The sequence below is a fragment of the Hemitrygon akajei genome, chromosome 24, assembly GCF_048418815.1.
Source record: "Hemitrygon akajei chromosome 24, sHemAka1.3, whole genome shotgun sequence".
In the NCBI taxonomy this organism is placed as follows: domain Eukaryota; kingdom Metazoa; phylum Chordata; class Chondrichthyes; order Myliobatiformes; family Dasyatidae; genus Hemitrygon; species Hemitrygon akajei.
The window spans coordinates 12,841,242-12,913,330 of NC_133147.1; the positions used below are offsets into that span (position 1 = coordinate 12,841,242).

A 72,089-nucleotide genomic window follows, 5' to 3' on the forward strand; every position below is an offset into this window, starting at 1 on the left:
TAACTCTAAATTCCTAGCTGTTATTATTTCAGAGGACCCAGCACGTGAGTACAATTATGAAGAAAGCATGGAAACTCCTCTACTTCCATAGGAGTTTGCAGATATCCGGCATGACATCAGAAACTTTGACGAACTTCTGTAGATGGTAGTGGAGAGTGTTTTGACTGGCTGCTTCACAGCCTGGTAGGGAAACACTAACGCCTTTGAATGGAAAATCCTTCAAAAGGTAGTGGATTCAGCCCAGTACATCACAGGTAAAGCCCTCCCAGCCATTGAGGACATCTACATGAAACTCTGCCGCAGGAAAGCAGCGTCCATCATTAGGAACACCCACCGCCCAGGACATGCTCTCTTCTTGCTGCTGCCATCAGGAAGAAGGTACAAGAGCCTCAGGACTCACACCATCATGTTCAGGAACAGTTACTACCCCTCAACCATCAGGCTCTTGAACCAGAGTGGATAACTTCACTCAACTTCACTTGCCCCATCATTGAAATGTTCCCACAACCTATGGACTCACTTTCAAGGACTCTTCATATTCTCATATTCTAGATATTTATTGTTTATTTATTTATTATTATTGTTTCTTCTTTTTGCACTTGTACAGTTTGCTGTCTTCTGCACTCTGGTTGAACATCCAGTCTTTCATAGACTCTCTGACTGTGGTTACTGTATAGATTTATTGAGTATGCACACAAGAAAATGAGTCTCACTGCGTATGTACTTTGATCATAAAATTTACTTCAAAATTTGAAATAAAGTCCTCTTGTTTTACCACTTGCTCCAGTGTTGAACACGCGAGGGCTCCAAATCTGGTGGGTGGGAACGTGATGAAAGAAACTTCGAAGGATGAAGTCTCCCAGTGACCCTGCATCTCTTTTCTCCCCACCCCCCCAAAATCACTCTGAGATCCTCCACGTCACAAGAACAAACATTTCACAAAGTAAAGGAAAAATCCAAAATCTGAACTGAATTAGGAAAAAAAACTGCAAACTTTTAATGTTGAAGTCCTGACTCTTAGTCAGGGAGTCAGCAGGAGACGAATATAAATGGGAGTCCATCAGCTGCACAAGTCTTCCCTTGGAATATCCAAATGATTGACTGTCCTTCTGTGCAACTTGCTGTGACAGCCTTCCACTGACCACTTGAGCCAATCTTGCCCCATGTCCATTTATACCAACAGATCTAAGTGACTGTCTTCCTGGTCCTTTCAGCCGAAGTACGATCCTCCAGGCAGGGAGTAGTGTCGAGCTGTAACTGAGATCACAGGACATTTATTACAGCTTCAGCACTTAAGCCACGCATGTCTAAAACCAGAACACATCCTTGGCTTTGATGTGGTTCTGAAGACCTGATAAGAGAGAACGGTAGAATGGGCGTGTGTGTGTGTTTGTGGAGAGCAAAAAGAACCAGGCGAAAATTAAACTCAACTAGCACACAATCTAGGATCTACATTAATCAATGCGAACAATTATCTATAGAAAACAGGTCTAAACTCAGTGGCCTCTTTATGAGGTATATCTGCTTGTTAATGATAATATCTAATCAGCCAATCATGTGGCTGCAACCCAATGCATTAAAGCATGCATGAATGGACAATAATTGCTGTTCAGATCAAACATCAGAATGGGGAAGAAATGTGATCTAAATTACTTTGACTGTGGGATGAGTGTTGGCGCCAGATGGGGTGGTTTGAGTATCTCAGAAACTGATGATCTCCTGGGATTTTCATCCACAACGGTCTCTAGAGTTTACAGAGAATGGTAGGAAAAGCAAAAACTATCCAGCGAGTGGCAGTTCGGTGGGTGAAAACATTTTGCGAACGAGAGACGTCAGAGGAGAATGACCAGACTGGTTCAAGCCGACAGGAAGGTGACAGTAACTCAAATAACCACACACAACAGAAGTGTTGTGCAGAAGAGCATCTCTGAATGCACAACATGTCGAACCTCGAAGTGGATGGGCCTCAGAAGCAGAAGACCCTCACCTCTACCACTGTGGCCTGGCGGGTAGTATGATGCCATTATAGCTCGGGCGTCAGAGTTCAGAGTTCAATTCCATGCTACTTGTAAGGATTCCTCTGGTTCCCTCCCACAGTCCATAGATAAACCGGTTAATGGGTTAACTGGTCATTGTAAATTGTCCTGTGATTAGGCTAGAGTTAAACTGGGGGATTGCTGGTTGGCACAGCTCGAAGGGCTGGAAGGGTGTAATATCTCAATAAATAAATGTGATAAAGTGGCCACTGTGTGTATTTTCTTTTTCACAAATGATCCTCTTGTAAAGGGAAATAATCTTGAGCTCCATGTTAAACAAAAACTCCCCCTCAAAGGACACATTACTAATTGTCAAGTTGTAGGGATTAAGCCTTGATAACACAATACCGACCTATATATCATGCCGAAGACTGTTGCATAGAACTGTATTTGTTAATGTGGAGTGGAGAACAGGTTTGTAAATCTGGCGGGAGCAAAGAATGTTGGGAATGGCGAGGGTGGAGATTCGCGGGAAGGGGATGGGACAGGTGGCAGAGAAGGAGTGTCAGGGACTGGGCAGGGGTGACGCGGGTGCAGACACACCCAGCCCTGAGACACCAGACAAGGTAATTTGATTCCGAATAATTGGTTTATTGATCATTACAGAATGTCTCTCTGGTGTTTCCCACTCCCTCCCTTCTTCCTTCCTCTTCTCCCAACCATGATTCCCCTCTCACTGCCCCCTTCCCATTCTCAGTCCACAATAGAGACTCATCTACATCATGAAATTCATGGGTTTGTTTTTGTGTGACAGCAGTTCATAGTACTGTGCAAAGTCTTAGGCACCCTTGCTATATATGTGTGTGTACGACTTTTGCACAGTTCTGTATGACATTGACTGTTTTTGTTTCACCCGCCCTTTGACCTGCTGAATATCCAGAGTTCTTTGACAAACCGCAGTACCTTAAGGCAGAGGTTGACAGATCCTCGATTAGTTAGGGCATGTAGGGATTCGGCGAGAAGGCAGAAGATTGGGGCCAAGAGGGAAAATGACATGATGCAATGACAGAGCAGACTTGATGGGCCAAATGGCCTAATTCTGCTCTGAAATCTTATAGTCTTGTGGACTTAGTAACAGAGGGATCTTGGGGACAAAGTCCATAGATCACTCAAAGTTGCTGCACAAGTTGATAGGGTTGTTGATCAGAATCAGAATCAGCTTTAATATCACCAGCATATGTCATGAAATTTGTTGTCTTCGCAGTAGCAGTACAGTGCAATACATAATAATAGATACAAAAACTGTGAATTACAGTGAGTATATATACAAAGTAATTAAATAAAAATGTCGTGAGGTAGTGTTCATGGGTTCACGTCCGTTCAGAAATCAGATGGCAGAGGGGAAGAAGCTGTCCCTGAATCGTTGAGTATGTGCCTTCAGGCTTCTGTACCTCCTTCCTGATGGTAGCAATGAGAAGGGGGCATGTCCTGGGTGATGGGGCTCCTTAATGATGCCCATTTTTTGAGGCATTGAGCTTTGAAGTCCTGGATGCTACAGAAGGCAGATGGCCTTCATTAATTGGAGGATTGAGTTCAGGCATCATGAGGTAATGTTGCAGATCTGGTTAGACCACAGTTGGAATATTGTGTTCATTTCTGGTTGCCTCATTATAGGAAGGATGTGGAAATTTGCGAGAGTGGGCAGAGTAAATTTACCAGGATGCTACCTGGTCTGGAGGACGCGTCTTATGAGAAAAGAGTGAGCGAGCTAGGGCTTTTCTCTTTGGAGTGAAGGAATATAACAGCTGACTTGGTAGAGCTGTACAAGATGATAAGGGGCATAGATAGAGGGGATGGCCAGAGACTTTTATCCCCCAGGGCAGGAATGGCATAATTTTAAGGTGTTTGGAGGAGAGCATGGAATGGGTATGTCAGAGGTAACTTCTTTAAACAGAGAGTGCTGATGTCCTGCTGGGGGTGATGGAAGAGGCAGATACGTTGTAGACATTGAAGACACTCTCAGATAGGCCGATGGATGATAGAAAAATGGAGGGCTATGTTGGAGGGAAGGGTTAGATTGATCTTGGAGAAGGTTGGAGGACCAGAACAACATCATGGGTCAAAGAGACTGCATTGTGCCCTAATGTCCTCTGTAATCGATGTAAAGAGAATTTGACCATCAAGCAGAGGAAGTAGGCCTTGTGCTTAGGCCCATTTCTCCTTGAGGCTGAGGAGAACACAACTTGAGGTTCAGATTTTAGAGGCCTGAATGAAAGACCCAACATCCTGAGAGGAATTGACCAGGTGGAAGAGGATAGGATGCCTCCTCAAGTTGGGGACTCTAAAACAACTGGGTTGGCACGGTAGCATAGTGGTCAGCACAATTCTTTTACAGTGTCAGCTACCTGGGGTTCAATTTCCGCCGCTGCCTGTAAGGAGTATGCACGTTCTCCCCATGACCACATAGGTTTCCTCTCACATTCCAAAGATGTACGGGTTAGTAGGTTAATTGGTCACATGGCCTGCAGTCAGTGAATGCCACAGTGCTAAAATGAACTGAACTGAACATTCCTCGATCATTTCAAGGACTCTGCGGTTTGATGTTTAATATTCTGTGTGTTATTCACTCATTTTCTGCCATTTGCCAGATTCGTTCTTTTTTGGGTGTTGGGTGTTTGATATTTTCTTTGAACGGGTTCTATGGTGTTTCTTTGTTTTGTGTCTGCGTGTGGGAGAAGTGTATTTCAGGGTTTTATGCTGCATACATGCTTTGATTATAAATGGGCTTTGAATCTTTAAAGCTGTTTAAAGATAGACCCCTATATAAATTTGAGATGAGGTGATGCTATATCTTTCAGAGGGTCATAGATCTCTTCCTCCGTGGGGCATGAAAGCAGAATATTTTAAAGATTTTTTTGGCAGAGGTAGATCAAGCTTTGACAAGAAAGACGGTAAGGGAGAGTCTGCTGACTCTCGAGTTGGGGGAAGCTCGTAACAATCGACGCTGCAGACAGTAACATCGTAACAACAAGCTGTTGGCCTCCCCTCCCGCTGGGGCAGGATCGATATCTCCCTCAATAGTGAGTGAGAGGCCCTGTTGAGGTGTTAGGATGGACAGTAGTTCTTGATGGTCTATAGATCGTGGTCTGTGGGGGCTTACAATTGCTTGGTGGGTGGTGGGAGTGGGCTAATGCTTTTTGCTGGAACAAGTTTGGGGGAGGATTGGTGCTTTGTTGCTTCTTGTGTGTGGAAGTGGGGGCCTTTGGGGGGGCTTCTACTGTTTTTTTCCTATCATTCATTCTTTGTTTTTTTTCCTCTCTGTTTCGTGGATGTATGTGAAGAGTAAGAATTCCAGGTTGTATACTGTGTACATGCTCTGACATTAAATTGAGCCGTTCAACATTGAAAGATGAAACGTTACCATGGTGAATGGGAATGCATGTCTAACGTTACAATTAGATCAATGAAGAACGTCCTAAATTGCAAAGTAGGCTCTAAACTCTAAGTGACCAATATTTGGGTCTCGATCTTATTTTCACATGTTCCACCATCAGCAGTATTTTCCTTACAAAATTGACGTTTTTGAATTCAGAGCAAAAAATAACAGTGATGGGGTCCAACAGAGGGAGCTTTTAACTAGCCTTAGTTCAGATGCAGATTTAGTTCAGCTATTTAGTTCAGCTTTACCGAATAAACTTTTTCAGAATCAGAATCAGGTTTATTATCACTGGCATGCGACGTGAAATTTGTTAACTTAGCAGGTAGCAGTTCAATGCAATACATAATCTAGCAGAGAAAAATGTTAAAAAATTAAAATAATAATAATAATAAATAAACAAGTAAATCAATTACATATATTATGTAGATTAAAAAATGTGCAAAAACAGAAATACTGTATATTTAAAAAAAGTGAGGTAGTGACCAAAGCTTCTATGTCCATTTAGGAATCGGACGGCAGAGGGGAAGAAGCTGTTTCTGAATTGCTGAGTGTGTGTCTTCAGGATTCTGTACCTCCTACCTGATCGTAATGGTGAGAAAGGGACATGCCCTGGGTGCTGGAGGTCCTTAGTATTGGAGGCTGCCTTTCTGAGACACCGCTCCCTAAAGATATCCTGGATACTTTGTAGGCTATTCCCCAAAGATGGAGCTGACTAGATTTACAAGCTTCTGCAGCTTTTTTCGGCCCTGTGCAGTAGCCCCTCCATACCAGACAGTGATGCAACCTGTCAGAATGCTCTCCCTGGTACAACTATAGAAGTTTAGAATTATGCAAAGAAAAAAATATCAGAATCGTTGGCAGTTTTGTAAATCTAAACTAAGACCACTCAATAAACGATTACATTGAAGGATGCATTTGGCAATGTAAGTTTATCTGGGCAAGCAATTAAAGTTCCCTGACTTCATCACATCATCATCCCCGAGGTCTGCCTCAGTCATTTTTTGAGAAACCTCGAAGCAGGTGGTCATGGTAGAACTGACAGTTCCTTGGGAAGACCAGATTGAGAAGGCGTTTGAGTGTAAGAGAATCAAATACCAGGTTGGGCAGTAGCAGAGACAGGGGTGGAGAGCACAGTGAGAGCCTATACAGGTGGGGTGTAGAGGATTTGCTGGCTGATCTCTGTGCGGAACCTACTCTCTCCTTAGGGCCGCAAAGAAGAGTCATCAGGACTGTCGCAGAGGCTGCTGAGCGAGCCTCCAGAAGGCTGTGGATCAAGAAGTGTGACCCCTGGACCAATGCTGCTGGGACACAAGCCGGGGCCTGATCAACCCTGGCCGGGTCACCTGGGTGTGGGTGTCCGATGTTGAAGGACCCAAAACGCCCGATGACTCCCAGGTGACACCACCGGCAATGTGTCCCAGAGCATCCTAGGATGTATCTCTGTATCATTACCCCACAATAAACATTTCTGAGGACATCAGTTAGGTTAAATTGCAAAATGCCAAATGCTAGACTTGAAGAGTCTTATGAAACTTATTTCAAAGACTGGAGAGTCCTATAACATTTCTTTCAGATATAATTTGTAGAACAGGGTTTCTATGATTCTAAACAGAAGAATCACACCAAGCAGGTTTAACAAATTATCTTGCTTTTATACTTGTGGCATTGAATACAATATGGTGTCAGTACCTCCAGTTGAACTCTGTCTTTTTGTGTGTTTCCCCCTAGCTGTCAGTCTGTGGTTTTGTATTGCCATGTGCTCCTGTCCCCGCTCCTGCTCTACTCCGGCCCTTGTATCACTGAGTACAGGTGTCCCCCTGCTTTACAAATGTTTGCTTCATGCCACTTCGCTTTTATAAAAGACCTACATTAGTAACCTGTTTTCGCATTACAAAGAGGATTTTCACTTTTACGAAAATTTTTCCCATATAAATTAACGGTTCTTCGCTTTATGCCATTTCGGCGTAAGAACGCTCTACCTTTGTAAAGGGGGGACACCTGTACTCTGTCTCTCACCTGTTTCTCATTATTACCTGCTCTGCTGCCACTTCTGTCTCATTGTGCTCCACCTATCATCTGCCTCTCTGTTTATTGTTCGGTGTATTTCAGTCCTGTGTTTTCACCTGTTTGTTGTCAGATTGTGCCAGCGAGTTTTCCTGAGCCTTTCCAGCATTTATATCTGAACTCTCTATCTGAATATTGATTCCGCCTGTTTCCCGATTCTGGTTTTTGGATTTCTCTGGAATTTTTGATCTCCGCCTGAACTTTGACGCCGACTTCGTTGCCCCTCTGGATTTGCTACTCAGTAAAGATCACAGTGCGCACAGTACTTGGTCTGCGATTGGGACCCTGCTTCAGCATCCTGACATACAGATACAACAGGATTTTTTAAGAGGCTCTTAGGTAGCATGGAGCTTAGAAAAACAGAGGGGAATTTCCCTCCCTATGTGGCAGGGAAATTCTAGGCAGCCTCTAGAGTAGGGTACGTGGTTGCACAATATTGTGGGCCGAAGGGCCTGTAGTGCGCTGTAGATTTCTGTGTTTTTATGCATAATGATAAAGGTCCAAAGGAGGTACAGGAGCAAGAAGATGTACATCTCAAAGTCTAACAACAGCTTCTTCTCCACTGAAAAACCCTGAACTCACCTGAAAAACCCTAACACTACAAGACTCAATTTCTTTGTGTTTCTCAACTTGCACTTGTGTTGTTATCTGTCATGTATAATTCATGTCAGTTTGAGTTTATTGTTGTAACGCACTGTGTTGCTGTTACAAAAAGCTAATTTTAATGACATTTATATCCTGTGCATGTACGCTCATGACAGTAAGCTTTAAGGTGAACCTAGCCTCACCTAGTGTCAATTGGCATACATCCATTTTAGTAGACAGCAAGGAAGACTATTAGAGTTTGCAGTGGGAATTGGACCAGCTGGAAACATGGCAGATGGAATTTAATGCAGAAAAGTGCAAGATGTTGTGCTTTGAGAGGACCAACCAGAGTAGCTCTTACACAGTGAATGGTAGGGCACTGAGGAGGAGGAGTGCGTTAGAACAAAGGGATCTGGGAATACAGGTCCATAAATCATTGAAAGTGGAGGCAGTAAAGAAGGCTTTTGGCACATTGGCCTTCATAAATCTAAATATTGAGTACAGGAGATGGGATGCTATGTTGTATAAGACAGTGGTGAGGCCTAATTATGAGGGGCATAGATAGGGTAAACGCAAGCAGGCTTTTTGGGTGGGACTACAGCTAGAGGCCATGGGTTAAGGGTGAAAGCTGAAAATTTTAATGGGAACATGAGGGGAAGCTTCTTCACTCAGAGGGCCATGAGAGTGTGGAACAAGCTACCAGTGCAAATGGTGCATGCAAAGCTGGATTTCATCATTTAAGAGAAGTTTGGATAGGTACGTGGATGGTTGGGCTATGGTCCCGGTGCAGGTTGATGGGAGTAGGCAATTTAAATGGTTCAGCACAGACTAGCTAGGCCGAAGGGCCTGTTCTGGGGCTGTACTCTTCTATGACTCTAAGCCGTCTTTGTATTTAACAGTTATTTGTACGTTGTTTTTTACAGTATTGTTTTATATATATTTGGTATTCTTTTTGCTTATTGTGTTCATTTATGCTGCATTGCATCCCGATTGCATTCGATATCGCAAGGGTAAGGCCTGGAGGACTAGCGTGCCTTCAGGTTGCAGGATTTTCATGGCTTTGCAGGTGGGTTGATTCAAGGCTGGTGCCTCCGACAGATGCGTCGCAGGAAAACAAGGAAGATCATGAGCAACGGGCTTGCTGTTGGCTGTGCGCCTAGAGGCACAGAGCTCAGAAAGAGCAGCGCAACAGACCTCTAACACCATAAATCAGCGAGCTGTTTTGTTACGTCTCCCCTCTCGCTGTGAAACGGGGACACCTCTTTTACCCTTATTAGGGAGAGAGAGGGAGCCTGTGGTATGTCGAATACCGGGTGAACGAGTAGTGTTTGGGGGTACTGCAAGTCTGTGCCTTTATCGATGCTTTGCTGCACGCTCCAGTGCTTGGTAGGGGGCACCGATGCTTTTCGCTCGTGGGTGGGGGAGGGGGGGGGTTCATTGTTTTGCTCCTGCTTGTGTGTGGGAGGGGGGGAGCTGGGGAGGATTTGGGGCTCTACATTTAACTGTCATTCATTCTTCGGGGCACTCCTCTGTTTTCGTGGATGTTTGCGAAGAAAAAGAATTTCAGGATGTTTATTGTATAAGTTTCTCTGACATTAAATGTACCTGTTGACCGACTGAGTAACAATGATTTCTTTCTCCTTGGCACTTGTATACGAAGGAATGATAGTAAACAACCCTGATCATTTCTTTCCAGTCAGAACCCATGGCTGTACTGTCAGTGTTTCTTAAAGAGATACTTAAAGAGCCTTACCCGCGTCGATGTTCAGGTTCAAAGTCTGCGTCGCTTCAGCCGTTGGGAAAACCCCTGACCAAGGGGCGGTGGGCTCGGTGCCACTGATGACCGGCTGCAGACTGCTGGAGCGGAGGGTGGGCATGAGCAAAGTGCTGTAGCGAGGGTCGAGGTTGGGGCTGACGGGGTAGAGTTCGTGTGACAGTCCTGGGCTGGTGGTACGCTGGTGCCTGTGGGCTGAGGGGCCCGGCCAGTGGGTAGTGCCAGTGTTCTGGGGGATGAGCCAGGTGAGGATGCAGGACGGCTGTGTAGGGCTCCGCGGAGGCCAGGTGAAGCTCTGAGTGCTGAGAACCAATGCTGCTGCTGCTGGCTGCTGAGGCGGACGGGGGTGCCTGGTAATTGCTGTCCCAGAAGGAGGCAGGGAAATTACGCTGGTTCAGAGAGCCCTCTGGAAAAATAAAAATCAACATTCAAAGTAAATTCATTATCAAAGGACATCCATGTCACCATGTACGACTCAGAGATTCATTATCTTGCAGGCATTCCCAGTTGAGCAAAGAAATACAATGAAATCAATGAAAAACTACCCACAAAGACTGATGGCCAACGGGCAGACAAACTGTGGGTAGAGAGATGGAGAGCGGGAGGGAGGAAGAGAGAGAGATGGGGAGAGTCGGAGAGAGAAAGAGATGAGAGAGAGAGAGAGAGAGAGAGAGAGAGAGAGAGAGAGAGAGAGAGAGAGAGAGAGAGAGAGAGAGAGAGAGAGAGAGAGAGAGAGAGAGAGAGAAGAGAGAGAGAGAGAGAGAGAGAGGAGAGAGAGAGAGAGAGAGATGAGAGAGAGAGAGAGAGAGAGAGAGAATAATGCCCAGAGCATTAGTTATTGAGTCCTTGAAAGTGAGTCTATAGTTGTGAAACTAGTAAGTGGTGAGGTGAGTGCAGTTATCCACACTGTTTCAGGAGCCTTATGGTTGAAGAGTAAGTAATAATCATTCCTGAGCCTGGTGTGGGAACTACGGATCCTGTACCCCCTTCCTGATGGCAGCAGCAAGAAGAGAGCATGGTCAGGGTGGTGGGGGTCCTTGATGATGGATGTAAGGCAGGGGTTACATTGGCAAGTTGGCTTGACTGCATCTCACTTTTAGATGCATGCCGTTCATACTGATCACTTAATAACATCAGTGCAGCGAGGTAGGACAAGGGATATTGGTTAACAAGGTGCAGAATATAGAGTTACAGTTAAAGAGAAAGTGAAGACAATGAGGTGTGAGTTCATAACGGGGTAGACCACCTTATCATACAGAGAACCGTTCAATAGTCTTATAACAGCTGGATAGAAGCTGTATTGACTGGAGATTAGAAACAGGGTCATAAAGAAAGCTTTTGGCACATTGGCCTTCATAAACCAAAGTATTGAGTACAGGAGATGGGATGCTATGCTGAAGTTGTATAAAAGTATGGTATGCAGTTTTGTCGGGGGTATGACAATAGACAATAGGTGCAGAAGTAGACCATTCGGCCCTTCGAGCCTGCACCGCCATTTTGAGATCATGGCTGATCATCTACTATCAATACCCGGTTCCTGCCTTGTCCCCATATCCCTTGATTCCCCTATCCATAAGATGCCTATCTAGCTCCTACTTGAAAGCATCCAGAGAATTGGCCTCCACTGCCTTCCGAGGCAGTGCATTCCAGACCCCCACAACTCTCTGGGAGAAGAAGTTTTTCCTTAACTCTGTCCTAAATGACCTACCCCTTATTCTCAAACCATGCCCTCTGGTACTGGACTCTCCCAGCATTTGGAATATATTTCCTGCCTCTATCTTGTCCAATCCCTTAATAATCTTATATGTTTCAATCAGATCCCCTCTCAATCTCCTTAATTCCAGCATGTACAAGCCCAGTCTCTCTAACCTCTCTGCGTAAGACAGTCCAGACATCCCAGGAATTAACCTTGTGAATCTACGCTGCACTTCCTCTACAGCCAGGATGTCCTTCCTTAACCCTGGAGACCAAAACTGTACACAATACTCCAGGTGTGGTCTCACCAGGGCTCTGTACAAATGCAAGAGGATTTCCTTGCTCTTGTACTCAATTCCCTTTGTAATAAAGGCCAACATTTCATTAGCCTTCTTCACTGCCTGCTGCACTTGCTCATTCACCTTCAGTGACTGATGAACAGGGACTCCTAGATCTCTTTGTATTTCTCCCTTACCTAACTCTACACCGTTCAGATAATAATCTGCCTTCCTGTTCTTACTCCCAAAGTGGATAACCTCACACTTATTCACATTAAACGTCATCTGCCAAGTATCTGCCCACTCACCCAGCCTATCCAAGTCACCCTGAATTCTCCTAACATCCTCATCACATGTCACACTGCCACCCAGCTTAGTATCATCAGCAAATTTGCTGATGTTATTCTCAATGCCTTCATCTAAATCATTGACGTAAATCGTAAACAGCTGTTGTCCCAATACCGAGCCCTGTGGCACCCCCACTAGTCACCACCTGCCATTCTGAGAAACACCCATTCACCGCTACCCTTTGCTTTCTATCTGCCAACCAGTTTTCTATCCATGTCAATGTCTTCCCCCCGATGCCCTGAGCTTTGATTTTACCCACCAACCTCCTATGTGGGGCCTTATCAAATGCCTTCTGAAAATCGAGGTACACTACATCCACTGGATCTCCCCCATCTAACTTCCTGGTTACATCCTCGAAAAACTCCAACAGATTAGTCAAGCATGATTTACCCTTGGTAAATCCATGCTGGCTCAGCCCAATCCTATCACTGCTATCTAGATATGTCACTATTTCATCCTTAATAATGGACTCTAGCATCTTCCCCACCACCGATGTCAGGCTGACAGGTCGATAGTTCTCTGTTTTCTCCCTCCCTCCTTTCTTAAAAAGTGGGATAACATTAGCCATTCTCCAATCCTCAGGAACTGATCCTGAATCTAAGGAACATTGGAAAATGATTACCAATGCATCCGCAATTTCCAAGGCCACCTCCTTTAGTACCCTAGGATGCAGACCATCTGGACCTGGGGATTTGTCAGCCTTCAGTCCCATCAGTCTACTCATCACCGTTTCCTTCCTAATGTCAATCTGTTTCATTTCCTCTGTTACCCCATGTCCTTGGCCCATCCATACATCTGGGAGATTGCTTGTGTCTTCCTTAGTGAAAACAGATCTAAAGTACTCATTAAATTCTTCTGCCATTTCTCTGTTTCCCATAACAATTTCACCCAATTCATTCTTCAAGGGCCCAACATTGTTCTTAACTATCTTCTTTCTCTTCACATACCTAAAAAAGCTTTTGCTATCTTCCTTTATATTCCTGGCTAGCTTGCGTTCGTACCTCATTTTTTCTCCCTGTATTGCCTTTTTAGTTAAGTTCTGTTGTTCCTAAAAACTTCCCAATCATCTGTCCTCCCACATACCTTAGCTCCGTCATACTTCCTTTTTTTTAATGCTATGCAATCTCTGACTTCCTTTGTCAACCACTGTGGCCCCTTTCCCCCCTTTAAATCCTTCCTTCTCTGGGGTATGAACTGATTTTGCACCTTGTGCATTATTCCCAAGAATACCTGCCATTGCTGTTCCACTGTCTTTTCTGCTAGGATATCCGTCCAGTCAACTTTGGCCAGCTCCTCCCTCATGGCTCCATAGTTTCCCCTGTTCAACTGTAACACTGACACCTCCGAGCTGCCCTTATCCTTCTCAAATAGCAGATAAAAACTTATCATATTATGATCACTACCTCCTAATGGCTCCTTTACTGCGAGATCGCTTATCAAATCCTGTTCATTATATAACACTAAATCCAGAATAGTCTTGTCCCTGGTCGGCTCTCGTACAAGCTGTTCCAAGAATGCATCCCATAGGCACTCTACAAACTCCCTATCCTGTGGTCCAGCACCAACCTGATTCTCCCAGTTCACCTGCATGTTGAAATCCCCCATAACTACTGCGACATTACCTTTGCCACATGCCAATGTTAACTCCCTATTCAACTTGCACCCAATATCCATGCTACTGTTTGGTGGCCTGTAGACAACACCCATTTGGGTCCTTTTGCCCTTACTGTTCCTCAGTTCTATCCACACAGACTCTACTTCTCCTGACCCTATGTCCCCCCTTGCAAAGGACTGAATCTCATTCCTCACCAACAGGGCCACCCCACCCCCTCTGCCCACATTTCTGTCCCTACGATAGCACGTATACCCTTGTACATTCATTTCCCAGGTCTGATCTCCCTGCAGCCATGTCTCCGTTATCCCAACAACATCATAGTTACCCATTCGCACCTGGGCTTCAAGCTCATCCGCCTTATTTCTGATACTTCGTGCATTCAGATATAGAATTTTTAGCCCATTTCTCCTCTCTCTGTTTGAATCACTGCCTATTGTGCTTAACCCAGCTCCCCGAACTCCCATCGGGCTATACGCCCCTAGAACTTTGTTGTCCTTCCTAAATTTACTTATTCTTTCAACACATTTAACTTCATGTTCCGTCAGACCATCCCTCTGTACATGTGTCCTCCTTATCACTTGTTCCGCCTCACCTTTCTCTACTACACACTTAATATTCCGGAACCGTGTAGTCCCCACCTGTCCTTTATTCTTCCTCTCGCTATCCTCTCTCACATTCTGGATCCCCGCCCCCTGCAAATTTAGTTTAAACCCCCCCAAGAAGCACTAGCAAACTTCCCTGCAAGAATGTTAGGACCGCTCCAGTTCAGGTGTAAACCGTCCCTTCGGAACAGATCCCACCTTCCCTGGAACAAAGCCCAATTATCTACAAACCTGAAGCCCTCCCTCCTGCACCATCCTCTCAGCCACGTTTTAATCTTTATAATCTTTCTGTTCCTTGCCTCACTCGCACGTGGCACAGGTAGCAATCCTGAGATTGTTACCCTGGAGGTCCTGCTCTTCAGCTTCGCACCTAACTCCCTGAACTCCCTACGCAGGACCCCCTCACTCATCCTACCCACGTCATTGGTCCCTACATGGACCACAACATCTGGATTCCTGCCCTCCCTCTCGAGAATAACCTGCACCCGATCTGAGATGTCTCGGACCCCGGCACCAGGGAAGCAACATATCATCCGAGACTCCCGATCTTCCCCACAAAATCTCCTATCCGCCCCCCCTGACTATAGAATCCCCTATCAATACCGCTCTCTTCTCTTCCCTCCTCCCCTTCCTAGTCGAGGGTCCAACCTCAGTGCCAGAGACAGGACCACTGCAGCTTGCACTATGGCGGGCTATGGCCCCGGAGCAGGTCAATGGGAGTAGGCAGTTTAAATCATTTTGGCACAGACTAGATGGGCTGAAGGAGCTGTTTCTCTGCTGTACTTCTCTATGACTCTATGACTATGAATGAGGGGGGAATATCATTATATGCTATGGAATATGAAAGGCCCAGAAAGAGTGTACATGGAGAGGATGTTTCCAATAGTGGGGAGTCTAGGACCAGAGGGTAATGAATTATGTAGGTGGATTACAACAACTCCACCAGACAGTCTCTCTTCTCCACACTCACATCAGGCAGAAAACACAAAAGCCTGAAAGCACACTCCACCAGGCACAGGGACCATAAACTATAGAAGCAGAATTAGGACATTTAGCCCATCAAGACTGCTCTGCCATTCCATCATAGCTGATTTATTACCCCATTCTCCTGGCTTCTCCCCATAACCTTTGACACCTATCAACCTCAATTCAAAATACAAGGATGCCCCCTTAGAACTGAGACGAGGAGGCATTTCTTTAGGCAGAGGGTGGTGAATCTGTGGAGGCTGTGAAGGCCAAGTCATAGGGTATATTTAAATTGAGGTTCATAGTGGATTTAGGCCAGTACATCACGGGTAAAGCCCTCAGAACCATTGAGCACATCTACTTGAAATGCTGTTGTAGGAAAGCAGCATCCATCATCAGAGATCCACCCAGGTCATGCTCTTTTCTCATTGCTCATCAGGTAGAAGATACAAGAGCCTCAGGACTTGCACCACCAGGTTCAAGAACAGTTACTACCCCTCAACCATCAGGATCTTGAACAAAAGGGGATAACTACACTCAGTTGTCCAACCATTGTGATGTTCCCACAACCAACGATCTCACTTTAAGGACTTTTTCTCTCATTATTTCATGTTCTCACTATTTATTGCTATTTATTCACATTTGCTTTTCCACAGTTTGTTGTGCTCTCTGGTTGATCTTTCATTGATCCCGTTATAGTTACCGTTCTCAAACAAGAGAAAATCTGCAGATGTTGGAAATCCAAGCAACACACACACAAAATGCTGGAGGAACTCAACAGGCCAGGCAGCCTCTGTGGAAAAGAGGACAGTCGACGTATTGAGTTCATCCAGCATTTTGTGTGTGTTGATAGCTATTATTCTATAGATTTGCTGAGTCTGCCTACAGGAAAATAAATCTCAGGGTTGTATATGGTGACAAGTACCGGTATGTACTTCGATTATAAAATTTACTTTACTCTTTCGCTTTGGTCCTCGACTAGTAAGGGTGTCAAAGGTTATGGGGAGAAGGCAGGAGAATGGGGTTGTGAGGGATAGTAAATCAGCCATGGTAGAATGGCGGAGCAGACTCGATGGCCCAAATGGCTTAATTTTGCTTTCATGTCTTCTGGTCCTTGAACCTGATGGTACGTGCTTTCAGGCTTTTGTATTTTCTGCTCAATGTGAGAGGGGAAAAAGAGAGACTGTCTGGTGGGGATCTTTGTAATAGAGACATAGAAACATAGAAAATAGGTGCAGGAGTAGGCCCTTCGGCCCTTCGAGCCTGCACCACCATTCAGTATGATCATGGCTGATCATCCAACTCAGAACCCTGTACCTGCTTTCTCTCCATACCCCCGATCCCTTTAGCCACAAGGGCCATATCTAACTTCTTAATCCACCCACTTAACTTGTTACCGAGGCAACGTGAAGAGTAAACAGAGTCCATAGAGAGGAGGCCGATTTTTGTGACGAGCTGAGTTATGACCACAACTCTGAGGCTTCTCGCAGTCTTGGAACATGAAAACCTCGTGTTATCATTCTCCGGCTGTGAATTAGTTTAACTATAGGCGTTATGGAAATCAAAACAAATCAACACATGGGGGTGAATATTTACCGTGTGAGAGACTAAACAGACCAGTGCTCAAAATCAAGAGAAAGAGAGAATCTAATCAATAAAGATAAAGCTTTATTTATCACATGGACATCGAAATGTGTAGTGAAACGTGTGTTTTGCTTCAAACCAAATCAGCGGGGATTTTGAAAGTGTTCTCATGCGTCCAGCGGCAACATTGCATGCTGACTATTCGCTGATTCTAACTGGTACGTCCTTGAAATACGGAAGGGACCCAGAGGACCCAAAAGAAGCCCATGCAGTCACGGGGAGAATGTACAAACTCCTGCAATGCTGTGGTGAAATCGAACTCCAATCAGAGATCGTTGGTTCTGCAAAGTGAAGCACTAGCAACTATACCACTGTGCTACCCAAAATGGAAAAAAAATTCCTGACATGATGGATGTACACCAGGGGCTCCCAAACATTTTTTTAATGCCATGGACCGCTACCATTAATGGAGGGGTCCATGGATCCCCTGTTGGGATCCCCTGTTGCACTGATTTGGGCCTCTAGAAGCAGGGGGTCACAGTCTTAACATTAGTGATAAGAACAAAAAACGCTAAATAGACTCAGCAGGACAGGGAGCAAAGTTTGGGGAAAGTGAAACAAAGTTTAAAACTTCAGGCGGAAGGTCTAGCTTTGAATGTAACTCCAAGCTCCATCATCGAGGTTGCGAACATATTAATCAGAAGAAATAGAAAGCCACTTGATCCTTGTTGCGACATTAAAGTTCAATGTACATTTATTATCATTCGTTTGTTATGTACCATGTCATATTGATGTGGGCGATCATGGTCTTTCCGTGACCACGAATGATCTTGGCAATTTTTTCTACAGGATGTGATTTGCCATTGCCTACTTCTGGGCAGTGTACTTAAAGACAGGTGACCCTCTCCCCCCCAACCCATTACTAATACTCTTCTGAGATTGTCTGCCTGGTGTCAATGGTTGCATAATCAGGACTTGTGATATGCACCGTCTGCTCATACGACCATCCACCATCAGCTCCCATGGCTTCACGTGACCCTGATCGGGGGGGGGGGGGGGCTGAGCAGGTGCTACACCTTGCCTAAGGGCAACCTGCAGGCCAGCGGAGGGAAGGAGCACCTTACACCTCCTTTGGTAGAGACGTATTTCCACTCTACCACCAGGAGATTTATTATCAAAGCACATATATGTCACCATGTATAACCCTGAGAATTCTGAATAATTAAAATCAATACTTCAACCATCTTACAAGCTCCTTAAGACTCATAGATGAAATCCATCGGTACCCACCGATGAGTCAGCCAACAATCGCTACAATTTGCTCAGTGCCACATTACAGGTGATGGTAATTATTCCAATTTCCTCCTTTCTTTCCAATTCCAGATTTACAGATTTATTTCTTGAATGTTACATATATCCTTTCAAAATAAAATCTGATGCTGAATACATATTTGTTTCATTTGCTATCTCCTTATTTACCACTATCAATTCCTCAAACTCATGTTCCTTGGTCACCACTTAAAAATTAAATATCCATCAATTTAAACATCACCACCATTGAGGACCTCTTCGAGTGGTGGTGCCTCATTCATCTTGAAAGACCCTCACCACTCATGACACGTCCTCTTCTCATTACTATCTTTCGGGAGGTGGCACAGTATCTTGAAGACCCACACTCAGCAATTCAGTAACAGCTTCTTCCCTTCTGTCATTAGATTTCTGAACACAACCTTGTTATTCCTTTTCTCGCACTACTTACGTTTGAATTTAATCATAATTTTATGTCTTTGCACTGTGGCGGCGGTTGTCCACTGGGTGTCAGACGATGACAGAAAGCAAGTGTGGAGAGTTTTTAAAGTGGAAAAACCGTTGCACCGGGGCAGTTCCACTCCTTCGACCTCAGGAGTCCGGGTCCGGTGGTACGATCAAGAGTCACAAACTGGGGTCTTCCTTGGTTGCAGTGGATGCCGGTGACATCTTCTATGCCTCGTCGCTCCCTTCGCTCTCCGTGGAGCATTGTTCTACTGCCTTCCTGGCCACTGGATCTCACTGTAGATCTCACCTACCAAGTCCGCATTCAAGGACAGGCATGTCCCTATCTTCACTGGGGTATGAGGCCTGCTGGTTACCCTTACCTGGCTTAGCCCACCTGTTGAAGCGGTGTACCGCTGTCCCATGCAAACAGTCACTTGGAGCGACAGATGACAGCTGAGTGTCCGGTGGGGACCAAAGTTGAGTGATCTCTCCCAAAATGGACATGACGTTAAGCCCTTTCAACAGATGTACTACCCCAAACACTGTAATACTGTTACAAAGCAACAACTTTTACATAATCAAAGTTAGTGATAACAGATCTGATTTGTACTGCCTCCCTATGCATTAGTTTGTTGTTTAAATCATCCACTAAGAGCTATGTGTAAAAGTATGTGAATGGCATACGTTATCATGCCACCATGTCATATGAGTGCCTTGCTTAAAGTAAAAAAAAGTTAATGTACATGAATTATCTCCCAGATCCCTTGTTTTTCTTTCAATTAGTTCAATACTTTGGAGTTACAAAACTTTTTTAGAAAAAGTTTTTTTAAACACAAGAAATTCTGCAGATACTGCAAGTCCGGAGCAACAGACACAAAATGCTGGAGGAGCTCAGCAGGTCAGGCAGCGTCTATGGAAATGAATGAGCAGGCTACATCTCAGGCCGAGACCCTTCTTCAGGACTGGAAAGGAAAGGGAGAAGATGCCAGAATAAAAGAAGTGGGTGGGGGAGGGGAAGGAGATGAGCTAGAAGGTGATAGGTGAAGCCAGGTGGGTGGGAAAGGTCAAGGGCTGAAGAGGAAGGAATCTGATAGGAGAGGAGAGTGGACCATTGGAGGAGGGGACTCAGGGGAGGTGATAGGCAGGTGAGAAGAGGCAAGAGGCCAGAGTGGGGAATAGAACAGGTAATCTATACTTCACGTCTCACCATCTCTTATTATTACCATTGTCCTCTTCTTACTATTACCATTGGGGAGGAGGTACTGGAGCCTGAAGACCCACACGTGATGTTTTCGAAGCAGCTTCTTCCCTTCTGCCATCAAATTTCTGAACTGCACTATTCAGTTATTTTTATTTTACCATAGTAATTTGTATGCTGCCACAAAGCATCAAATTTCACAATGTATATCAGTTAAAAAACCCTTCTGTTATTTACTGAGATATAGTGTGGAACAGCCCCTTCCAGCCCTTCGGTCCTCACTGACCAGCAACCACTGATTTAATCTGGCCGAGCTATGGGACAACTTACAGTGACCAATTAACCTACTAACCGGTACGTCTGTGAACTGTGGGAGGAAACCGGAGCACCTGGAGAAAATCCACAGGGTCACGGGGGAGAACGTACAAACTCTTTACAGACAGCGGCGGGAATTGAACCCAGGTCGCCTGTACAGTAAAGCGTGCTGACCACTACGCTACCGTGCTGTCTATTTTTCTCACTTTCTTGGAGAGTGATCAACAAATTATTGTTCTGAAATAAAATGCAGACAAGAGGATCAATAAAAAAGACAAAGAGCCACAACTTCTCAGCACTGTAATACTTAAACCATAAGATCATAAGATATAGGAGCAGAATTAGGCCATTCATGTCACAGCCACGGATTTAGCAGCGCTGTAGATTTGGCAATTGTGCTCGTGAATATGCATGTGTCAGCTAATTATTATTTCATTGTGATAATATTTAACTCCATTCATTCCGTTGGAGTATTTGTCAAGACTTGAACATAGCAAAACTTCGCTGCCTGCATTCCGCATTGCCTGAGAAATTGGACTGTTGAGTCAACTGACTCTGAAGACCCGCGGTATTCGTTTAATTCTCAGTTGTTCTTTTCAGCCGCAGTGCCGGCTTCGTTTCCCGTTTGAGAGTTTTAGTTAACGGCCCTGATTGGCCTAGCATTTATTGTTTTCTTTCCCTTTAACACTGTTCGCATTAAAGTCTGTGATCGATCGACCTGCTTCAGTGTCTTTCATTCCGCACTTGGGCCATATCTGAAATTGGTGACAACTCAGCCCATCGAGTCTGCTCTGCCATTTCATCGTGGCTGATCCATGTCCCAATCTCCTGCCTTCTCTCTGTATCCATTCATACCCTGTCTAATCTATCGACCGCTGCTTTAAATATACCCAATGATTTGACCTTCCCAGCTGCTTGTGACAATGAAGTCCACGGATTCAAAGTTCAAAGTAAATTTATTATCAAAGTACAAACATGTCACCACACACAACCCTGAGATTTTTTTCCTGCAGGCTTATGTAGCAAATCTGTAGAACAGTAACCGTGAACATCAGGAACTGTAAACAAACTACAAATGTAGATAATAAATAAATAGGAATAAATAACAAGCATGAAATAACAAGATGAAAAGAGTCATTAAATGAGTGTAGTTTTTCCCTTTTGTTCAAGAACCTGATGGGTGTTGGGTAGTAACTGTTCTTGAAGCTGGTTTCTAAGTCCTGACGCTCTTGTACCTTCTAACTAATGGCAGCAGCGAGAAAGGAGCATGCCCTGGGTGGTGAGGATCTTTGACGATGGATGCTGCTTTCCTGCAGCAATGTTTCGTGTAGATGTGCTCAATGGTTGGGTGGGCTTTACCCGTGATGGACTGGGCTGAATCCACTATCTTTTGTAGGATATTCCACTCAAAGGCGTTGGTGTTCCCGTACCAGGTCACAATGCAGCCAGTCAGCACACTTTCCATGATACATCAATAGAAGTTTGCAGAGGTTTTTGACGACATGTTGAACTTCTGCAGACTCCTAAGGAAGCAGAGGCACTGTTGTGCTTTCTTCACAATTATATTTAAATGAGTGGTCCAGGACAGGTCCTCTGAGATAGCGACATCCAGGAATTTAAAGTCACTTCGATGATTACTGGTTCATGGACCTCTGGTTTCCCTCACCTGAAGTCTACCATCAGTTCCTTGGTCTTATTGCCATTGAGCGAGAGGCTGTTGTTATTACACAACTCAGCCGCGTTTTCAATCTCCCTCCTGTATGCTGATTCATCACCACCTTTGATACGGCCCACAACAGTAAACTTGTATATGTTGTTGGAGCTGTGCTTAGCCACACAGTCATAGGTGTAAAGTGAGTAGAGCCGGGGTCTAAGTGCACATCCCTGCAGTACTTCTGTGTTGATGGAGATTGTTCAAAGGTCTAATTTAATGTCAGAGAAGTGTATACAATATACATCCTGAAATGCTTTTTCTTCGCATGTGGAGGAGATGTTTTTGCCAAATCTGAATTGACTGGTGTCTACAAGTGAGGAAATCCATGATCCAATTGCACAAAGGATATTGAGGGCCAGGTCTTGGAGTTTACTGATTACTTTTGAGGGGATGGTGGTGTTAAATGTCAAGCTGTACTCGATAAGGAGCATCCTGATGTATGCATCTTTGCTGTCCAGATGTTCTAGGGTTGTTTGAAGAGCCAACAAGACAGAGAAGCAGTTTCAGCGACAGGTTACTATCGATGCAATGCTCCTCAGACAGGATGAAGAGGTCAATACTCCCCAATGCCATTAGGTTTTACAATTCTACCGCCAGGACTTAAGAACTTTTTAAAAGCTATTATTAATGCTTTTTGAGATAGTGATTTAGATGCATATCATATTTTTTTACTGAGTTAAGTATTGTATGTAATTAGTTTTGCTACAACAAGTGTATGGGACATTGGAAAAAAGTTGAATTTTCCCATGGGGATGAATAAAGTATCTATCTATCTATCTATCTAAGACAGCATCTGCTGTAGACCTGTTGCTTTGGTAGGCAAATTGGAGCAGATCCAAGTCACCATTCAGGCAGGAGCTGATATGCTTCAACACCAGCCTCTCAAAACACTTCATCAATGTGGATGCAAGAGCCACTGGGCGATAGTCATTCAGACAATTTACCATCTTTTCTTGGGCACTGGCACGACTGAAGTCTGCTTGAAGTAGGTGGGTACCACACATTGTTGGAGTGAGAGGATGAAGATGTCTGAGAATACACCAGCCAGCTGGTCGGCACAGGTCTTCAGTACTCGGCCAGGTATTCCATCTGGACTGGATGCTTTCCTTGGATTCACTCTCTTGTAGGCAGCCCACACGTCATCTTCAGATACTGAGACCAAAAGATCATTCAGAGTTATGTGCGCACAATGGTTTCTCCCTGTTCTGACGATCAGAGCGAGCAGAGGAGGCATTGAGCTCAACTAGAAGTGAAACTCTGTTGTGCCCTATGTCGCAGGATTTAATTTCGTAGGAGGTTATAGCATTCAAATCCTAACAGAGCTGTTGAGCGTCTCTCGTTGATTCCAGTCTAGTCCAGAATCTCCACTTCAGCTGAGAGATAGCTTTCCAGAGATCATACTTTCACCTCTTCTTCTCCGTGGATTGTCACCTTGTCGTGGTGGAGAAGCTTGTGTTGTCCTGAGATCCCGAGAGCGATGCCGTCTGGAGATATGCTCCTGGTAGGGTCACCCATGGCGGAAAGGTTGAGGGTGAGGTCCCTGTCAAAAAACAATCCAACCAAGACCTCAACGGTGGAACAGGCAGACAAAGTTACTTCAAACTCAATGGCTGTGAAGGCAGATGAAGGCTACAACAAATCCATCAGCTCCAATCGTCGTGGTTTCCATGCCATTGGAATCAGTTGGTTGATTTGTGAAGTATCGTGTGCTTCTTGGAGTGCAACATCAAGTACATGTTAAACAAATACACGTGCAGGTGTCTTCGCTCTGTGGAAATGGAATGAAGACCATCATCCTCGACCTCAAGGGATAGCCATGACAATGACTTGCACCTCTTGTAGCATTCTTGATCTCCAAACTTGAATGCCTCTGATCTGGCTCTCAGCAGGTTCCAGATTTCATCATTCATCCAGGGCTTCTGATTGGGGAAAGCACTGAATGATTTTGTGGGGACACACTCATCCACAGCTGTTTTAATAAAGTTTGTAACAACCCTGGTGTAGTCATTCAGGTCCTCAGATGTGTTCTCAAACATGGCCCAGTCCACTGACTCCAAGGCAATCATGTAACCATTCCTCTGCCTCCCGTGACCACCTCTTAGTTGTCTTGATCTCGGGAGCCTTGCTCTTTAGGTAGTAGGAGTGCAGCCAAATGATCGGATTTGCCAAAATGCAGTCTTGGGAAAGAATGATAGGTGTTCCTTATCTAGTGTGTTAGGACTTCTGGTGCAACAGGTTACATGCTGGTGGTAATTGGACCAGGTTCACTACTCTCTGGCTAAAGAAATTCCTCCTCATCTTCATTCTAAAAGGCTGCTCCTCTCTTCTGAGGCTGTATTCTCTGGTCTTAAACTCCCTCACCATATGAAACATCCTCTCCAAATCCACTCTATCGAGGCCTTTCAGTATTTGATAGGTTTCAATCAGATCGCCTCTCATTCTTCTGCATTCCAGTGAGTAGAAGTCCAGAGCCATGAAACACTCCTCAAATTACCAGCCTTTCAATTCTGGAATCATTTTTGCAAATCCCCTTTCAATCTTTTCTGATGTCAGCACATTCTTTCTAAGATAAGGGATCCAAAACTGCCCACATTCCTGAACTGAGGCCTCACCAGTGCCTTATAAAGCCCCAACATTACATCCTTGCTTTCATATTCTAGTCCTCTCAAAATGAATGCCATTATTGGATTTGCCTTTCCTCACCACCGACTCAACCTGCAAATTAATCTTCAGGGAGACCTGCACGAGGACTCCCAAGTCCCTTTGCAACTCGTATTTTCGAATTTTCTCTCCATGTTGAACGTAGCCTACACTTAATATTTCTTCTACCAAAGTGCATGGCCGTACACTTTCCAACACTGTAAAGAGTTTCTAGTGCTTTACATTCCAAAGATACACAATTCAATGCACAATCTTTCAAATGTGTTGGTCATTGACACAAAAATGATGCATTTCACTCCATGTTTCGAAGTACAAGTGACAAATAGAGCTAATTTTTAATTTCTTTTTTTAAAAATCGTTTTTACAATATCCTGAAGGACCTCATGAAGGATGGATCTGGGGATGACATTTCCAGTTGGTCAGAGATGAGATGATGTGAGCTTCTGCTCTGAGGAAAGCCACGAGGAACTCGTATCTCCCTTGCAAGGCTTGAGTATGTGAATAATTTTCAGGTGGGATTATGATAAGCAGGATGGTAAACGGTTACCAGCAGTGGGCAGGAACCTTATGTTTAAAAGTGATTCCAATCTTATTGAAAGCTCACCTTGGATGGTCCCAAGCCCAGCGGTGGGAGAAGTAGCTGGGGCTGGCAAACCCATCCCGTAAACACCCAGAGCTACAGAAGCCCCAAAGACCTCATCCTCGGGAGAGGAAGGATCTTTGCCTAGAAGATGTATGAGGTCATGCGGTGAAAGTGGAAGCCACGGGGGCCAATCAAACTTCAGCCCAGGATAGAAGACTCTGGCCAACTGATGTCAGTGGCTTATGCCCCAGTAGGGGTAATTGGCTCAAGAAGAAAGCAATCTTATTGAAGGTTTGAACAGATTCGAGGAGCTAAGCAACTTCCACTTGCTCCTAACTTGAGCATTCAAAGAACTGCTGAATTTCCTCTCCATGTCGTACATTTTCTAAGATTCCCTGATAGCGACATAGCGGATTTCCTGCTGCAGTGAGACTCGAGTACCGATGGAATGTAAGACACTATAAGCGTTAACCAGTTTAGTGACCGAAATAGAACTAGTGAGCGAGGATCCTATTATTAGTTAGTATCCGGCAGCCACTGCAAGGTCAACTAAGTTTCAAGATAAAATCACTTCTGGAAACATGTGTTATATTTAGAAGGGCATATTATTGAACATAACTACCTGATTAGGGATGTTGATAAATTAAATCTGATGACTAGACATTTCTCAGCACTAAGAACAATGAGATATATAAATGAACTGAGTTACCTCATCACTGATTTAACCATTTGAACATTGAAACATACAGGCCCTTGGTCCCCACAATGTCCCGCTGATCTTTTAACCGATCAATCTAACCCTTCCTTCCTGCATACAGAACTGAGCAAAAGCACCTAAGACTTTTGCACGGTACTGTTCTAAAAGGGGATAACTACACTCACTTGCCCATCCATTGAGATGTTCCCACAACCAATGATCTCACCTTAAGGACTTTTTCTCTCATTACCTCATGTTTTCCTTATTTATTGATATTTATTTATATTTGCATTTGTACAGTTTGTTGTCTTCTGCACTCTGGTTGATCTTTCATCGATCCTTTTTATAGCTACGACTCTATAGATTTGCAGAGTATGCCCACAGGAAAATGAATCCCAGGGTTGTATGTGGTGACAAGTACGTACTCTGATAAGATAATTTACTTTGAACTTCCTCAATGTGGAGCGGAGAGCAAGTTTGTAAATCTGGCGGAAGGAAAGGCTGTAGGGAATGGTGAATGGTGAGGAAACATTTGGCAGAGAAGGGGTGTGAGTGTGGGGGTATGGCGTGGGTGGCAGACACACCCAGCCCTGAGGCACCAGGAATTTGATTCCAAACAATCGGTTTATTGATCATTACAGAATATGTCTCTGGTGCTTACCGCTCCCTCCCCTCTCCCTTCCCCTTTTCCCAACTATGCTTCTCTTCTCAGTCCACAATAGAGACCCATATTAGAATCAGATTTATCATCACTCACATAGGTCATGAAGTTTGTTTCTTTTTGTGTCAGCAGTACAGAGCAATACACAAAATGATTACTACAACACTGTGCAAAAATCTTTCGCACCCTAGCTTTATCATCATCATTATGTGCTACGTCATATGACATAGGCAACCCCAGCTATATATTTGTGTCTAAGATTTTTCCATAGTACTGTATCCTCAATTTTTATTTCATCTAAGTGTCCAAAGTTCAAAATAAATTTATTATTAAAGTACACATATGTCACCATATCCAACTCTGAGATTCATTTTCCTGCAGGCATACTCAGCAAATCTATAGAATAGTAACTATAACAGGATTAATAAAAGATCAACCGGAGTGCAGAAGACAACAAACTGTGCAAATACAAATTTAAGCAAATAGCAATAAATAATGAGAACATGAGATAATGAGATAAAGAGTCCTTAAGATGAGATCTTTGGTTGTGGGAATATCTCAATGACGGGCAAATGAGTGTAGTTAACCCCTTTTATTCAAGAGCATGATGGTTGAGGGGTAGTGACTGTTCTTGAACCTGGTGGTGCAAGTCCTGAGGCTCTTGTACCTTCTACCTTGATGCCAGCAGTAAGAAGAAAGCTTGACCTGGGTGGTGAGGATCTCTGATGATGGATGCAGTTTCCCTACGACAGTGTTTCATGTAGATGTGCTCCGCGGTTGGGAGGGCTTTACTCATGATGTACTGGGCTGAATCCACGACCTTTTGTCTATCTAAGATTCTCTTAAAAAGTCAATAATGGACCTGCCTCTACCGCCACACCTGGAAGATTAGGTCCCTCATATGGAAATATTATTGGTATCGGTTTATTGTAGTCACAGCTAGCAAGGCACAGTGAAAAGCTTATCTTGCACACTGACCATATATATGTCAATTCATTTCATCATGCATTGAGATGTCACAAAGAAAAATAATAATAGAGTAAGACATAGGAGAAGAATTAGGCCATTTGGCCCATTGAGTCTACCCCATTATTTTGTTACAGATGATCCATTTTCTCTCTCAGCCCCAATCTCCTCCCTTCTCCCTGAATCCCTTCATGCCTTGACTAATCAAGAATCTATCAACCCCTGCCTTTAATATACCCAATGACTTTGCCTCCACAGCCACCTGTGGCAACAAATTCCACAGATTCACCACCCTCTGGCTTAAGAAGTAGACACCCGTCTATTCTGAGGCTGTGACCTCTGGTCCTAGACTCTCACACCATAGGAAACATCCACTCTATCGAGGCCTTTCAACATTCAATAGGTTTCAGTGAGATCACCCTTCATTCTTCTGATTTCCAGTGATTAGAGACCCAGAGCCATCAAACGCTCTTCCTATGACAAGTCTTTCAATCATGGAATTATTTTCATGAAACTCCTTTGAAGGTTTAAAGGTTTGAACCTCCTTTGATTGAAGAATAAAGTGCAATAGTTGCTGAAAAAGTGCAATGCTGGTAGACAATAAGGTGCTAGAAGTCAGGGAATCCCAGCCTGGGGTCCATAGACCCCTTGGTTAATGGTAGAGGTTCATGGCATAAAAAAGGTTGCACTAGATCATGAAGACAAGAGTTCTTCCTATTTACTAGGGAACTGATATTAGTTCGATGCTCTACGTACAAGTATACGTGTGCACAGGAACAATTAGAAACCTACTGGCTACAGTACCACTGGCGCACTGCATCGGATAAGCAGCATACACAAGAAAAAATAATCAAACGCAATATTTTACAAGGAAGAACACAGAACAATACACACAAAATGCTGAAGGAAATCAGCGGGTCGAGCAGCATCGACAGAAATGAATAAACAGTCGATGTTTCACGCCAAGACCTTTCTCCAGGAAGGGGAAGATGTGAGAATAGAAAGGTGGGGGAGGGGGAGGAGGATAGCTAGAAGGTGGTAGGTGAAGCCAGGTGGGTTGGAAAGGTAAAGTCCTGGAGAGGAAGGAACCTGGTAGGAGAGGAGAGTGGACCACAGGAGAAAGGGAAGAATGGAGAGCACTAGGTGAGGTGACAGGTAGGTGAGATAGGGGTAGAACAAAAACTATTTTAATACAATGACATTGAAGTGGGCAGCGTTGGTAAATCATTGTGATTAGGGCTATCAAGATTCAAGAGTTCAAAGTAAATTTTATTGTCAGAGTACATATATGTACAACTCTGAGATTCATTTTCTGGTGGCATATTCAGCAAATCTACAGTAGAGTAACTTGAAAGAGAGTCCATTAGTTGTGGGAACATCTCAACGATGGAGCAAGTGAGTGTAGATATCCTCTTGTGTTCAACAGCCTGATGATTGAGGGGTTGTGACTGCTATTTGGTTCAAGACTCGAATATGATGTCTTTATATATGATTTTCTTTGTAATTTAAAGAAGAATATTAAACTTCCAGTAAGGACTGCTTGTTGTGTAATCATTGTAAAGAAACTGACATCGACAGCATTACAATGGCATGGTTTGGCAATTTCAACCATCTCTCGGACAATTCTAATGTGGGGATTACTTGTCCAAGGGACACGGTTGTTTGAAAATGCCAGGGTCAAGTTATTGATTGGTAGAGGGTCAAAATCCTCACATTTTTCATAAAAAGCTGGTCTTGAACATGGACCCTGAGTTTCCGTAGCGGTTCTCACAGCCTTATGTCATCCCAGAGCACTTGATGGCCAATGAGGTATTGACTATAAGATAAAATGTTAAGCTCCAACAACTATTTTCATATTTTACTATCTCATTTTCTGAATTTAAAATACATTTAAGTAGGATTTTTTGCGCTAATTTACAAAATATTGTGGATCATGTCAAATCAAAAGAAACTTTCCAAAACCTGTTCACAATTTACTGAAAATTAAAAATCAAAATTGTGAGACTGAAAAGGTATTCATCCTCTTTGTAAATACTACACTAACTTTCCTCACGTGCAATATACAGTATTACCTTACCAACTCACCCAGTCTGTTGATGTACAAAATTGGAGGATCACCTGTTTTCAATGAATTCATAAGAATAAATACCACCTCTCTCTCTAAGGTTCAACAGTGTGATAGATTTTCAACAGACCAAACCAAAATGAAGATAAAAAAGCATTCAAGAAAAGTCAGGGAAATGATAATAGAGAAGCATAAATCTGGGGAAAGGTACAAGACCATCACAAATGCGCTGAACGTACTTTGGACTTCAGTACAGTCCATCGCAAAAAAGTGGAAAAAAAATGAAACCACAGCCACACTACCTAGGTCAGGCTGTCATTCTAAACTCAGTTGCCGGAGAAGAACAGCATTTGTAAGAGAGGCTACTGTAATGCCAACACTCACTCTGAGTAAGCTGCAGAAGTCAGTGGCTGCAATTGGAGATGAAGTTCATGGCTCCACAATCTCTAAGGCCTTGGACAAAAAGGGTATTTATGAAAGAATGGCAGGAAAGAAGCCCTGGCTTTTTTTTTAAGAAAAAGGATCTTCTTGCCCCCTAAAGACTTTGCAAAGTGTCACTAAGAAGATACGGCGAAGATGTGGAAGAAGGTCTTGTGGTTGGATGAAACTGAAGAAGAACTTTTTGGTCTTAACACTAAGCGGTATGTGTGGTGCAAATCTAATATTGCGCATCAGCCAGGCAACCCCATCCCTACTATAAAGTGTGGTGGAGGGAGCATCATGCTATGGGGATGCTCTTCAGCAGCAGGGACTGGAAATCTGGTCAGGATTGATGGGAAGACAAATGCTGGATAAAACCCTGCAAGTCTCCGCCAGGAAGTTTAAACTGGGGTGGACGTTGGTCTTTCAGCAGGAGACAGCCCAAAGCTCACTGCCAAAAGCAACCATGGAGTGGCTTCAAACGAAGAGAATTGATGTCCTTGAGCAGCCCAGTCAGAGTCCTGACCTTAACTCGATCGAACATCTCTAGCAAGAACTCAAGATTGCTGTCCCTCGCCACTCCCCAACTAACCTGGCACATCATGAGCAATTTTGGAAGGAGGAATGGGCAAATCTTGCTCCATCACATTGCACAAAGCTAATAAGAAACTAATCCGAAAAGACTACCGGCTGTAACAGCTGCAAGAGGTGGGTCAACTAAGTACTGATTAAAGGGGGATGAATACTTTTGAACCGCTGACATTTCAGTTTTTGAATTTTTAGTTTTTCATGTTTTACAATTTTCCCTGTTTTTTGTGGCTCTACTGCAAGAAAAGGAGCATGTGATTCACAAATAAACATTCTTAGTTAAATTGGATCAAAATCCCTGGATGTAACATTCATTATATGATCAAAGGGCTGGGGGCTGAATATTTTTCCCAGGCACTGTAGGAACAGAATTAGGCCATTTGGCCCATTGATTCTGCCCAGCCATTTCATCATGGCAGATCTATTTCCCTCTCAGCTACAATCCTCTGCCTTCTCCCTGTATCCCTTCATGCCCTGACTAATCAAGAATCTATCAACCTCTGTCTTAAATGTACCCAATGACCTGGGGATGAATTCCATGGATTCACTGCTCTTTGGCTAAAGGAATTCCTCTTCAGCTCTGTTCGAAATGGATGTCCCTCTATTCTGAGGCTGTGTGCTCTGGTCTTAGACTCCCCCAGCATAGAAAACATCCTCTCCACATCCACTCTATCGAGGCCTTTCAACAATAGATAGGTTTCAATGAGATACCCCCTCATTCTTCTGAATCCCAAGGAGTACACGCCCAGAGCCATCTATTGGTCCTTATGTGACAAGCCTTTCAATTATTTTCGTCAACCTCCTTTGAACTATCTCCAATATCAACATATCTTTTCTTAGATAAGGGGCCCAAAACTGCTCACAATACTCCAATGAGGTCTCACCAGAGCCTTATAAGGCCTCAACATTACATCCTTGATTTTATATTCTTGTGGTACGTGGCCAAGTGGTTAAGGCGTTGGACTAGCGATCTGAAGGTTGTGAGTTCGAGCCCTAGCCAAGGCAGCGTGTTGTGTCCTTGAGCAAGGCACTTAACCACGCATTGCTCCAGTCCACCCAGCTGAAAATGGGTACTGGCAAAATGCTGGGGGTTAACCTCGCGATAGATTGGCGTCCTATCCGGGGGAGTGGGGGGCAGTCTCGTACTCTCAGTCGTTTCACGCCATGGAAACCGGCATAAGCACCAGCCTGATGAGCCTCTAAGGCTCAGGACAGACCTTAACTTTAACTTTTATATTCTAGTCCTCTCGAAATGAATGCTAACATCGCATTTGCCTTCCTCATTATCAACTGAATCTGCAAATTATTGACAATCTTGCAGAATAGAAGCACAGCAAGCCCCCAGAAAGGCAACATCGCAACAACCAAACAATCTGGAGCAACAAAGAAACTGCTGAAGAAACTGAGAAACTTATGCAGAAAGTTTGAAGTTAATAACTCATCTCCTTTTACCTCCGGCCACGAACTTAGCAATCACCCATCTGTGGACACTTTCTGGAGGTCAAAGATCCGTATGCTCCACGACCGCTGGACTAAGTGTGTAAATGTAGGAGGGGACTATGTTGAAAAATAAATGTGCTGGGTTTTCTAAAATTGAATCCTTCTACCTTAGGACACGAACTTATCAATCACCCCTCGTACAATGAAAGGTGGCACTTGCATGGTTGTTGTTGGGGGCACAGATGGGATTCTGCTTTTGCTACATTACACATTTCATGAAAAAAACATTCCAATGGGGGCAAAATTCTTTTAGGGTTCCCGATTTCTGGGAATAAGTTGTTATGTCATCTTAACCACGGAGTTTAACTTTTCAGAATCAGCATCAGGCATAACATCACTGACATATGTTGTGAAATTTGTTGGCTTTCAGCAGCAGTGTAATTTAATACATAAAAATACCATAAATTACAATTAAAAAAAAAATATAAACACACACAAGTGAACTTCTGCCAATGTTGGAAATCCAAAGCAACACACACAGAAGTGCTGAGTGAACTCGGCAGGTCACGTGAATAAACAGTTGATGTTCCAGGCCAAAACCCTTCCTCAGGACTGAGAATTAAGGGGGAAGGATGCCAGAATAAAAGGTGGGCAGGAGGGGAAGGAGGACAAGCTAGGAGGTGACAGATGAAGCCAGGCGGGCGGGAAAGGTCGAGGGCTGGAGAAGAAGGAATTTGATAGGAGTGGAGAGTGGACCATAGGAGAAAGGGAAAGAGGAGGGAATCCAGGGGAAGTGAGAAGAGAGCATCAATAGTACTCTTGGGTTGGCTCAATGTCCATTCAGAACCTGTATCAGGACATCTACAGCATCCCCCACAGAAAATGACAACTGCATTAACTTGATATTTTTTGTTTTGCACTATTTATTCATAATATTTTTTTATGTTTTTGCACTTTGGTGGTTGCCTATTGTGTCCTAAAATGGCAAGAAACCTGTGCAGAAGGGTTTTTAAAGTGGAAAAGCCGTTGCACTGGGGCAGTTCCACTCTCTTGCGAAATCCGGGTCCAGTGGTACAAATAAGTGTCACATACGGGGGTCATCCTTGGTTGCAGTGGATGACCATGATGTCTCCTGTGCCTTGTCATGCTCTTCGCTCTCTATGGAGTCTTGCAGTATTGCCTTCCTGGCCTTCGGACCCCACTGTAGTTCTCATCCACCCAGTCGGCCGGAGCTGACTTCGTATGCTGGGACAGGCATGTCCCTAACTCACCGGCTACCCTCACCTGGTTTGTCCCGCCTCTCAAAACTGTGTACCAGGGTAGACAGCAACTTGGAGCCACAGGTGAGAGCTGACTGTTCAGTGATGATCAAAAGCGAGTGAGCGGTTTAGAATGGATATGAAAAAACCCTTCACCAGAGGTGCTACCCCTCCCTGGACACCCCATATTGCTGTGCAAAGCAACAAATTTCATGATATACAAGTCAATCTGTTTTAGAATCAGCCTTAGTATTACTTACTTATTACTTACAGATAGTGTAGAATTGGTCCTTCCAGCAACTCAAGCCATGCCGCACAGCAATCCCCCAATTTAATCCTAGCACAATCATGGGACAGTTTACGGTGACCAATTAACCTGTGAACTGGTTTGTCTTTGGAGTGTTGGAGGCAACCGCAGCGTTCAACGGGAGAACGTAGAAACTCCTTACAGGCAGGGTGGGAATTGAACCCAGGTCGCAGGTACTGCAAAGCGTTGTGCTAACCACTAAGCTACTGTGCTGCCCTGTGTCGTGAAATTTGTGGTTCTGTGACAGCAGCACAGTGCAAGATATAGAAAGGACTGTAAATTTTAATAAGGAATATATATAATTAATTAAATAAGTACTGCAAAATGTGAGCAAAACTAGAGAGGATATTCATTGTCTGTTCAGGAATCTGATGATGGAGGGGAAGAAGCTGTTAATAAAACATTAGGGGCATGTCCGCAGTCTCCCGTACCTCCTCCCTGCGGGTAGTAGTAGAAAAGCTCAAGAAAAGTACAAATCCACTTGCTATAAATGTTTGATATCCTTGAGAGAATTGAGATTACCATACATCTAGAAATATTGTCAACGTCTGCCTCCTTTCTTCACAACGATGACGCAGCAGGCAATCCTTACTGTAAGTCTGGGTACACTTCTCATACACCCCCTCTCCCACTCTCTGTCCGTCGCAATAATTTGAGTTTCCAAGAAAAACTTTAATGAATTGTTTTTTTTTTTCTGAACTTGTGGTGTTCCCAGAATCCACCCCCAGTAAATGATGCTTAGAATGATAATTTTAGATGACAGTGAACTTGTCTAGAATTCCATACTTAGGGGCAAAACAGAAAATAATCATAGAACATAGAGCAGTACAGGCCCTTCGGCCCATTATGTTGTGCTGACTTTTTGAAGTTCAAGTTTATTGTTATCTTACTACACATATACACAAGCTCACGAAATAATGTTACTCTAGACCACGAAGCACTCCCAAAACATTTATCACACACACAGCACATAAACCAAAATATTACCATAAATAAGTCAATAAAATGTATTTTAAAAGTGGTAAAGTGCAACACAGGTAAGCAGTAAACAGCTCGCTGTCCTAGTGGCGGGACTTCCGAGGTGGCAGGGCATTCATTAGTCTCACAGCCTGAGGGAGGAAGCTGTTACCCAGTCTGGCAGTCCGAGTCCTGATGCTTTCCGGATGGTAGGGGGCTGAAGAGATTGTGGGATGGGTGGTAGGGATCCTCAGCAATGCTTCAAGTCCTTCATCTACAATGCTCCCGGTAAATGTCACAAATGGAGTTGTGGGGGAGGAGACCGACCTACTCTAAGATCAATCTAATGCAGGGGTTCCCAACCTGTTTTATGTTATGGACCCCCAGGGGTCCGTGGATTCCAGGTTGGGAACTCCTGATCTAACCCTTCCCTTCCCTCCTACGTAGGCCTCCATTTTTTCTATTATCCATGTGCTTCCATAAGAGTTTCTTAAATGGCCCTATAGTATCTGCTCCTACCACCAAACCTGGTGCACCTACCACTCTGTGTAAAAAACCTAACTCTGACATCTCCCACTCCCCATACTTTATTCCAGTCACCATAAAATTACGCGCCCTTGTTTGCCCAGGGTAAAAGTCTCTGCCTATCCACTTGATCTGTGCCTCTTATCATCTTGAACACCTCTTCCAAGTCACCTCTCATCCTGCTTTGCCCTGAAGAGAAAACTTGCCATCAAAGTAGAAAATGCACAACTGGTCAGGCAGCGTGTGGAGAGAAACTACACTAATGTTCAGAGTGATGGCCTTTCAGCAGAACAGTCATGGTTTCTAGGTGGACACACAAGAGACTGCAGATGCTGAGGCCTGAGGCAAGATACAACCCGCTGGAGGAACTCAGTGCGCTTGCGTCTAGCAGCGTCTGGGGGTAGGGGTGGGGGGGGGGGTGGGCGGGTGAAGGGAAGAGATTGTTTGGGGATAATTTACCCTGCTAACTGGGCAGCACGGTAGCGTAGTAATTAGTACAGTACTTGACAGTGCAAACAAGAGAAAATGTGCAGATGCTGGAAACCTAAACAACACACACAAAATGCTGGAGGAACCCAGCAGGCCAGGCAGCATCTGTGGAAAAGAGTCCAGTCAACATTTCAGGCTGAGGCACCTCAACAAGACTGGAGAAAAATAGATGAGGAGTCAAAGGGTGGGGGGAGGGGAGGGAGAAATACAAGGTGATAGGTGAAACTGGGAAGGATGATGTATGGCATGAACATTGATTTCTTGAACTTCCAGTAATTCCCCCTCCCGCCCCTTTTCTATTTCCCATTCCCATTTCCCCCTCTCACCTTATCTCCTTGCCTATATGTCACCTCCTTTTGGCACTCCTCACCCTTCCTCTTTCATCCATTGCCCTCTGTCCTCTCCTATTAGATCACCCCTTCTCTAGCTCTGTATCTCTTTCGCCAATCAACTTCCCAACTCTTTACTTTGCCCTACCACTCCTCCCAGTCTGACCTATCACTTGTGTTTCTCCTTCCTCCTCCCCCCCACTCTTTTACTCTGACTCCTCATCTTTCTTTCTCCAGTCCTGCCGAAGGGTCTTGGCTGGAAACGTCGACTGTACCCTTTTTCCATAGATGCTGACCTGGCCTGCTGAGTCCCTCCGGCATTTTGTGTGCTTTACCGGGGTGACCGGGGTGACCGGGGTTCAATTCCTGCCACAGCCTGTAAGGAGTTTGTACGTTCTCTCCGTGACCGTGTGAGTTTCCCCCAGGTGCTCCGGTTTCCTCCCATGGTCCAAAAACATCGGTGGGTAGGATAATTGGTCCAATTGGTAGGTAAATTGTCCCAAGATTAGGCTAGGATTAAATCAGGGGATTGTTAGGTGGCGTGACTCAAAGGACTTATTCTGCTCTGTATCTCAATAAATAAATTAATAAATATATTTACACAGATGTTACCCCACTGCTCCAGGTTCAATCCTGTGTGGAGGGTGCTGGCTCCGTGGAGTTTGCATGCTCCCCTGTGACACTTGGGTTCCTTGTCTCACTCCAGCAATGCTGGGCGCTGGTGGGTTCATTGGCTCCTGTGAATTGCCTCCCAGTGTGTTGATGAGCAGTGGAATCCACGGGGAAATTGATGGGAAGGAGAGGGAAAGGGTCATAGATCCAGGAGGTTCTGCAGATGTTGGAGATGTTGAGCAACACACACACACACACACACACACACACACACACACACACACACACACACACACACACACACACACACACACACACACACACACACACTACTGGAGCGACTCAGCCAGGTCTATGGAGGGGGACTAAACAGTGATGAAGATCTAAAGATGAGCCTCCAGGAGGACCACAACCTTGTCGTAGGGTTTGGAGACTTGCATGCTTCACTGACCCAGACAGCTACGTTGGCTGGAGTCAGGGCTTCATGCTTTGGCTCTTGGTAGGGTCACCCATGCCAAACAGGTCAAAGGGTAGAGGTCAGACTAAGAGTGGTCCACCGCTCCTCCAGGTTCAGGGGTTCAGCTCTGGGTCAAACAAAATTATTACGGGAACAGCAATGAAGAACCTGCACAAAATGCTGGTGGAACACAGCAGGCCAGGCAGCATCTATAGGGAGAAGCGCTGTCGACGTTTCGGGCCGAGACCCTTCGTCAGGACTGAAGAACCTGTCCATGTTTGTGCGACCCAAGGACAGACAGAGATGGAGGGCCTTCACTGCTGCCCTGAATGCCAGAGGCATAACAGGCAGTGAGTTTAAAGATGAGACCTTACATCAGCCCTGGAATTCCCCTCTCAGGGGGTCCCCAAACTTTTTTATGCCATGGACCAATACCATTAAGCAAGGGGTCCGTGGACCCCAGGTTGGGAACCCCTGGACAGAATGGTTTGCAGGGGGAAGGAGATGGGTGGATAGAATTATTCCGGGAGCCAGCCCTCTTCTCAATACAACCATTAGAGAAGAGGCACAGGAGCAGGAGGACACACATCCAACGTTTTACTAACAGCTTCTTCCTCGCCAATGTTAGATTTCTGAACCGATCCTTGAACAGTAGTGAACTGTTTTTGTTGGCTCTACTTAACCTAATTATAGCAGCCGTTTGCGTAACGCTATTGCAGCGCCAGAGAACCGGGTTCAATTCCCACCGCTGCCTGTAAGGAGTTCGTTCATTCTTCCCGTGACCACGCGTGTTCCCTCCGGGCGCTCCGGTTTCCTACCACGTTCCAAAGACACTAGGGTTTGCAGGTCAACTGGTCTTATTGGGCTGCCCCGGGCTCGTTGGCTCGGTGTTGTACCTCTAAAATATTTCCTATTGTGATTTATAGTCTTGTTTTGTGTATTGCTGCCGCATAACAACAAATTTCACAACATATGCCAGTGATTTTAAACCTGATTCTGTACCCAACGGCCCAAATGGTAGGAAAAGCAATAAATTGCCCCACGGACGGGGCATCGGGTCAGACGGTACCTGACGATCCCGGGCTCCCTTTCCCAGCTTTGCTGCTCCCGCTCTCCGAACTGTAGTTCCTCAAAGCTCGGCTGAAATGCTCGTCCACTAAAGCGCTGATGTCCCCGTTGAGGTAGGTGAACAAGACGCACTTGGAGTTGATGTACTCCGCCTCGGGTCTCTCCTTCTCCCTCACGGCATCCTCTTCACTCGGAGCGGGGCTGTGACGCTCACCGACGTCCATCGACCCTCCCTGCACTCGTGAGTGAACCGCGAAAGTCTGGAAGAGTTTAGACAGCGGGGCGTTAGGGTGACACGGCCCACGGCAGACTGGCAGGACTGACCTCTGCAAACTCGGCCCCACCGGCCAGAACTCACCAGTGGCAAACTTCAAGATGCTTAACAAGGAAATCCCGGACGCAGCGAAACGCGCGGTACATACTTAAAACCAAATTATACCAGTTGCACTGTTAACGCCGACCCTGCGCTTTAATAAGCGTTCAATCCGATTGGAGAAATGTTTCTCCGCTATGTTACTAGTTCCACTTTTACATTCCAAGTAGCAGGACGGGACAGCGAGAGGGATCTCCCCCTCGGGCACAGGCTTTGACCGCGCCGCTGGGATATATACAGAGAGGTAGGGGCGCTTATTCTGGTGTTAATCCCTCCCCGGCACAGTTACAGGTTGGCTACGAACCCACTAATCGGTTTGCAATATACACACGCATACAGGATTTCGGTACAAATCACAAGACTCTGTCAAACTGTGCGCCATTCACGCAGGAACGGGGAGAGGAGATTCCTCGTTCAAACGCAATGATCCGTGTGAACCGACGCGACAAGGGGGGCATCTTTCAAAGAGTGAAATGGAAAAAAAAATAAACAGGAATTGGACTTCTTGAAACTAAAATTTAACTTCCAGTCCAATGGTAGGAGACACGTCATAACGGGGCAACAACTTGCGGATGGTCACCGGGCAGTCTTGGCTCCTCCCGGGATCGGGGGAGATAAGAGGAGTGGGCGTCCGATCCCGAGAGCGGCGACGCCACGACTTCACCTACGGCAAGCAGCTTTTTAAAACTGAGGCTTTCAAACAGAAATGACCGGTTAAAGTGACAGATCGCAACCGCTGGCCGGGCGGACCCCACGATCGGCTAGTTTTCAGTTCAATCCCAGTGGATCTTACCTAACAGGAGTCGAGCATACTCCGACTGCCTCACCTAGTAACTAAATACTCCTGGCAAGAGACCGCTGTAGTAACGGGAATTAGTAGTCGAACGGCGCGCTGCCCGAGCTGCTGTCCCACCTGTGTACACTGCGCCGGACTATGAGGGCGTGTGCCGTACGGATGGTACATAATATCCAAACAGCTCATGGTGAACGCATGGGTTGGAAGGGCTCCACGCTGAGACAGGTGGCCGCCTCGTGAGGCCTCGCCGGGCGCTCAGCCTCGCCGTGTCCACTGGCAGAAGGCTCGACATGTGAATGACAGTAACTCCGGCACAACTAGTCGGGAGCAGGCAACGCGTACCCCCCACCAAAGAATCGCAAAACCCCCCATCCAGACGTCGGCTCCTCCCAGGGACAAAGCGAACGCCAATAGACTGCGGCAGGGATGCGCGAACGGGAGGATTTCTCTAATGAGGGGTGAGTGACAGCTCGACCATTAGCAACCGCGCCTCATAAAAATTAAGTTCAGTTGACAAATGAATCGTTTAAGTTTTGCATGGGGGGGGGGGGGAACGCACTCAACGGTTCAGGAACAACTTCTTCCCCTCTGCCTTCGATTCCTGAATGGATATTGAACCCAGGAACTACCTCACTACTTTTTTATTTCTATTTCTGCACGACTTACTTAATTTAACTATTTTACATATACATATATACACTTACTGCAATTCACAGTTACCCCCCTCTATTATCATGTTTTGCATTGTTCTGCTGCCTCAAAGTCAACAAATTTCACGACACGTGCCGGCGATATTAAACCTGATTCTGCGAAGTAAACTATGAAAATAGGTTAGAAGGAGAAAGTTTTTCTTTTAACGCAGGGTGGTTAGTTAGTGGAAACAGTTGAAGAGGAGTTCAGACGCACAGATATGGAAAGGTTTGGATCAGAATCAGATTTAATATCACCGGCATACGTCGCGAGATTTGTTAACTTTGCCGCAGCAGTAGAATTCAATACACGATAATAGAGAAATAAAAACGTGAATTACAGCTTATATATATATATAGTAGTTAAATTAAATAAGTGGTGCAAAAATGGGAAAATAGTGAGGTAGTGTTCATAGGTTCAAAGTCCATTCAGAGGGGAAGAAGTTGTCCCTGAATGGTTGAGTGTGTGCCTTCAGGCTCCTGTACCCCCTCCCTGAATGGTAGCAATGAGAAGAGGGCATGATCTGAATGGTGGGGGTTCCTAATGATGGGTACCAACTTTTTGAGGCATCGCTCCTTGAAGATGTCCCACTACGGAAGCTGGTATGCACGATGGAGTTGACTGTGTTAACAATTCTCTGCAGTTTACTTCGATGCTGTGCAGTCGCCCTCTTCCCGCCTCTCCCCCCCCCCACCCCCACCCCGCCCAGACAGTGGTGCAACCAGTCAGAATGCTCTCCACGGTACATCTGTAGAAAATTTCCAGTGTTTCTGGTGACGTACCAAATCTCCTCCAACTCCTAATGAAATATAGCCGCTGTCGTGCCTTCTTTGTAGCTGCAACGGTATGTTTGTTGGGTCCAGGACAGATCCTCGGAAATACTGACACTCTGGAAACTGGAATTCCTCACTCTGTCCAGAAGTGCTCCTTCTATGAAGACTGGTGCCTGTTCCTTCGCCTTACCTGTTCTGAAGTTCACAGTCAGCTCTTTGGGTCTTACTGACGTTGCTGCGACACCACTCAACTAGCTGACATGGAGGAGTGCATTTACCATAAATAAATCTCCCATCAAGATCAGCACAACTTTGTGGGCTGAATGACCTGACCAGCTCTGTAGTGTTAAATGCCCTATGAAAGTATATAAAACAACATTGTAAAGAACATTCACATTTCAATCTTATTCTATACATAGTTGTGGGGACTTGACACATCTGACATGGGGCGGGGGAACTACCACACAGTGAATGGACATTGAACCCATGAACACTACCTCACTACTTTTTTATTTCTACTTTTGCACTACTTATTTAATTTAACTATGTATATAATTCTCTCTCTCTCTCTCTCTCTCTCTCTCTCTCTCTCTCTCTCTCTCCCTCTCTCTCTCTCATACACACACTCTCTAAATTAGTTTTTCCTCTATTATTGTATTGCATTGTACTGCTGTCGCAAAGTCAACAAATTTCACGACATAGCCCGATTCTGATTTTGATCTTGCGTTTACCACATGGAAACAAGGCGTTTTATTTCTGATCAGCAGCTTCGGAAAGAAATGTTGACCACCAAAGGTAAAGAATAAGCGATGGGATGTCAAAAAAGCAAGCATTACATTATTTTCTTTATTTTTCAATCTTTTTATTAATATCAACATGATAAGATTAATACATAGATAGTGGGATTACAAACTTACAAATTTAAACTGAACATGAAAGGATACACAAGCAATAGTTACAATATAGTTAAGTCTTCCCAAATCATGAATGATACAAATATCATATAAACAAAGCAAAACTAGGTGTATCATATTATATGTAAAAAAAACAGAAAAGAGAAAAAGAAAAAAAATTAACCCTAAGAAAAACTAATCTAACAACCTAATAGCTAATAAAGAGAGAAAAAAGGAAGAAGCATTACATTATTTTATGCGCGCTAATTTTTTTTAAAATAAATGCTCAAATTTGCTTCACCCAATCGCTTGCGTCTCCCAAACCATTTCATATCTGGATAGCTTTTACAGTTTAAAATAACTTATGTTTTGTTTGTTAACTTGGGTAACCTGGGTGGGTAAATTAAAACAAGCGTCAAATGCTTTAAGCTTTTGTTTCAAAAGCGCGCGGTCCTTGCAAAGTCCACCAGCGAGCGGCAAATATCTTCTAATTAAGAAGTTAGATGTTGACTCAACTCTGGGTTACGAGTTCAGCAAATAAGCGCAACAACTGAACGTGGCCTGCTTATCAATGTCAGGTCTGCTTCCGAACAGCATCTAATTACGTGAATTGTTGCTTATCAACGAATAATTAATGTGCTGTTACCATAATCGGTCAAAATAGGGAGTTTTGCATAAATATGTATTTAAATAGCATTTCAATGTTATGTTGAAGTTGCATATGACGTCGGTAAGGCCTAATTTGGAGTATTGAGTGTGCTATTTCGGTCACCTACTTACAGGAAAGATGTAAAATAAGGTTGCAAGAGTACAGAGAAAATCTACAACGATGTTGCCAGTACGGGAGGACCTGTGTTATTTGGAAATTTTGAACAGGTTAGGCCTTTATTCCTTCCAACATAGGAGACTGAGGGGAGGTTTGATAAAGGTATACAAAATTATGAGGGGTGTTGATAGGGTAAATGTAAGCTGGCTTTTACCACTGAGGTTGGGTGGGACTACAACCAGAGGCCATGGGTTAAGAGTGGAAGGTAAAAGGTTTAAGGGGAACACGAGGGGAAACTTCTTCACTCAGAGGGTGGTGAGAGTGTGGAACGAGCTGCCAGCACAAGTGGAGCATGTGAGCTCGATTTCAATGTTTAGGAGAAGTTTGGACAGGTACATGGATGGTAGGGGTATGGAGGGCTATGGTCCCAGTGCAGATCGATGGGAGTAAGCAGAAGTGGTTCAGCATGGACTAAATGGGCCAAAGGGCCTGCTTCTGCGCTATATTGTTCACTGACTCTGACAATGGGACTGCTGCGAGCTTACATATCTGGATTAGAGGGCATGAGTTATAAGGAAAGGTGGATAAACTTGGGTTGCTCTTCTTACCAGCTTCCCCCTCCCTCCCCACCTTCTTGTTCTGGCATTTTCCCTCTTCCTTTCCAGTCCTGAAGTGTTTCAGCCTGAAACGTCAACTGTTTTGACAGACAGACAGACATACTTTATTGATCCTGAGGGAAACTGGGTTTCGTTACAGCCGTGCCAACCAAGAATAGTGAAGAAATATAGCAATATAAAACCATAAATAATTAAATAATAATAAGTTAATCATGCCCAGTGGAAATAAGTCCAGGACCAGCCTATTGTCTCAGGGTGTCTGACACTCCGAGGGAGGAGTTGTAAAGTTTGATGGCCACAGGCAGGAATGACTTCCTATGACACTCAGTGTTGCATCTCGGTGGAATGAGTCTCTGGCTGAATGTACTCCTGTGCCTAACCAGTACATTGTGGAGTGGACGGGAGTCGTTGTCCAAGATGGCATGCAACTTGGACAGCATCCTCTTTTCAGACACCACCGTCAGAGAGTCCAGTTCCACCCCCACAACATCACTGGCCTTATGAATGAGTTTGTTGATGCTGTTGGTGTCTGCTACCCTCAGCCTGCTGCCCCAACGCACAACAGCAAACATGATAGCACTGGCCACCACAGCCTCGTAGCCTCGTTTATTCCTGTCCACAGATGCTGCCTGACCTGCTGGTTTCCTCCAGCATTATGTATGTTGCTCTGAAACCATAAGAGATAGGAGCAGAAGTAGGCCATTCGGCCCATCGAGTCTGCACCGCCATTCAATCATGGGCTGATCCAATTCTTCCGGTCATCCCCACTCCCCTGCCTTCTCCCCATACCCTTTGATGCCTGGCTAATCGAGAACCTATCTATCTCTGCCTTAAATACACCCACTGACTTGGCCTCCACAGCTGCTCGTGGCAACAAATTCCACAGATTTACCACCCTCTGAGTACAGTAATTTCTCTGCATCTTAGTTCTAAAAGGATGTCCTTCAATCCTGAATTCATACCCTCTTGTCCTAGAATCCCCTACCATGGGAAATAACTTTGCCACATCTAATCTGTTCAGGCCTTTTAACATTTGGAATGTTTCTATGAGATCCCCCCTCATAGGGAATACAGCCCAAGAGCTGCCAGCCGTTTCTCATACGGTAATCCTTTCATTCCTGGAATCATTCTTGTGAATCTTCTCTAAATGCTGTCCAATGTCAGTATATCCGTTCTAAAATAAGGAGCCCAAAATTGCACTTCCTAGAGTGTTGGAGGTTGAGGGGAGACCTGATTTAAAATGATGAGGGGCATAGATAGAGTAGACAGAATCTTTTCCCCTGTGTAGAAATGACAAGCAGCAGAGGACATGCTTCTAAGGTGATGATGGGTTTTACAGTCCATTATGCTGCTGGCATTTTGGGCTGATTGAGTTCCCAGCTTTCCACAGCTGATTTCAATCCTGTGCAGTGCCCCTCAAACCCCTGTACCAGACGGTGATGAATATAGACTAGAATATACTCTGAAGCTATTCAAGTCAAGTCAAGTCACTTTTATTGTCACTTCGACCATAACTGCTGGTACAGTACATAGTAAAAGTGAGACAATGTTTTCTCAGGACCATGGTGTTACATGACACAGTACAAAAGCTAGACTGAACTATGTAAAAAAACAAAACACAGAAAAAAACTACACTAGACTACAGACCTACCCAGGACTGCATAAAGTGCACAAAACAGTGCAGGCATTACAATAAATAGTATACAGGACAATAGGGCAGTAAGGTGTCAGTCCAGGCTCTGGGTATTGAGGAGTCTGATGGCTTGGGGGAAGAAACTGTTACATAGTCTGGTCGTGAGAGCCCAAATGCTTCGGTGCCTTTCCCCAGACGGCAGGAGGGAGAAGAGATTGTATGAGGGGTGCGTGGGGTCCTTCATAATGCTGTTTGCTTTGTGGATGCAGCGTGTAGTGTAAATGTCCGTAATGGCAGGAAGAGAGACCCTGATGATCTTCTCAGCTGACCTCACTATCCACTGCAGGGTCTTGTGATCCAAGATGGTGCAATTTCCGAACCAGGCAGTGATGCAGCTGCTCAGGATGCTCTCAATACAACCCCTGTAGAATGTGATGAGGATGGGGGATGGGGTGGGAGATGGACTTTCCTCCGCCTTCGCAGAAAGCAGAGACGCTGCTGGGCTTTCTTTGCAATGGAGCTGGTGTTGAGGGACCATTGTAATAATTAGTCCATTGGTAATAATTAGCACAGCAGTTAATCAAAGATGCACCATATTAGAACCAACACTTTCTAATTTAGAGGTATCATGGTTTGTAAAATTGAAGGAAAACTTTTTATATGCTTTCAAGCAAAATTGACTCCAATGTTTCGAGGCAGTTCAGAATCAGGTTTAATATCACTGGCATGTATCATGAAATCTGTTGTTTTGCAGCCATGGTACATTGCAATACATTGTAATAAAAATGATAAAGATATATATACTGTACATGTGTCAGTGCCATAACATATGCCAGTGATATATATATAAATATATTTATATTATTAAATAAGTGCAAAAAGAAAGCTAAAAAAATACTGAGGTAATGTACATGGGTTTATTGTCCATTCAGAAATCTGATAGCAGAAGGGAAGAAGCTGTTCCTGAACTGTTGCCACACACACAAAATGCTGGAGGAACTCATCAGGCCAGGCAGCAATGATGGGAAAGAGTACAGTCGATGTTTCGGGCCGAGACCCTTCGGCCGGACATGCCTCCCTGAATTGTTGAGTGTTTGTCTTCAGTGTCCTGTACCTCCTCCCTGATGGTAGCAATGAGAAGAGGGGTCTTCAGGCTCCTGTACCTCCTCCCTGATGGTAGTAATGAGAAGAGGACATGACCACAGTGATGTTTGTATTATAGAATAAATTGGATATTTTTGTAAGAGTTTGCCGATGAAAACAAAACTTCCTTCTTTGTGAGTTAAGTTGTTGCAGAACCAAAAGGAACCTCTTCCACTCGAACAGGGGTTCCCAACCTTTTTTATGCCGTGGACCCCAGGATGGGAACTCTTGCACTTGAATGAGTCTTGGAGTAATACAGCAGGGAATCAGGACCTTTGTCCCAACCAGACCATGGATTAAAAAAAAATACAAAGATTAGCTTTATTTGTCACATGTACAGTACTGTGCAAAACTGTTGGGTGCATATCTATAGCTGGGGCGCCCAAGACTTTTGCACAGCACCATATTTGTCAACATGGAATGGAGAGCGAATTTGTAAATCTAGTGGGAGCAAAGGATGTTGGGAATGGCGAGGGTGGAAAGCAGCGGGAGGGGTGTGGGATAGGTGGCAGAGAAGGAGCACTGGGGTGGGGGGTGGTGCAGGTGCAGACACACCCAGCCCTGAGACACCAGGCAGGGTCATTTGATTCCAAAAATTGGTTTATTGATCATTACAGAATGTCTTTCTGGTGTTTCCCACTCCCTCCTCTCTCCGTTCCCCTTTTTCCAACCATGATTCCCATCTCCCTGCCCCCTTCCCATTCTCAGTCCACAATAGATACCCATATCAGAATCGGGCTTATCATCACCCACATATGTAATGAAATTTGTGTTATTTTCTTTTCTGCAGCAGTACAGTGCAGTACATAAAATTACTACAGTACTGTGTAAAAGTCTTAGGCACCCTAGCTATATATACATGCCTTAGAGTTTTGCAGAGTTGTGTTCATAGAATCATACATCGAAATATGTCTTTAGCGCCAACATTCAGTACAGTTCAAAGATTTCTGGGTGAAGTCCACAGTGTCATCATGCTTTCAGTGCCAAAATAGTACTAACCTTAATGGGTACATATTTGGAATGTGGGTGGAAACCAGAGCACCCGGAGGAAACACACACAGTCACAGGGAGAACATTTTACTTACTTACTGCCCATTACACTGCTGCAACTTAGGGCAGTCATGAAGGTCCTCCATCTCTGTCTGTCCTGGATCACACTTGGCTACAGAAGGACTCTTCATTGCTGTTTCCGTAACAATTTTGCTTTACCCGTCAGGGTTATTAGCCCTGAGCTGAACCCTTGAACCTGGAGGACCGGTGAACCACTCTTAGTCTGCCCTCTACCCTTTCACCTGTTTGGCATGGGTGACCCTACCAAGAGGCAAAGCACAAGGTCCTGACTCCAGCCAACATGGCTCTCTGGGTCATTGAGGCACACAAACCTCCAAACCCTATGACAATGTTGTGGTACTGTGGAGGACAAGGAGAATATATTGACTCCTTACAGACAGAGGTGGGAATTGAACCCAGGTCACTGGCGCTGAAATAGTGTTATGCTAACCACTACGTTACTGTGCCTCCCTGTATGCTCCTCTATAAAATCACACCTCAATCTCTTGTGCTCTAAGGAATAAAGTCCTAGCCTGTCCAAATTCTCCTTGTAACTCAGACTCTTGAGTCCTGGCAGCATCCCAGTAAAACTTCTCTGCACTCTTCTAGCCTAATGATGTGTTAGGAAAAGATGTGCTGACATTAGGGATGGTCCAGATGGTCCAGGAAGGAAACAGTTAACATATGAGGTGTGTTTAATAGCTCTGAGTCTGTACGCTCTGGAATTTAGGAGAATCTGGTCTCCCTCAGCCTATGATGCTCACGAGAATGCAAGTTTTTTGTCTGCAGTTTGTGGATTGGGCTGTAGTTCAATTGGACTCTTTCCATTTTTTGTTTTTATGTTCTGTATTATTCTTTTGTGTTCCTATTGCGCATGGTGGTGGTATTTGATGTTCCGGTTGGCATTTGAATGATGCGGTTTTTTTTGTGCATTGGGGAGAGAGGGGTTAGTGTTTTTCTTTGAATGGGTTCCATGGTTTTGTTTGTTTCGTAGCTGTCCGTGGGAAGATGAATCTCAGGGTTGTATACTTCATACATACTTTGATAACAAATGCATTTTGAATCTTTGACTCTTTACAGGACAGTGCCGGAATTGAACTCCGAACTACGGAATGGCCCAAGCTGTAATAGCGTTGTGCAGAGCGCTGCACTGCTGTGGTGTACAAAGCCCCCAACGCACAAAAATTAAAATTTATGTAAAAGACAAAGAAAGGAACAAAAAAAAACACAGAGTATAAAAGACAAAATCAAAAGAATCCAGGCATATCCAGTCCTGATCTGTAGGCCGTCACAATCAAAATCACCCAAAATAGCAGAAAAAAAGGAGCAACTGGGAACCAGAAACACATCGTATTGTAAACCACAGAGTCCAATCCAAAATCCGTGCTGATTAAAACCTACCCAAGACCCAGAACCCAGCACAATCCTTCTTTGTATGTCCTCTCTGTGGAATGCATGGGTTTTCCCCGGGAGCTCAAGTTTCCTCCCACAGATGCACCCAGTCGTAAATTGTAAATGTCCGAAGAGCAGACTAGGGTTAATCGCAGTTGTGGGGTTGCTGGGGCAATGTGGTTCGAAGGGCCAGAAGGGCTTACTACCTGCTGTATCACAAGATAGACAAATAAACTGTCTCAGAATGACAGAGAATATCCCATCGCAATGTTACAGAAGAAAGCAAGCGTGTTATCTCAGATGTCATATCCAATATTTATCCTCCAACCAGTGACTAAAACCAGATAATGTAGACATTATCACTTGTTTGTAGAAGCCTGCTGTATTGATAAACTAACCTTTGCATAGATAGGCAGATGGATGAAAGAAAAATGCAGGCCAAAGAGGTGGGAGATGTTTGAATGATTTTGGAGTAGGTTAAATGGTTGACATAAGATCATAGAACAAAGGGCTTGTGTTGTGCTGTCATGTTCTATGTTCAGCTCTTGCAAAGCACTGCGATTTTACTCTGAAAGCACATCACTGGCTGCAAAATATTTTGTAAAGACCATCTAAATACAAGTATTTTAAAATTGACTGTGATGTTGTTTTATCAGGAATAGATGATTTAAAAAAAATATATACCTTGGAAACTTAGAGTCTAATTCAAATTTAATTGTCATTCAACCATACATGAATACCCATGAATACAGCCAAACACAACAGCGTTACTCCGGGGCCAAAGTGCTACACACACTACCAACTGTCACACATGGCACAAGGCACATATAACACATATAAGATGTCAGTAAGATACAGTCACACACAAAGTAAGTCCCTGAGTCCATGAATGTTGCAGCAGTCTGCAGTTGAACACAACACAGCTTGTCTTCTGCTGAGCAAAAACTAGGGGTATGACAATACAGAAAGGCCCTTTGTCCCACCTAGTCCAGAGCAAACTGTTATTCTGCCTAGTCCCATCAACCTGCATCTAAACCATAGCCCTCCACACCCTCGCATCCATGTACCTAACTAAACTTCTCTCAGATGTTGCAATCAAACCCACATCCACCACTTCCACTGGCAGCTCATTCCACTCTTACACCACCCCCTGCATGAAGAAGTTCTCCCTCAGTTTCCTTTAAGTATTTCACTTTTCACCCTTAACCCGTAATCTTAGTTGTAAACACGAGGAAATCTGCAGATGCTGGAAATTCAAACAACAACACACACAAAATGCTGGTAGAACACAGCAAGCTAGACAGCATCTATAGGGAGAAGCGCTGTCGATGTTTCGGGCCGAGACCCTTCATCAGGACTCAGTAGTCTTACACAACCTCAGTGGAAAAAGCCTGCTTGCATTTACGCTATCTATACCCCTCACAATTCTGTATGCCCCTTTCAAATCTCCCCCCAGTCTTCTATGTTCTAGGGAATAAAGTCCTAACCTATTCAACCTTTTGCCAGAACGCAGGTTCTTAAGTCCTGGCAACAGCCTTGTAAATTTTCTCTGTACTCTTTCAATCTTATTTACATCATTCCTGTCGGTAGTTGAACAAAAATGCATACGTTACTCCAAATTTGGCCTCACCAATGTCTTAGAACAAATTCAACATAACATCCCAATTCTTGTACTCAATGAACTCATTTATGAAGGCCAATGTGCCAAAAACTTTCTTTATGACCTTATCTACCCATGATGGCCCTTTCAATGAATTATGGGCCTGTATTCCCAGATCCCTTTGTTCTGCTATACTCTTCAGTCTCTTGCCGCTCACTGCGTAAGACCTACCCAAAGTGGTCCTCCCAAAGTGCAACACCTCAAACTTCACTGCATTAATTTCCATTTATCAGTGCATTTTTCCAGATCCCACTGCAAGCCATGGAAGTCCTCCTCACTGTCTGCTACACCCCCAATCATGGGGTCATCTGTAAATTTGCAGATGCCGTTTTACCAATTTATCATCCAGATCATTGATATAGAGGGCAAACAAAAATGGACTCAGCACCAATCCCTGTGGCACACCATTAGTCACAGGCCTCCAGTCAGAGAAGAAATCATCTACTATGACTCTCTGGCTTCTGCCATGAAGCCAATGTCTAATCTTGAATACCAAGTGATTGAACCTTTTTGATCAAACCACCCATGCGGGACCTTGTCAAAGGCTTTGCTAAAGTCTACGTAGACAACATCCAACTATCCTGGTAACTTGCTCGTAAAACTTGATAACTCAATAGGTTTGACAATTGCCCTCCCGTTCGCATCCCCCTCAGCACACCAGTCCAGATGAAGAGGCACCCAATGCTCCCTCAGCATCAATGCCTCCCCTCCTCCCTTCTACCCCCTCCAACTCAACATGTGGATGAACAGCACAGGCTACCACTGTCTACCTCCCTTCCTTGCCCGGCACCTACCATCCACACCTCCACATACCAACGGCTATCGTCCAAATCTTCCCCCCCCCCCCGGTAGCCCCCACCTTTCACCAACTGCCCAGTGATCACGGACTCACCTTCAGTACTGAGCAGGTGAGAAGGGCTCTAGGGAAACTCAGACACGGCAAAGCATTGGGACCGGATGGTGTGAACCCCAAGGTCCTGAAGGAGTGTGTTGAGCAGCTGTGTGGAGTTCTCCAGCGCATTTTCAATCTGAATCTCAGCCTGGAAAGGTCCCGACTGTGGAAAACATCATGTGTGGTCCCCGTACCCAAGAAGGGCCAACCAAAATCTTGAATGACTACGTCCAGGGCCCTGACCTCACACATCATGAAGACCCTGGAGAGGCTGTTCCTAGCTCAACTCCAACCCCTGGTCAGATCAGCCCTCGATCCCCTGCAGTTTGCCCACCAGGAATACATTGGAGTTAATGATGCTGTCATCTACCTGCTGAGCAGAGACTACTCCCATTTGGATGAGCAGGGCAGCACTGTGAGGGTCTTGTTTTTTGATTTCTCAAGTGCTTTCAATACCACACAGCCCTCATTGCTAGGGGAAGTACTCCATTCAATGCAGATTGGCTCTTCCATTGTATCCTGGATAATGGACTACCTGGCTGGCAGACCACAGTATGTGCGGCTTCAGAGATGCATGTAGACATGGCTATAAGTAGCACTGGGGCCCCACAGGGGACTATATTGGCTCTCTTCTTGTTTACCCTATAGATCTTGGACATTAGATACCGAGTCATGCCATCTGCAGAAATTCTCTGATGACTCAGCAATAGTTGGGTGTATAAAGAGAGGATGGGAGGATGAAAACAGGGCCCTGGTGGAGGACTTTGTCAAATGGTGTAAGCTGAATCATCTGCAACTCAACATCAATAAGCCAAAAGAGATGGTGATGGAATTTAGGAAGACTAAGCCTGCACTACTCCCTGTTACTATTGATGGTGAGGACCTACAACTATATGCACATGCACCTGGGTGACAGACTTGAGTGGAGCACCAATGCAGAAGATGTGTACAAGAAGGGCCAGAGTTGCCTCTACTTCCTGAGAAGACTGAGATCCTTTGGCATATACAGGCCTCTCCTTCACATGTTCTACTAGTTTGTTGTTGCCAGTACAAAATTCTATGTAGTGTTGGAGAAACAGAATCAATGCAGGTGATGCCAGCAGGCTCAATAAACTGATTAGAGAGGCTGGCTCTGTTATAGGAGTCAAACTGGACATGCTGGAGACTGTGATAGAACAAAGAACCGTACCGAAAATCTTGGCAATTCTGGACAATGATTCTCAGCCTTCTGCATGCCACCTTGGCTGAGCAGAGGAGCACTTTTAGTAATAGACTAAGACAACTATTCTGCTCCAAAGGTTGCTATATGAGGTTATTCTTAGCCTTGGCCATCAGGCTCTATAATGAGACAACCTATAGCCAGGGGAATGATGACCCCCCTCCTGTTAGACTCTTATTTGGAAATGATCTCTAGTCCAGCAGATTACCTGAAGCATCATTGTGTCTTATTTAAAACACTGATCAAGCCAAGCAACTTAAGCTCAGAAAATGGAGAATAGAGTCTCATCACAAAATGGGTACCTCCATCCCCAAGCACATGGCAAGAACAAACTCAATTTGTCTGTCTGCTTCTACTGTCCTTGATTCATTTGAATTCACCGACTTGTAGACTGTAGTTCTTTCTGGCCAACAGGTTCAGGACCCGACCAATTAACAGGAAGTAGCTGTTCTAATTCAGAGTGAATTTGAATCAGAATCAGGTTCATTAGCAGGTAGTTTTGAGGAAATAAAGAGGCTACAGAAGGACTTTAACAGATTAGGAGAATGGGTAAAGAAGTGGCAAATTGAATACAGTGTCGGGAAGTGTATGGCTATGCACTTTGGTGGAAGAAATCCAAGTGCAGACTATTTTCTAAATGGAGGAAAATTCAAAAATTTGAGGCATGAAGGGATTTGGGACTCCTTGTGCAGGATTTCCTAAAGGTTAATTGCAGGTTGAGTTGGTGGTGAGGAAGGCAAATATGGTGTTTGATGCACCATCAATAACTCTCGGAGACGGGAAGTGAACGATAGGCCTTTATTAGCAGCAAAAGGGAGCACGACATCTCGGAGACTGAGGGAGGAGCAGTGCCCCAATCGCCTTTATACAGGGGTCTGTGGGAGGAGCCACAGGAGTAGTCAGCAGAGGGGTGTGTCCAGACAGGTATACATAGTTTACCACAGTGTTAGTATTCATTTCACGAGGATTAGAATATAAAAGCAAGGATGTAATGTTGAGGCTTTAAAAGGTGCTTGTGAGGCTTCACTTTGAGCATGGTGAGCAGCTTTGGGCCCCTTATCTAAAAAAGGAAGAGCTGAGATTGGAGAGGGTTCAAAGGATGTTCACAAGAATGATTCCAGGATTGAATGGCTTGAAGTATGAAGAACATTCAATGGCTCTGGGCCTGTATTCAGTAGAATTCAGAAAGAATGAGGGGAGATCTCATTGAAACCTATCAAACTTTGAAAGCATTGGATGTGGAGAGGATGTTTCCTCGGGTGGAGGAGTCTTAAGACCAAGGACACAGCCTCTGAATAGAGGGACTTCCATTTAGAAAAGAGATGATGAGGAATTTCTTTAGCCAGAGAATGGTGAATCTGTGGAATTTGTTGCCACAGGTGGCTGTGGAGGCCAAGTAATTGGGTATATTTAAGGCAGAAGTTGATAGATTCTTGATTGGTCAGGGCATGAAAGGATTCAGGGAGAAGGCAGGAGATGGGGACTGAGTGGGAAATGGATCAGCCGTGGTGAAATGGGCCTAATGGCCGAACCTTGCTCCTCCATCTTATGGTCTTATTATTACTGACATACGTCGTAACATCTGTTGTTTTGTGGTAGCAATAGACTGAAAGACAGAAAGTTATTGTAAGTTGCAATAAATAAATAACCAAATTGTGCAAAAGAGGATCAGTGAGGTGCAGGTTGCAGAAGCCTATTAGTAGGAGGCCGCAGTCAGTTAATTAGGGTTCAGGCTTCTGTGCCTCCTGCGCAATAGGAAAAGGCGGCTTTGTGCAGGTGAACCTCTGCTTTCAACATTACAGCAAAGAATTAATTGTCTCTAAAGCACTTTGGAATGTCCTGCGATCACGAAAGGCGGGAGAAAATCTTTCATTCCTGTGTGTAGCGAGTGTGTTTGGCATCTAAATCCAGGCTACAGAAGTTTAGATAGGAAAGCCAGCAATCAATTTTTGCCTCTTAATGGTGGGCATACTGCTTGGACCAAAAATTAGTCCTTGACCCAATATTGTGAATTAACAGTAACAGTAATTTGTCAAATAGGATTACTGAGATACTGCCTGGCCTGCTGAGTTCCTCCAGCATTTTGTGTCTGTTACTAAGAAACTTGAAGTAATTGGGAAGTCCTGGCAGAACATCAAGGAAAGTAGCTGATGGCAGAGTAACACTGGAGCTGAGGAGCTAGGAGGAACTCTGATTAACACTTGATTAGATACTGCATTACATATGCGATTAAGAGATCTGGTCCCTGGCCAGCTGTCTATTTGTAATGAAGGCTACATCTACAGTACTGCCTTACAGAGTCATGTTGTCTTTCCATTACTTAGCAGCATTAACACAAATAATAAATCACAGTGCTGGTCTCTGTCACCCCAAAAAGTAAAAATAAACAATCAAAGTTTTTTATATTTTGAGATCAGTGTGGAATAGGCCCTTCTGGCCCTTTGAGACACACCGCCCAGCAAATCCCCAATTTAATCCTAGCCGAATCACAGGACAGTTTACAATGACCAATTAACCTATCAACCAGCACATCTTTGGAATGTGGGAGGAAACCAGAGCACCTGGAGGAAACCCACACGGTCATGGGGAGAACGTACAGGCAGTGGTGGGAATCGAACCTGGGCCGCCAGTACTGTAAAGCATTGTGCTAATCACTACACTACCATGCTGTTGTGTGAGCATGGAGAGATATTAAACTGAGACTGGATGGAGTTAGAGCATATAACAATACAGTACAGTATGAACCCTTTGGCCCACTATGTTGTGCTGACCCAACCTAATTCGTCTCTGCTACAAAGACCTCCATTTTTTCTTTCATCCGGTGGTGTAGTGGCATCATCACCGGACCTTGAAGCCAGTGGTCCCAAGTTTGAATCCACACTTTCTGTGCTGGGTTGAGCATCGTGCTAGTAACTCGGCCTCGTTAAAAACAGACAAATGCTAAGGAAACAGCATAAAATGCCATCTGATGCGCCACAAGGCCGAAAAGAAACAATAGTTGTGCATATCAAAGAGTCTCTTAAATACCCGTGAAGTATCTGCCTCTAACCACCATCCCTGACAGCGCTTTCCACACACCCACCACTCTACATAATAAAAAAGCTACCTCTGACATAGAACAGCAAAGCACAGTGCAGGGCCTTCAGCCCACGATGTTGTGCCAACCTTTTAGCCTATCTACTTATCTACTGTGTTTAGGGTAGCAATGAATCTCCTTCACTGTGTCAGTAGCTTCCCCTCTGTTTTCACCTCTGTCACTCATGCAAGTCCCCGGTGAAGACTCAGGAATACTGTCACGCGCAGATGTAGAAGGATTCTTCATTGTCGTTTCTGTAACAGTTTTGTTTGACCAGTCAAGGTTGTTAGCCCTGAGCGGAACCCCTGAACCTGGAGGACCGGTGGACCGCTCTCATTCTGGCCTCCCCTTTGACCTTTATGACCCGACCAAGAGCCAAAGCACGTCCTGACTCCAGCCAACATAGCTCTCTGGGTCATTGAGGCACCCAAGCCTCCAAACCCTACGACAAGGTTGTGGTCCTCTTGGAGGAACCTTTTAGCCTACTCCATGATTAATAGAACACTTCCTGCCCACTTAGGGTTCCATTTTTCTTACATCCATGTGCCTATCTAAGAGTCTCTTAAATGTCCCTAATGTACCTGCCTCTATCACCAATCCTAACAGTGCATTCCACACACTCACCACTCTGTGTGTGAGAAACCTACCTTCGACATCCCTCCCTAAACTCCTCTCCACTTGGCTTATAAAGGTGACCTTTGGTATTTGCCATTGGCGCCCAGGGATTATGGGGGTTGAGCAGAATCTGTAGGGGAGAGGAGCTGATGACGCTTCAGATTGAGACCCTGTATCACGACAGAGAAGGATGATAACCACGATAAAGAGAAGAGGGAGGAGGGTGTGAGACAGGGGCTGGTAGGTGATAGGTGGATGGGAGGGGGGGTGCATGGGAAAGGGAGCAAACTGGGAGGAGTGGAGGTGGGTCAGGGACAAGAATGGTGACACAGAAGGTAAAAATCACAGTGGATTCTGGTTAATTGGGCACATTGCAACCAGTACGTTTTGACCCAATTAAGAGGCTGTCCCAATTAGCCAAAATTTCATGGAAATAGCTAAAAAGGAATAAAAAGACAAACTGATTAATAAATTATGTAGTTGAAGGAAATAGTAAACAAATTAGAACACTACCAATAGTACTACAGTACTATAAGACTTAAGTATTAGTTCCTAATAGTTACCGACCGAGGAATTCATCCGGTGTATGCCATGAACAAAATCTGTACAGACACCTAGTGCAGATAATGGACTGCCTTCAGGCAATGCTATTGATAGCTGCATCCGCCAAATGTTCATTTTAATTGTAACATTCAAGCTGATTGTCGATACCTTCAAATTATTTATGGATCTGAACTTGTTGAAGTGGTGAAATCATTTCATTTTCACTCTTGGCCGGGTCTGGCATCTTCAACATTAATGCTTGAAATTGCAGTGAGCAAACACTTAAGAAATTTTTTCTACTGCTTATTCTTCTGAACTGTCACTGACAAAAATCACTGCTGTTTCAACACAAACACACACAACTGATGCTATTTAAAAGCTGATCACTCTAATCACAGTGTAGCGTCAGCAACAGTATCCTGCCACTATTAAGCGGCAGAGTCTCCCAAACAAATGAAGGAATCCCAGCAATTTTCTTGATTGTCTTTTGCTCTTCAGAAGTTGTCTGAAATAACGCTGGGCAACAAATTTTTCGGAAGCATTGCTTCCTCAGAAATGGTTTTTGTTTGTGATAGACCGCTTGAAGCTGAACACAAGTATAATTTCAGACTACTTGTATCATGTAGGAATTTGGAGAAGCAAGGACTTAACTTTTATTGAATATAGCGTGTTTAATTGCATAATGGCACTGTTGTTTTACAATAGCTTAACTAAGCTAAAGATATTTGTTGTTGATTTTCATTTGTACTCAGTGTCTGAGGCTTCTCGCTTAAGTATCCAACAATAATCCACAGGCATCGATGGATTCCAGTTGCCCTGATACCGTTTCTCCGTGACCGCAACATCCTGGTGAAACCTTTCATCGTGCTCGACATTGACAGTGCAAGATTTGCAGGGAAGAAGTCTAAATGGGAATGTGGAAATGAATCTTTAGTGACATGTTGCATTTCATGGTTTTGTATGCTTAAAGCATGTTGTCAACCAGCTGCACGTAGTTTGGTGCTCTGTAGTTGCCAAGAAATTTTTCAGCAACATCCTTGAATGCCTTCCATGCAATTTTCTCCAGTCCCACTAAAAGTTCTTCGAATTGCCTGTCACTGATGACTTGTTTGGTTGTGGACCAACAAAAATGCTTCCCTTCATCTTGGCATCAGTTATTCTGACTTGAATTATGAATTCAAGTAGGTGATTTCAAAAAATGGTGTGATCGGGAAATTTCATGAAGATCTTCATGGTCAGCAGCCCAAAATGGTGCAAAAAAAAAAAACCATCCAGTGGGCAGAAGTTCTGAGGGCAAAATCGCCTTGTTAATGAGGAGGTCAGAGGGGAATGGCCAGACTAGTTCAAGCTGACAGTAACTCAAACAACCACACATTACAACAGTGGTGTGCAGGAGAGCCTCTCTAAATGCACAACATGTTGAACCTTGAAGTGGATGAACTACAGCAGCCAAAGACCATTAGCGTACACTCAGTGGCCACTTTGCTAGGTGCAGGAGGTAGCTAATAAAATGGACACTGAGAGTAGCTCTAAACCTACTTCACAGCAGGAGACCAACTTGAAAATGATTTCACTTTTAAAGCAATGGGGAGTAAATGTTAAAGCAATAAAATATGTTTAACAACATGCTTTGACAGCAAGTTTAATGTTTTCATTGCAAGTTTTGGGAAATGGAAAACACAACCATTTGTCCATTCCTGTACTCTCCGGACCTCTCGCACATTAGAATAAAAATAATTAGAATCAGGTTTATTATCACTGACATATGCTGTGAAATTTCTTGTTTCATGACAACAGTACAATGCATTACACTTATTAGTTTCAATAAGAATATATTTAAAAAATAAATAAATCATGTAAAAAGAGAGAAAGATAGTGATGTAGTGTTCATGGGTTCACGGACAGTTCAGAAATCTGATGGCAGAGATGAAGAAACTGTTCTTAAAATATTGAGTGTAAATCTTCAGGCTCATGCACCTCCTCCCAGAGGTGGTAATGGTAAGAGAGCATGTCCAGGGTGGCAGGAGTCTTTATGGATGCCACCATCCTGAGGCATCAGCCTTTGAGGATGTCCTCGACGGTGGGAAGGTGCCCATGATGGAGATGGCTGAGTCTATAGCCCTCTGCAGTTTTTCACAGTCCTGTCCATTTCTGCCTCCAAATCCAGACAGAGACGCAACCAGTCAGAATGCTCTCCATGGTACATCTGTCGGAGATTATTAGAGTGTTTGGTGATATGCCAAGTCTCCTCAAACTACTAATGAAGTATAACAGTTGGTGTGCCTTTTTCATCAATACGTTGGGCCCACGTTTGATCCTCAGAGATGTTGACACCCAGGAACTTGAAGCTGCCCACCCTTTCCACTGCTGATCCCTCATGGACTGGTGTGTGTTTCCTCGACATCCCATTCCTGAAATCTACAATCAGTCCCCTGGTTTTACTGACATAATGTTTTCTAATAGTTGTAACTCTACCTGTTTAACCAATTGACTGGAGTTCTGAATTCCCTTTGATCTCTGTCTGGTGTTGCTGGTGTTGATCCTGGAAGACTAGCTGGCATTGTTAGAGTAGTGTAGGGACATTTAAAAGACTTTTGGGTAGACACATGGATGAAAGAAAAATGGGGGGGTTACGTAGGAGGGAAGAGTTGATCTTGGATTAGGTGAAAAGGTCAGCACAAGTATCTTCAGAGATGCTCACCACTTTCATCACTGACCTCTCCACGAGGGCTGCTGTAAGTTTCCTTGAATTCTCCTTCCTGAAGTCCACAATCAGTTCCTTGGTCTTACTGACGTTGAGTGCAAGGCTGCTACTGTGACACTACTCGAACAGCCAATTTTAAGCCCAGAAAGTAATTCAATAAAATAGTAGCAAATTTTTGATTTCAGATGCAGTGTATCCTGTTATTACCAATTGTGTACTTATGGTATGTATGTCGATTTCTCCTTCTGGTAAACAAATTCGTCCCCTCCCCTCTTTCTATTCCCCACTCTGACCTTTTACTTCTTCTCACCAGCCTATTACTTCCCCTGGGCCCCATCCTCTTTCCTTTTCTGCTATGGTCCACTCTCTTCTTCTATATTCTGAAGACTGTTGTGCATGAAAATCTCAGGAGATCAGAAGTTGCTGAGATACTCAAACCAGTGTGTGAGGCAGCAACAATCCTTCCACAGTCTAAGTCACATTTACTCTCCTTTCTGATATTTGGTCTGAACAACAACTGAACCTCTTGACCATGTCTGCTTACTCTAATGTATTGAGTTGCTGCCTCATGATTGGCTGATTAGATATCTGCATTAGTGAGCAGATCTACAGGTGTACTTGATAAAGTGGACATGGAGTGTTCATTAGTTGTGTTTGGAATTAGTGTTGGTCAATGATTAAGTATTTCAAATAAAATACAGAAGTTAAAAATGAACCTCTTGAGAAAATCAGTTGGTCAGACGGCATGTGTAGAGAGAAATGGACAGTGAATATCTTGGTTTCAGATCCTTCATTTGAATGTTATCCCAGTCCAGGTGATGGTCTTAACCAGAAACATCGGCAGTCCATTTCCTTTCACAGATTCTACTAATAGATACTACTCTAAGTTCAACCAGAAACAAGAAAATCTTGCAGATGCTGGAAATTCAAGGCAACATGCTGGAGGAACTCAACAGACTAGGCAGCATCTATGGAAAAGAGTAAATAGTCAACTATTCAGGCCAAAGCCCTTCTTATCTCTTTTCCATAGACGCTGCCTGACCTGCTAAGTTCCTCTAGCATTTTGTGTGCGTTGCTTTGGATTTCCAGCATCTGACTGCAGGTTTTCTCATCTTTGGGATGCTACTTCTCCACTGTGAAGTCTCTTCAAGGGATGCCTATCATGAAGATGTTTTAAACCTTCCCTTTGACAGGAGTACACCAATGTTCTCTCTCACTGCTCTCCTTTCTGTGATCTCTGCCACCCTTCAGTCCTGATGAAGGCCTGAAAAGTCGACTGTTTACCCTTTTCCATGGATGCTGCCTGGTCCGCTGAGTTCCTCCAGACTTTTGTGTAAGTTCCTCCAGAAGATTTTCTTTTGCTCTACATTCCAGCACCTGTAGTCTCTTGTATCTCCAGAATACAGAAATTATTGTAGTTGCATTGAAATAAAGAGCCCAAAGAGTGATCATTTAACTCCCATTAATACTACTAGAGGAGGAGCTTGTGGTGTTGACAATGGGTACATGGGGATGGTTAAGCCTCTAGTTAGATCAATCATCAGTACAGAGGTGGCTGAAGGTCATGTCTTGTTCTCGTTGCTGCCGTTATGAAAGAGTACAGAAGCTTGAAGGCATGCACTCAATGATTCAGGAGCAGTTTCTTCCTCTCTGCCATCAGATTTCTGAATGGACATTGAACCCATGAACACTATTTCACTACTTCTTTATTTTTATTTTTGCGCTATTTATTTAATTTAACTATTATATGTGCGTATGTTTCTATACTTACTGTAATTGATGTTTCTTTATTTCTCTATTATTATGTATTGCATTGTACTGTTGATGCAAAGACAACAAATCTCATGACATATGCCATTGATATTAAATCTGACTCTGATAGATAGGATAGACGACCTACCTTTACATAGAGATTCACATGAAAAGTGTGGCTATGAAACTTTTGAGGAAAACTTTAAGACAAGGTTGGATAGATTTTTGCATATTAGGGGAATTAAAGGTAATGGGGAAAAGGCCGGTTGGTGGAGATAAGTCCATGGCCAGATCAGCCATGATCTTATCGAATGGCAGAACAGGCTCGATGGGCCAGATCCTATTCCTTATGTTTTTATGTTCTTATGTTCTTCAAATCCTCAAGAAGGCAGCATCATCATTCAGGATCCCCAGCTCCCTGGACATGCCCTCTTCACATTGCCACCATCAGAGAGGATGTACAGGAGTCTGAAGATCTACACTCAACATTTTAGGAGCAATTTCTTCTCCTTTGCCATTAGATTTCTGAATGGTGAATGAACATTACTTCACTATTTTTCTCTCTTTTTGAGCTACTTATTTTTATATACTTTACGTCATTGATAATAAACTAATTCTTATTCTGACTTGAGTTGAAGATTGTGATTTTGGTTTTCCTTGATATGACTCTGGATGTCCATACTTTCTTCCACATGTCGAAAACTACTCCCGCCTTGTTGATCCTGGCCTTGACATCCTCATCTGCTCCACCATATATATTCACAATGCTTCCGAGCTAGACAAAGGAAGTCACTTCTTCCAGGATTGTATCTCTCATCATGATGGGTCTATTGCTGGTGACGTTTATCTTCATCACTTGTTGAAGCAGTACTCCTATATGGTTTTGAAATATGGAGGACAGCAAAGAATACACTACAAAAACTGCAGGCTTTCCTCAACCAGTGCCTGAGAAGGATCCTAAACATCAGATGGATTAGGAAAGTAACCAATTGGACACTGTGGGGGGAAACTCCAACTAGGAATCCATAGAGATACAAATACACAAACAGAAACGGAGGTGGACTGGCCACACCTCGAGGAAACTAGGCAGGCATTAAAATGGAATCCCCAAGGAATGAGAAAAAAGGGACGTCCAAAGAACACATGGAGAAGAAACATCGAGACCGAAATTAGACGATAGGAACACCCCTGGTCCACCCTCGAGAAACTGGCTCAGAATAGAGGACAATGGAGATGGGAGGTCATCAATGGCCTATGCTCCACTGGGAGCTAACAGCTCAAGAAGCAGAAGATTCTGATTTAATTAAATGTGAATGGAAATTGTTAACTAAAACAGTATGGAATACTGGATGTATAACAGAACAAAAAAAGTTATGTGTTAAATAGATCTACTGCAACCTTTGCTGAAGTTTTTACAATGAATCTATTTGTTATTCAATATTATGATGCATTATCACTAATTTTGACACTATAGGGAGTGGATGCAGACCAGAATGAAAATGAACTAAGTTCCAATCTACGTTATGTTTATTTACTTCACATTGAAAAATATGTCCATCTGGTTTGAGTTTGTTAACCTGGACAGAGAGTTCCAGACATTCACCACCCTTTGGGTGAAGAAATTTATTTTTATGACAGTACTGAATAGTTTTTTTTTGGAGACTGACACTCAGTTCGTTATGTCTCGTGTCATATGATATTGGCGAACATGGTCTTTGCAACGCACACAGAATGCTGGTGGAATGCAGCAGGCCAGGCAGTCTGCATTTTGTGTGTGTTGCTTGAATTTCCAGCTTCTGCAGATTTCCTCATGTATGCGATCATGGTCTTTGACCATGATTGTTCTTGGCAAAGTGGTTTGCCGTTGCCTCCTTCTTGCAGTGTCTTTACAAGATGGGTGATGCCAAGCCACTATCAATATTCTTCAGAGATGATCTGCCTGGCGTCAGTGGTCACATACTTGTGATGTGCACCAGCTGCTCGTACGACTATCCACCACCTGCTCCCATGGCTTCACGTGACCACGATTGGTGGGGTGGGGGGGGCTAAGCGGGTGCTACACCTTGCCAAGGGTGACCTGCAGGCTAGTGGAGGGAAGGAGCACCTTACACCTCCTTTGCTAGAGACATATCTCCATCCCGCCACCCTATCTATAGGAGAGAAAGTTTAGTCATGTTTATTCCCAAGTCCTCAAACCCATGCTGTATGGCAAGTTGACATTGAACAGGACAGTTAAAAGTTCAAAAAATTTCAAAGTTCGAAGTAAATTTTATTGTCAAAGTTCATATATGTCACAATATACAACTGAGATTCATTTTCCTGTGGGCATATTCAGCAAACTTATAGAAAAGTAACTGTAACAGCATCAATGAAAGATCAACCGGAGTACAGAAAACAACAAACCGTGCAAATTAAAATATAAATACATAACAATAGGTCATGAAATAATGAGATAAAGAGTTCTTTAAGTAAGATAATTTGTTGTGGGACTGTGGAGACATGAAAGGGAAAGATCTGTGTGAACAAATCAGGGGATAAAACTTACTCTAGATCATTTTGTTTACTCCTGACACTATATTCAGAACACTTTCGCTAAATTTCCCACTTAAAATTGAATGCTGCATAGTGCTGGCCAAGTTTTGTATGCAGCTTTCATTAATGTCATGTACTGAAATAATCTATAGCAGTATTAACGCAATTAAAAGTCAGAGCCAAGATATAATGGGTAGATTGCAGTGAGTAATATTAGAGAAAATATTATCTAAACCAATGTTGGCACTAAATGAAGTAGCTGATCGTATTTTGGCTTGAATATTGTATTCTATTAATGGACATGTACTCTGAACTGATAATTCTTCCCTCTGTTACAATATCTCCAGCTAAACAAGATAGTTCAATAGTTCCATTTAAAATCAGATAAGCTACACAATATACAACCAGAAATTCTTACTCATCGCAGACATCCACAAAAACCGAAGAATGCCCCAAAGAATGAGTGACAGTAAAAACGTTAGAACCCCAAATCCCCCTTCTCCCCATCTCCCATGCACAAGCGGCAAAGCAATGATCCTCTCCCTCCCCTCCACTTATTTCAACAAAAAACCGTCAGCACCCTCCACCCACCAAGCCCCCAAAAGAGACCATGATCTGCAGTAAAACAAAAACTAATCATTCACCCGACAATTCGACATACCACTGGCTCTCTCACTCCTTAGTAGAGGGGCAGTAAGGTGTCACACAGCAAGAAGGGAGACTAACAAGACATAAAAAAAAGCACTTGCTGATTTACGGTGTTGAGGTTTGTCGCGTTAAAGATGAAGGGGGAAAAAGGCAGAAGAAGCAAGTTTCTTTGTTAAAGAATTTTGATTACAGGTAGAATACTCTCAGAGAGAATTTTCAATGGATTTGTCATTTATACCTCCGATGTTTATAATGGAAGAAGAAGGAAGCCCTTAACTCCGAGTGGAGTCATCGGGACGCCGTCGTGACGGCATTTTTTTAGCAGGCTTTCTTATTTTTATGAGGCAAAATTGCTAGCTCGACGCTCAACCCAGCGCGGATGGAAAGCGTGCAAGGGAGCCGGCTGGATTCGAACCTGGGAGCCTTCGCTCCGAAGTCCAGCGCTGATGCCACTAGGCCACCAGCCAGCCAATTTAGTAAAAAGCTCAGAAGTGCTTTACATTTATTATTTAAGTTATGCTTGGGGCAAAAGTGATTCACCACCATGTTCTCTCTGTCCTGGCAGAGGGGCCCTGAAACATATTCTCAGCAGCTGCCCAAAAGTCCTGGGAGAAAGCAGCTACCCCTGGTCCCATGACGAGGTGTTGAAGGCAGTGGCAGAAAGCAGCTCCTCAGTTAGCAACAGTCGGCATCTCCACCAACCCCTTTGTCAAAACTGGAGACCGCCACAACCTCAGCCCGGATCACCAACAGGCTCGCTCGCCACGGCACCTGACCGGCAACTGAAAGTCGATCTTGGCAAGCAATTAAAGTTCCTGGACTTCATCCTGGACATGGTCATTCCGACAGAAACCTCGAAGCAAGTGGGCATGGTAGGACTGACAGTCCCCTGGGAAGACCAGATTGAGGAGACGTTTGAATGTAAGAAAGCTAAATACCAGTTGGTGGTAGATCAGTGCCAGAGACAGAGGTGGAGGACGTGATGTGAGCCGATAGAGGTGGAGTGTAGAAGTTTTGCTCTGTGGAACTTACTCTCTCCTTGGCATTACGGGGACTGCAAAGAAAGGAGCCCTCAGGACCGTCACAGAGGCTGCTGAGCGAGCCTCCAGATGGCTGTGGATCAAGAGGTGTGACCCATGGACTAATGCTGCTGGGCCACAAGCCAGGGCCTGATCAACCCTGGCCTGGGTTGGCTGGATGAGGGTGTATGATGTTGAAAGACCCGGAACACACGATGACCCCCAGGTTACATCACTGATGATACACCAGCCAGGGGTGCAGTGCCACTCCGGCACCTCTGCAAAAAAAAGTCAAAATAAACAAGCGGGGAATTTAACAGCGGCCGCATATTAAATAGAGTGAATTTTACGGAAGCGGGGGTTGGGGAGAGCAGTTGGTGGCTGGTGGGGGAAAATACCACTAATAATGTTAGGATAGGATATATGATTGTTTTTGGTGAAATCCTGGAGCTGTGACTGTTTTTTTATTTAGGTATTTGTGAAATTCGTCTTTGCTCGACCTGTTGTTTTCCCAGCATACCCTGCTGTAGCTCCCGCCATCTCACAGACCCTCAGTCTCTCTCCAGCCGAGGGATGACTGTACACAAGTGTGAGCATTTTTCCGCTCTTTCCGATGGGTACCATTGGATTCCAGGTTGGAGCTTTATTAACCAAGGAATGAACATCGAAACCTAAGGTTAAAAGTTGAAAATAATGAAGGACAAATTCACTGCTCGCTTTATCTTTGGCCTGATTTTGATGTAATATTCAAGGTGATCATCCAAAATCCTCTGTACAACTGGATAAAGTGAATTCAGTTTTTTTTTTACAAGCCAAATGGATTAAAAAACACTTCCAGGCTATAAGCTAGTTTTACGTCATTTCAACTATCATTAGTTTTAATTAGTAATTAGTTGTATGTAATTAGTTTTGCTACAACAAGTGTATGGGACATTGGAAAAAAGTTGAATTTCCCCATGGGGATGAATAAAGTATCTATCTATCTATCTATCTATCTATCTATCTATCTATCTATCTAATACCGGATCAACCCCTTTGCCTCGCTCTACCAACTGTGGTTGATTGGAAAGATGTTCTTTTTCTCTTTGTGTTGATAGGAAAAAGAGTAATTTAGTGAGGCAATGAACGAGGTGAAATGCATTTCCAAACCTCCCAAATGGTTGCTCCCTTCCCCGTTAACATTTGTCACTTCCAAAATACGATATTTTTTATTCGTATAGATACAATAATAATTCATGTAAAGACTCAAGCTTCTTTAACTTTTTATGTATTTAAAGACTAAACAGGATATGTATTGGTCTAACCATGTGTGACGTGTGAGGATATTGTGAGTATCGACACTCACAGGTACACTTCCTGTCCAACCATTTCTGCGAGAGAAACGGTACGAGGCAGAGTTGCCAACCTACCACTTTTGATACTAATATTCAGCAATATCTGTGGTTTTAGCAATAGTTCATTAGATGTTCTTTTCTCATATTTGAATACTTGGTTCCAATTTAGGTGACTAGAAGTGTAAAAAGCTTATTTGCTTTATTTCTGTTATTTTTATACCTGCTTAGGAACCCTGCTAAGTGCTGCAGGCCCTGCTCTGACTCAGTTGTATTAGTAAGGCTACATCTGTGGTGGTCCATGGATTACTCGCTAATACAAAAGTAAATTTTTCTCACTAACAACCCTATGGCTTCTAAGCAAACAATGTTAACTTCTTTCTTTTGTAAACAAGCTGAGGAGTGTAACAAGAATAACGTACAAGAGACTGATCACAGTAAAAGTAGCAAAAGCTGGGTTTCGCCTGCTTCTAGTTCAGATTTTCTAACCGGGTCCAAATGCAGTTCTGAAAGTAATGGTCCTTCAAAGTCAGGCTTGTGTCCCTGTTCAGATGTTTTATTGTACCAGTTATACACTGAAATGTAGTGATAGGCTATAATCTTGTTAATGTCTTAACTATCACTACATCTCTGTGGAGCTCTGGAATTCATATATAATATGAAGCAAAATACACTCCTAGCTGTACATCTGCTTGTTAATGCAACTGTCTAATCAGCCAATCATGTGACAGCAACTCAGTGCATAAAAGCATGCAGACTTTATCAAGAGGTTCATTTGTTGTTCACATCAAACATCAGAATGGGGAAGAAATATAATCTAAGTTACTTTGACTGTGGAAAGATTGTTGGTGCCAGATGGTTTGAGAATCCCTGAATTTCATGCACAAAGTCTCTAGGGTAGGAGGTTCCCATCCTGGGGACCATGGACCCCTTGGTTAATGGTATGGATCCATGTCATAAAAATGGTTGGGAACCCCTGCTCCAGAGTTTACAGAGAAAGGCGTGAGAAACAAAAAACATCCAGTGAGCAGCAGTTCTGAGTATAGATTCCAATTTTATTAAATATTTGAACGATGGGATGAATCAGATTTCTGTTTCTGGTTACTTATGTGGAAATAGGATCCCTATCACCATAGAGTGAGCAATTTCAAGTTCCTGGGTGTCAATATCTCTGAGGATCTAACCTGGTCCCAACATGAAACACAAAAAAGGCACAACAGCAGCTGTATTTCATTAGGAGTTTGAGATTTGGTATGTCACCAGAGATGCAAATTTCTACAGTTGTACTTTGAAGAGCATTCTCATTGGTTGCATCACCGTCTGGTATGGGTGGGGGCAAGGATGGGGCTACTGCACAGGATTGAAATAAGCTGCAGAGAGTTGGAAACTGAGCCAGCGCCATCATGGGCTCCAGCCTCCATAGTTTCCAGGACATCTTCAAGGAGCTGTGCCTCAAAAAGGCGGTATTCATCATTAAGGATCCTCATCACCCAGGACATGCCCTCTCCTCATTGCTACCATCAGGGAGGAGGGACAGAAACCTGAAGGCACACACTCGATGATTCAGGAACTGTTTCTTCCACTCTGCCATCCGATTTCTGAATGGGCATTGAACCCATGAACTGTAACTCACAGTTTTTTCTCAATTATTATGTATTGCATTGTACTGCTGCCGCAAAGTTAACAAACTTCATGACATATGCTGGTGATGTCAAACCTGATTCTGATTCTTCAACTTCATTGTAAATCATAAACGGAATAATTTCTCTGGATTACTTACAGTCTGCAGTTATTGAGTGCGTGAAACTTCCCATGAATGTACTGGATACAGCAATGAACAATGCAGTACATCTGAGGTCGAGAGAGGAGGCCTCATGCATCTGGGGAGAGAGATATTTCAAGAAAGAGCTTTCGCAGGATTTTTATTTCTTAGCAATACAATTGCGATTCGCTATCAAGGATAAATAAAAATAAGGCGAGGACTGGTGGAGCGGCCATTGTTGGAGTGGACCACAATTAGAACGGGGAGGCTTTGGCTCATCAGGCTCCGATGAGAAGCAGCTAAGGCAAGGTAAGCATCTTGGGAGTTTCTTCTTCATCTTCATTCTTCATCTGTTAAGCGGTGAGAATGGCTCCAGGGGACGTGTTGTGTTCTTTGTGTGAGATGTGGGAATTCAGGCAGGCCTACAGCCTCCCGGATAACTACATCGGCACCAGGAACACAGAGCTGCAGCTCCTTAGAGACCGTGTTCAGGAACTGGAGCTGCAGCTTCATGACTTTCGGCTCACACGGGAAACTGAGGAGGTGATAGGCAGGAGCTACAGGGAGGTAGTCCCCCCTCAGTTACAGGAGGCAGGTAAATGGGTAACTGTCAGGAGAGGAAAGGAAACAGGCAGCCAGTACAGAGTACTGTGGCCATTCCCCTCTATAATAGGCATACTGTTTCGGATACTGTTGAGGGGGACGACTTACCGGGCAGAGCCACAGCAATTAGCTCTCCGAAGGGAAGGGGGAGGGGGTGAGAGGAAGAAGAGGACTGCAGAAATGATAGGGGATTCCACTGTTAGAGGAACAGGCGCAAGGTTCTGGATCATTGGAAGGGTGGTGGTAAGTACACAAACACTCAAGTTGTTCTCACTTTCTCTAGGTAATAAAGGCAAATGCTTGCGGATTTGCTGATGACGTGGCTACTGCAGAATGTCGGCCAGCTAACGTCCCGGCCCACAAGTGATAATTGGCCCCTGTTGGGATCCCTCTAACAACAGTTGCTCCTTAGAGCACAGGGGATATAAAGAGTGAAAAGAAACACTGTACTGTGGGCTACTAATCATGATTTATAGATGTACAACCATTTAATTGACAGTAAGTGTGCAATAAACACTGAATAACTGGACAACATTCAAAAATTTGTGAGTACTATTTAGCACGAGCTAATTATGGATGTATTGGGGTGGAGGGGTGGAGATACATCTTTAATAAAGGGGGTGTAAGGTGCTCCTTCCATGCGCTAGACTGCAGGTCACCCCTGGGCAAGGTGTAGCATAGACCCTCGATCGGGAGTCATGTGAATCCATGGGAGCGGGTGGTGGATGGTTGTGCGAGCAGCTGGTGCACATCACAGGTTATACGACCACTGACGCAAAGGGTTAGATTGATCTTAGGGTAGGCTAAAAAGCTGACACAGTATCGTGGGCTGAAGGGCCTGTACTGTGCTGTAATGTTCTATGTTCTAAAAGGAATTTTGTCGTTGAAGATGATACCCTGAGGGGGAGGGAAAAGATAGTGAGGTAGTGTTCATGAGTTCAATGTCCATTCAGAAATTGGATGGCTGTCTGTTCCTTCAGGCTCCTGTACCCCCTCCTTGACGGTAACAATGATAGGAGGACACGTCCTGGGGGGTGGAGGTCCTTGATGATGGATACCACCTTTCTGAGGTATTGTCTTTTGAAGATGTCCTCAGTGCTTGGGAGGCTAGTCCCCACGATGAAGCTGACTTAGTTTGCAACTTCTGGTTTAAGATGGCGCTGGTGAATCTCAGCAATGTCTGGCTGGTGGCCGATGAAACAAGGAAAGCAACTAAATACTTGGTTAATCGCTCTTTCTCTGGTAAACAATCATTGTAAGCAATAATCTGTAACTTCCCTTTGGACTTGGAAGTGATTAGATATGGGAGAACCGAAGCAATGCAGTGGGCTCATTGCTGAGAGTGAGGGAGACCCGAGGCTCGATGTTTCTGAGCGTCAGGCCATTTTGGAAAGGTCTGGTACAGGCCAAATTAAGGCCGTGGGGTTCGGTCCTTGGAGCACATCAGGGTGACTAAGCCCAAGGTTTGGACGATAATTTGGGCACAGAGCCAGATCGAAAAGGTCAGGGGATTGGGGCCTGAGGCGAGGAACAAGCTAGTTCAGCTCGTTGCTCCACTCTGTGCTGAACTGAGGGTCTGGGGCCCATCTCCCTTTGTGGATGTCAGTTCAGAACGCTATTTGCTTCCGTTTATTGTTTTGCATGATTTGCTTTTTCTCTCTGCACATTGGGGGTTTGATGGTCTTTTTTTAATGTGTTTTTTTAGGTTTCTTTGTTTTGTGGCTCCCTGTTAGGAGATGAATTCCAAGATTATATAATCTATACATACTTTGATAATAAATGTAATTTGAGCTTTCTGCAGCTCTTTCTGATCCCATGCAGTGGCCCCTCCATACTAGATGGTAGTGCAGTCAGTTGGAATGCTCTACATGGTACATCTGTAGAAATTTGCAACTGCCTTTGTTGACATACCAAGTCTCCTCAAACTCCTAATGAAATCTAGCCACTGTTGTGCCTTCTTTGTAATTGCATCGATATGTTGGGTCCAGAGTAGATCTTCAGAGACTTTGACATTCAGGAACTTGAAACTGTTCACCATTTCCACTGCTGATCTCTCGATAAGGACTGGTGTGTGTTCCCTCGACATCCCCTTCCTGAAACTATAATCAATTTCTTAGTCCTACTGATGTAAAGTTCTCCAATATTTGCAACTTTAGCTGTTTAACCAATTGACTGGGATTTAACCAATTGACTGGGATTTGAATTCTCTTTGATCTTTGTAACAGTGTCTGGTGTTGATCCTTGAGGTCATCAGAGCAGTGTAGGGACACTTAAGATGAGAAGACCGTAAGATATAGGAGCAGAATTAGGACATTTGGCCCATTGAGTCTGCTCCACCATTTCATCATGGCTGACAAGAGAAAATCTGCAGATGCTGGAAATCTGAGCAACACCTACTAAATGCTGGAGGAACTCAGGCAGCATCTGTGGAAAAAAGCACAGTTGACATTTTGGGTCAAAACCTTTCAGCAGGACTGGAGAAAAAAACTGAGGAGTAGATTTGAAAGGTGGTTGAAAGGGAAAGAGAAACACCAGGTGACAGGTGAAATTTGGAGGAGCAGGGATGAAGCAAAGAGCTAGGAAGTTGGTCCTCAGCTTTTTTTCTCCTGTCCTGCTAAAGGGTTTCAGCCCAAAACGTTGACTGTACTTTTTGTTGTACAAACGTAGATGCTGCCTGGCCTGCTGAGTTCCTCTAGCATTTTGAGTGTGTTGTTCAGATTTCCAGCATCTGCAGATTTTCTCTTATTTATGATTGTCCACAGCTTTTCAATCAAGATGTGTTTTTCATTTTTCATCCTTGTGTACAACACAAAGGCAAGGTGAATGAGACAGAAGACCATGGAAGGAAGATAAAAGGAGAGGGTAGGAACACCAGAAAGAGGTGATGGGCTGGCAAAGAAATAACATGAGAGAGGGAAAAGGGGATGGAAAATGGTGAAGGGTGGGGGGTAGAGCATTACTGAAAGTTTGAGAAATCGACGTTCATGCCATCAGGTTGGAGGCTACCCAAACGGAATATAAGGTGTTGTTCCTCCAACCTAAGTGTGGCCTCATCATGACAGTGGAGGAGGCCATGGATGGACATGTTGGAACGGGAATGGGAAGTGAAATTCTTTCACCAACCAGCTTCCTAGCTCTTTGCTTCATCCCTCCACCCCCTCCGAGTTTCACCTATCACCTGGTGTTTCTCTCTCCTCTCCCCCCACATTTCAAATCTACTCCTCAGCTTTTTTTCTCCAGTCCTGCCGAAGGGTTTCAGCCCAAAACATCGACTGTACTTATTTTCCATCGATGCTGCCTGGCCTGCTGCGTTCCTCCAGCATTTTGTGTGTGTCGCTTAGATTTCCAGCATCTGCAAATTTTCTCTTATTTGTGATTGTCCACAACTTCTTTTCCATCTGGATATATTTCTCACCTTTCATCCGTGTGTGCAACGCAAAGGTCAGGTGAATTTTATGGTCTTTAACCATAATGTAGTTGATCATTGCTCCAACTTCATCCCCAAATCTGCTTAGTGTTTCTATAAAGCCCATTGGAGGTACTGATGTGTGCAAAGTGTTCAATAATTCAATTTAATATCAGAGAATGTATACAGTATACAGCCTGAAATTCTTA

At 44.1% G+C, this 72,089-nt stretch overlaps 1 protein-coding gene across 1 annotated transcript; it reads right to left on the reverse strand.

Moving 5' to 3' along the window:
- Positions 1 to 969: 969 nt before the first annotated feature.
- On the reverse strand, positions 970 to 39,465 carry vgll2b (vestigial-like family member 2b). Its single transcript, XM_073028364.1, is given in 5 exon segments — positions 970 to 1,251; positions 9,818 to 9,995; positions 9,997 to 10,244; positions 37,994 to 38,252; positions 39,279 to 39,465. Coding segments are annotated over 5 exon segments (795 nt in total). The 5' UTR covers positions 39,348 to 39,465; the 3' UTR covers positions 970 to 1,210.
- Between the last annotated feature and the right edge of the window lie 32,624 nt (positions 39,466 to 72,089).